The sequence below is a fragment of the Phyllostomus discolor genome, chromosome X (assembly GCF_004126475.2).
Source record: "Phyllostomus discolor isolate MPI-MPIP mPhyDis1 chromosome X, mPhyDis1.pri.v3, whole genome shotgun sequence".
In the NCBI taxonomy this organism is placed as follows: domain Eukaryota; kingdom Metazoa; phylum Chordata; class Mammalia; order Chiroptera; family Phyllostomidae; genus Phyllostomus; species Phyllostomus discolor.
Window position 1 is genome coordinate 43,018,781 of NC_050198.1, and position 72,089 is coordinate 43,090,869.

A 72,089-nucleotide genomic window follows, 5' to 3' on the forward strand; every position below is an offset into this window, starting at 1 on the left:
GATGGAACAATTAGATGAATATGTGCAACAAAATGAAACTAAACCACCTTCTTACATCTTATACGAGAGTAATCTCAAAATGGATTAAAGACTTAAATGTAAGACTCAAAACCATAAAAATCTTAGAACAAAACATATTCAGTAAACTTTCTGACATTTGTCTTAGCAATGCTTGGACAAGGGAAAGAAAAAAATAATAAACAAATGGGATTATATCAAATTAAAAAGGTTTGCACAGCAAAGAAATCTATTTAAAAATGAAAAGAAAAACCTACTAAATGGAAGTATTGCCTTGGCAGTGATACATCTGATAAGGAGTTAATGTCCAAAATTTATATAGAAATCATACATACTATTTAACACCAAAACCCCCAAACAATACTGAAAAAATTGGCAGAGGATCTGAAAGACATTTCTCTAAAGAGGACATCTAGATGGCCAATAGAAACCTGAAAAATGTTCAATGTCACTAACTGTCAGGTACATGCAAATTAAAGCCACAATTAGCTATCACCTCACTCCTGTCAGAATGGCTATCATCAATAAATCCACAAATGACAAGTGCTGGTGAGGATGTGGAGAAAAGGAAATGCTCATGCACAGTTGATGGGAATGCAGATTGATGCAGCCAGTGTGGAAAATAGTACAAAGTTTCCTCAAAAGATTACAAATAGACTTGCATTATGACCCATTCCCAGTGATTCCACTTCTCAAGGTTTAATCCAAGAAACCCAAAATACTAATGTGAAAGAATATATGCATCCCTAAGTTTATTGTAGCATTATTAACAATAATCAAGATATGGAAAGAGCTCAAGTGTCCATCAGTAGATGAGTGGATTAAAAAGCAGTGATACATATGTACAATGAATATTATTTGGACACAAAATGAGTAAAATATTGCCATTTGTGACAGCATGGATGGACCTAGAGGGGTCTGTGGTCATATTTTTCAGGGTTGTAATCATAACTTTTAACTATACTTATAAAGACTGAGGTATTATTTTAAACCAATGGATTAATGCAACATTTAGTTTAAAAACATTCAGGTTTTGGCTCCATTTTGCCATGTTTCAGCCAAGTATACATATAACTATGGAATGCAATTTAGATTTTCCTTTCCTTTTTGCTGATATTCTGCTCATTTCCCTTTGCTTTTTTTAAGGTTCCCTACTGTCTGTTCATTTTTAACTCTTGAGCAGCAAATAATCCCACAGATGAGAGAGGTAACTTTGTTCAAGGACAAAAGTCCATTAGGAGTTAGTGCAGTATGTGTGACAGGAGTGGGGGAGGGGACTAAATCCTGTAAATAAAGATATCATGGTTGATATTTGATAAAATATCAAACTAACTTCATGCTTTAGTGATCTAGAAACAGCTGTTCCTGTTCACCCCTTGTGTTTATAGATTGAAAACTGGGGACTGAAATGTGTCTTGCCTAGAAAGGTTAGGATACATTTTTAACCAAAAAGACATGTTTAAGGAAGATTTTCTTTTCTTTTGAGACTTAAACTAAAGACATTTCATTTACTTGCATGGATTGTGTCCAGGTTTTCCTTTTTTAAAAAGAAAATTGACTTCAGACTTCTGGCCAAGATGGAGGCATAGGTGGATGCACCATACCTCCACGCATAACCAAGATAGGGAAAACAACAATTTAGAAACAGAATAACATCCAGAAATGACAGAAAATTGATCTGATTGGAAGTTGGACAACTAAGAAGTTCAATTAGACCCATGCATCCAGACCGGTAGGAGGGGCGGAGATGAGCAGCCAGGTGCAGAGAGCAGAGAGCAGTGGGACTGGCACATAAGACATCCAGGGGCCTATAAAGCATCCTCGGCATGCAGGACCGCAGCAGGTGGACCCTGAGTGTGCAGGTGGCAGCTGGAAGACCCCAACCCAGGGGTGGCAACCAGCAACCGGCAGACCCAGTGAGGTGGCGATAGTAAAGCAAGGCAGGGCACACACCCCAGGATCACAGCAATGGGAAATAGAGCCTTGGGTCACTGACTGAGGACACCTGTAGGAATTGAGGCTCACGGAGAGACACCCATCCTCACGGGGGAGGTCCTTGGAGGGTCCCACGGCGTGCACAAGCCCACCCACATTGGAGCTAGCACCAGAGGGGCCCAGTTTGCTTGGGGGAAGCAGCAGAGGGGACTGAGGTCCCAGGGAGAATGGAACAACTGCCATTGTTCCCTCTCAACCCCGCCCCCACATACAATGTCACAACCCAGCGACTGGGGTGCCCTGCCCTGGTGAACATCTAAGGCTCCACCACTTACTGTAACAGGTGCGACCAGACCAAAAAAAAAAAAAAAAAAAAAAAAAAGATGGCTCAAACAGAAGAACAAATCAAATTCCCAGAACTCATCCTTTTAAGTGACCGAGAGATAGCTAACCTATCAGATGCACAGTTCAAAACACTGGTGATCAGGATGCTCACAGAATTGGTTGATTTTGGTCACAAATTAAACGAGCATATGCAGGCCACAATAAGAAAAATGAAGAAAAATGCACAGGAAACCAATAGGGATGGAAAGGAAACTGGGACTTAAAACAATAGAGTGGACCAGAAGGAAGAAAGAAACAACCAAACAGGAAAGAATGGAGAAATAAGAATTCAAAAAAAAAAAAAATGAGGAGAAGCTCAGGAACCTCCAGGATGTCTTTAAACATTCCAACATCCGAATTATAGGGGTGCCAGAAGGAGAAGAGGAAGAGTCAGAAATTGAAAACTTATTTGAACAAATAATAAAGGAGAACTTCCCCATTATGGCAAAGGAAATAGACTTCCAGGAAGTCCAGGAAGCTCAGAGAGTCCCAAAGAAGCTGGACCCAAGAACGAACACACCAAGGTGCATCATAACTACATTAACCAAAGTAAAAATGAAGGAGAGAATCCTAGAAGCAGCAAGAGATAAGGAGACAGTAACCTACAAAGGAGTTCCCATCAGACTGTCAGCTGATTTCTCAAAAGAGACCTTACAGGCAAGAAGGGGTTAGAAAGAAGTATTCCAAGTCATGAAAAGCAAGGACCTACATAAAAGATTGCTCTATCCAGCAAAGCTTTCATTTAGAATGCAAGGGAAGATAAAGTGCTTTTCAGATAAGTTCAAGGAGTTCATCATCACCAAGCCCTTATTATATGAAATGTTAAAGGGACTTATCTAAGAAAAGAAGATAATAAAAAACATGTATAGTACAATGACAGCAAACTCACAATTATTAAAAACCACACCTAAAACAAAACCAAAAGAAACTAAGCAAACAGCTAGAACAGGGACAGGACCACAGAAAGGGAGACCACATGGAGGGTTAGCAACAGGGGAGTTGGAGGAAGAGAGAGGGGGGGAAAAAGGTACAGAAAATAAGTAGCATAGATGGTAGGTAGAAAATAGACAGGGGGAGGGTAAGAATAGTATGGGAAATGTAGAAGCTAAAGAACTTGTGACACATGGACATGAACTAAAGAGGGGGAATGTGGGTGGGAGAGGGTGTGAGGGTGGAGGGGAGTGAAGGGGAGAAATGGGACAACTGTAATAGCATAATCAATCAAATATATTAAAAAAAAAAGAAAACTGACTTCAAATAGCAGAGGGCTCTTATATTGAGCCATGTGTATATGGGATCAGGTTTCTCTTCTTGCAAATATGATCAAATTGGAAACCAGCTGAGACCCATCTCCTATCTCCACCCTGCCCCACCCACAACCTGGAACTGAACTTAAGGAAACATTTCAAAATGTCAAATTCCAAGTGTAGCCATTCCACTACCAAAAAAAGTGTAATATTTCTAATACTTTAAAAAACTGAGCTAGATCAAACTGACTCAGATCTACAGTTGCTAGACCTAAATATATGGAGAATAATGTTACAACTTAAAGGCACATTTTACATGGAAACTCTTTTGGTTATGTTTTTCATCTGTGTCAAGCTGACTAAAAACAATCTACATTGTAAATTAAGTAGCAAATTTTATTCTATTCAGCCGGATGGGGGAAGGGCAGATGTACTGTAAATGGAATCTATACATCATTCATGTGTATTTGGGGAATGATGCATGCAGGAGGGTCATAGTGCTATTTGTATCATTTTGCTAAATCATTTTGCAATCATGTTCAAGTTGACAACAAGACAAGATATCACATAAGAGTCTTTAATTTCAGCAGAATATAATTATACAATGGAATGTCTAAGACCACTCTTTCTTACCATATTTTTCTCTGTAAACTCTGCATTTTAAACTTTTTCCAAAAAACACAAAGACTGCATGTATACAGCACTCACTGCCATGCAAAAAACATTCCAATGAGAAATTTCTTGAAGGGTGTCATCTGCTACAAAGCCCCCCTCACATATACCAGACATCATGGTTGTTTCATGTTGTCAATATGGAAGCCACGTGAATATTTCCCAAGATGAAACAAATCGTGGGTTTTCAATGGGACATTGAATTGCTAAGTGAGTCACCTATTCAATAGAAGTAACTAAGATGTAGATTCAGTAAATATCATGAAGTCTGTCTATAAAAAGTTCAGCCATTATTAATATAACAAGAACAGTTTGCATAACATTGATGTAACCTGGCAGCCAAGGAGACTGGAGAGGAATATGCATGTGTAAACAATGATGATTTCATTGTACTAGTCAGTGGGAGCAGTAGACACTATTGAGTGAGCATGTGTACTATGTTGCCATTGCGTTCAAAATGGGCATGTAGAACAACAAATCTGCATCAAATTTTGTATTAAGCTTGAACATTCCTCCACAGAAACTATTTAGATGATTCAGAAGGCTGCAGCTATTGGCAACTGGTGATTGGCAGCTTCATCACAACAGTACACCCACTCATGCATCACTTCTCATGCAGAGTTTTTTGGTTTAACATCAAATCACTGAGGTGACTCAGCCCCCTACTACCCAGATTTGGTGCCCAGAGCCTTCTGGCTTTTCCAAAAACTAAAATCACCTTTGAAAAGAAAGAGAATTCAGGTTGTTGATGAGAGTCAGGAAAACATGATGGGTCAGGTGATGGTGATTGGGAGAACTGTGTGAGTTCCCAAAGTGCCTACTTTGAAGGGGACTGAGATGTCATTGTCCTATGTACAATGTTTCTTGTATCTTGTATCTTCTACAAAAAAGTTCTCTATTTTTCATATTACATGGCCAGATACCTTCTGGACAGACCTCATATATAGGAGTGGGCAAAAATGGGCTTACAGTTGTTCATATGGAAAGGCATGCAGGTTATAATTATTACAATAGCTTTACTAACTCAAAGGAATGTCACTCATAACTGTAAAACTGCTTTTGTCCACACCTGCATTTGTCTGCAGAGTCAGACTCTATTCTCTGATACCCAATTCTCTCACTGACTTCAGCATGGCTATATCTGTTTTTGTTCTATCTGTTCTTGTTTCTGATTTTTATTAATCTGTCTTCAAAAGCTTGAATTTCATATTCAGGGCTGAGAAGTCTTAACAAGACAAGTTCAAAAGGCAGTGAAGCTAGGAATGCATGATTCTGCTGTACAGAACAAAAGTATTTGGGTTGAAAATGAGCAAAACTTGAATCCCATTCGAATGTAGAATTTGCAACACGAGGTAGCAGCTGCCTGCGAATGTCTTTGGAGAATTATTTTTTTCCAAGTTGCAATTTAAAAGGGGTTCTTTGGATAAGAGGTCCTTATCCAAATTGATAGTTGAAGGAAAACGAACTTGAACTGCCATAAATCTGAGACAAAACAAAAATCCAGTATTATAATGAGAGACAGTTGGAAGTAATAGCATTGTATGCCTCCCGAATGGAAGCTTGATTTTATGGAAGCAATCTTTTCTTTTTTTTCTTCAACAAAAACCTTTTGAACTTTCAAAACTCCATTCATTAGTGTTGATCCAATTTTTCAAGGCTAAAAAGGCCATCTGGGTGAAACTGACATGCATTTCTAGGCATACATTACATGTCAAAACCAGATCACTGCTTTCCTGATCCTTCTTTACTTTTTCTTCCTCACTGATGAGTCATTACATTGTGGGTTGCCACCTCAGGACACAGAGAAAGTTTCCACACATCATCACAGCTGGAATCCATCACTTTTTTTTTTACTGTCAGCTTATTTATTTATTTATTTAAATACTTTTGATTTTTATTGTTGTTCAAGTACAGTTTTCTGCATTTTCCCCCACCCTCCCCACCATCCCAGCCTTTCCTACCTCCCTCTCCTGTTTCCACTCCCCTTGTTATTGTCCATGTGTCCTTTATAGTTTTTCCTGTAAACCCTTCACCCTTTTCCCCCATTATCTGCTCCCACCTCCTGTCTTGTTACTGTTAGATTGAGTCCATCACTTTTTACTGGCCCTTGTACTGAAGCTTGTAATCTGGGGTTAAGGAAATTGGCACCCGTTGATCTTTCTTGTGTAACTCCTGGCATAGACTTCTTGTTTAGCTTTTACTGCTTTTAGGTTTAGATAGACTGATTAAAATCCTGGATATATTCACTTACATTTAATGTTCTTGGACATAAATTTTAATGCTCTCTAAATGACTAGCTAGATAAGGTATTAAGTAATGTAACTGGATAGAAAACAGCTCAGAGACTTCAAACAGCACCCCGACTTGGGTGGGGAGTTCCTGAACCAGAGACCTTGTGCAGGAAAAGTTATTCATTCTTTACCTTGCCTTACTGCTAGGAAGTTCCTGCTTACTTGGTTTTTGATAAGGTTATAAGTGAGTGATGGCATAATGTGAAAGGGCAGATATTAATAGATTTCCAAATGTGCAAACTTCAATCACAGTGAATCCCCTAGAAATTATCCAGAGAAACATTTCATTTCCGAAGATAAATCAGTTTAACTACTAAAAAACAAAAGCAATTTCTCCAAAGCAAAACAATTCCATCCATTGCTATTTTTTTTCATGGCCAACTCCAAGGAAGAAAAATACAATTTTATTTGTATTTTTAATTTTTATTTTAATTGTTATTCAAGTACAGTTTTCTGCCTTTTACCCCCATCCCAACCCACACCTGGCCCTCCTCTTCTCCCTCCCATTTCCACCCCACCCTTGTTATTGTCCACGTGTCCTTCATACTTGTTCCTGCAAACCATTCACTCTCTTCCCCTGAAATTCCCACCCTCCCCTCTGGTCACTGTCAGCCTGTTCTCAATTTCAGTGTCTTTGGTTATATTTTGCTAGCTTGTTTGTTTTGTTGATTAGGTTCTTGTTAAAGGTGAGATTATGTGGTATTTGTCTTTCACTGCCCGTCTTATTTTGCTTAGCATAATGCTTTCTAGTTCAATCAGTAAATGAATGGATCAAAAAACTATGGTACATTTACACAATGGAATTCTATGCAAGAAAGAAGTAGAAAGAAGTAGCTCCTACCCTTTGTGACAGTATGGATGGAACTGCAACAAACAATTTTTAATCTACAAAAATGGAGCACTTTTTGTGACTTTTCTTTCAGAATCAAGTATTTTGTATTCAGCTCAAATATCTGAGCTGGTTGTACCTGAAAATCATATCTCAAGATGAAAATGTCAATTGACCTTTCATAATTGACACTAAGGAAACATGATTTCTAATATCTGTAGTAAATCTACTACCTATAGTACTCATTAGAGTGTTATCAGTGCATATTAAAATGCATGATAAGATCAAGATGATCACAAATATTTTCATTCTTATTTAATGGCAGTTGAATCATTGTTACATATGATCAAGTAATGAGGTTTCCATGGCTCAGCTAATGACATATTTACTAATTTGAAAAATATTACAAAAGAATCCTTAGCTAACTATGATGGAATTGCTTTCTCTTGATTAGAAAAACTATTTTTGGAAGAGTTAATACAGCTAAATTTTGTTTCAAAATTACAATCTCTTTGATTTTATCTAAGTACATTTTAATATCCCTTAGATCTCAGATAAAGTGACATATGGAGGACAATTTATTGGTCTTTTTGGTTTAATAAGCATTCATTGGGTACCCACTTGGAGCAGGTACTAGTGATACTGACATAGAGAAGACAGGGAAGTATGGAGACTAGTGTGGGATGATACACAAATAGTAATGTGAGATGCACAGAATACATGCAATCAAGGAAGTGTATACAAAGTCTTATGGGAGCAAAGTGAATGAGCCAGGCCATTCCATGGTGGATGTGACATCAGAGGTTGAGTTAAACCTGAATAATATGGTGGGGTGCCAAAAAGGTAGGGAAGGAAGTTATAGGAGTGACCAGTTTGAACAAAAGTATGAAGGAATGAAAGCAAATCAAATAGATAATAAAAAGGGGAATAGTCCAGTATAATTCAAACTTCAAAGAGGTGCTGTAATATGACACTGGATAGGTAGTTTGAGGGCTAGTTGTAGGACAAGTTTGAATGCCCAGATAAAGTGAGAGTTCAATGCAACTCTTACAGCTCCCCAAACATATTGTCAAATAGTCAAACCTAAAGTCAAGGAGTGTGGTGGGCCTAGAGGGGTAGGCCCTCGAATGTCCACAGGAAGAGCTAGAAGGAAAGAAGAAAGTAATGTTGGCAAGAGAGAAGGGAGGCTGGCAGGAGGGCTACTGGAAGAGTAAGTTGGTTTGGGTTTTCTGGTTATTTTTAATACAAGTAGATATTCCAGTAAAATAAGCTTAGACTTGAGGTTTAATGTAGAAAAGATTGAAATTATTACCTTATTATCACTTTTGAGGAAAACTTTAAATAAAATAAGCTGACAACTGAAATTTTTCATAGTGTATAGTCAGCACAAATGCCCATTCATCAGTCTGGAATATGACTGCATGCCTCTTATATGCCAGACATTGGGCTGAAAGCTAAAGATGTAGAGGAAAAAATGCTTCTATCTTTTTTAGGTAGGCCTGTATCACTATGAGCTTCCCTCTCAGCCCTGCCTTCACTGTGTCCCATGAGTTTTGGGTTATTGTGAGTTTATTTTCATTTGTTTCCAGAAAATTTTGATTTCTTCCCTGATCTCATTCTTGACCCATGTATTGTTTAATAGCATGTTATTCAATCTCCATGGGTTTGATTTTTTTGAGTTTTTTTCCTTGAGGTTAGTTTCTAGTTTCAGGTTCTTGTGGCCTGAGAAAATGCTTGATATGGTTTCAATTTTCTTGAATTTGTTGAGGCTTGTTTTGTATTCTCTCATGTGGTCTATGTTTGAAAATGTTCCATGTGCATTTGCAAAGAATGTGGATTTTGCTTCTTTGGAATGAATGTTTCTATATATACCAGTTAAGTCCATTTGATACCTGGCATTGTTCTATTACAAAATAACCTTGTTGATATTTTCTTTGGAAGATCTATACATTTTTTTAAAGTGGGGTGTTAAATTCCCCTAGTAAATTCATTGCTCTCTGTATGTTTCTTGCAGTCTTCCAAGATTTTTCTTATGTATTTGGGTGCTCCTATGTTTGGTGCATATATGCTTATAATGTTTTTGTCTTCTTTATTGTTTTTCCCCTTGAGTTACAAAGTGTCCTGCTTTGTCTCTATTTATGGTCTTAGCTTTGAAATGTCTTTTGTTTGATATGGGCATTAGTATGCCAGCTTTTTCTGTGTCTATTTGCTTGGAATATTTTCTATCCTTTCACTTTCAGTCTTGTAGTTCTTTTGTTCTAAGGTAGGTCTCTTTTAAGCAGCAGATGTGTGGGCATGTTTTCTTATCCATTCAGCTACCCTATGTCTTTTGATTGGAGCATTTAATCCATTTACATTTAATGTTTACAGGTACTTATTCATTTTTCCCCTTTCGCATCTGTGTTCCCTTCTCTCTCTCTCTCACTATTTTGTTTCATCTTCTGAAGGAAGTCCCTATAGCATCTCTTTCAGTGCTGATTTGGTGGAGGTGTATTCTTTTAGGCTTCTTTTGTTTGGAAAACTCCTAATTTCACCTTGCATTTTAATTGTGAGCCTCAGTGGGTGGAGTAGTCTTGGTTGCAGGCCTTTGATTTTCATTACTTGTAATATTGCTTTGCCATTCTCTTTTGGCTTGGGGTGTTTTTGATAAATCAGCTGCTAGTCTTATCAGAGCTCCTTTTCATGTTACTTTTTGTTTCTCCCTTGCTGCTTCTAAGGTTCTCTCTTGGTATTTAAAACTTGGCATTTTAATTATGATGTGTCTTCAAGTAGGCCTTTTTGGGTTCATCTTGACTGGGACCTTCTGTGCTTCCTGAGCTTGAATGGCTTTTTCCCTCTTCAGGTTATGGAAGTTTTTTGTCATTATTTTTTTCAAACATTTTTTCTCTCGCTTGTTCCTTTTCTTCTCTTTTGGGTATTCTTGAGATTTCAATATTGTTGCATTTCATATTTTCCTACAGTTCCTTTAAGCTATCTTTATATTTTTGTATCTTTTTTTCATGCAGCTGCTTTACTTGGGTATTTCTTTCTACCTTGTTTTGCAGCTCAGTGATTGAGTCTTCTGCTTTATCCAACCTGCTTGCAATTCCTTTCAGTGAATAAAATTCCTTTTTATTTAAGTTATTGTATTCTATATTTCTTCCTGATTCTTGCTTATATTTTCTATTTTGTTTTTCATACTGTTGTAGTCCCCACTCAGTTCTTTGTAGTTGTCAGTGAGTTCTGTGAGCATCCTTATAACCATTCTTTTGAATTTTGTATCTGATAGTTTGCTTGCCTATATTTCACTTATCTCTTTTACTGGGGAGGCTTCTTGTCCTTTCCATTGTGGGTTCTCTCTTTGTCTCCCCATTTTAGGTGATGCTTTCTTTACAATTTATTTTAAAGATTTTATTTATTTATTTCCACAGAAGGGAAAGGAGGAAGGCAGAGAGGCAAAAAACATCAATATGTGGTTGCCTCTCATGAGCTCCCCACTGGGTTCTGGCCCACAATCCAGGCATAGTCCCTGATTGGGAATCAAACCAGTGACCTTTTTGTTCATAGGCCTCACTCAATTCACTGAGCCACATTAACCAGGGCTAGGTGGCTCTTTTGGTTTGTTTCTGTGATTCCAGATGCTCTGCTTTGCCAGATGTCTTCTTATGGTGAACTTCTGCGGTAGACATTCTGTGTGACTCAGTGGTACAGTCTTTTTTATCTCTTTGTCTGAATGCTGCAGTGTGTCAACTTGTGTGGGCTCTTTTGTTGTACTTGGGCATTTCCTTTTTGTGGTTCATTTGTTGATGGGTTCTCCCCTCCTGAGGGTTTACTGGTAATCACAATTTACACTTTGTCTTGTTTGCTGTTGTACAGATGTTGCTTATCAGACAATATTACTAGACAACCAAACTTATGCCAGAAAATAGAACCTTAATTAGTGGTCTCAACTGCAATTGAACTAAGATTAATAAAGCTGCAGAGAGATTGTGGATATTATAAAATATGACAAAGGTTATAATAGATGGCTAAAAGAGGGGGCAATTTTGTTGTGTGGTAATTGTGAAGAGAATTGATGAGATTTGGGATAGAACAAAGGTGAAAAAAGGGAGAGAGCAAAATTTGAAACATAAGTAAAACATGAAAAGATGATGGGAACAATGGGGTAAAAAGAGGGAAGAGTATACTATGAGGTTTGATGTTAAATTGAAAAGATACCATAACAACAGGAGCAAACTTGCAGAAAAACCACTGAAAGGTAGACAGTAATAACTGCTGAATGAAGTTTAATAAAGGTGGAACAGTAATAAGAATATTGTACAAAAGCAAAAGTGTGTATGAGATATCTACAGTAAAGAAAAATGGTTTTGAGAGGATGGGGTAAGCAATGTAATAAGAGTAAGGAGTAAAGTCCAGGTTGAGAGAGGGGAAAAAAGTAAGAAAAGAAAAGAAAGGGTGGAGAGAGAAGATAATGAGGTAAAATTCCTCACTCAGCTGATCATGGGAAGGGTGAAAGCAAAATAGAGTAAGACAGCAGGAGAATATTCTGAGATTTAAAGTACAAATATGTAGTGAACAAATAGGAGTTCTTTGAATAAATACAACAATAACCATGAAGTTTTCCCCAACTAGCCACTATTTATAAATGTTGAAAAAGAAATAAAACCTCTTATTAGAAGGGGAAAATAATGTGAAATAACTTAATGAAGAGCACTTATGCAAGGTTAGATGGAGGAGAAATAGTGAGAGTAAGGGATAGAAACTTGGCATAGTATGAGAGAAAATAAAGTTAATTACAACAGTAATAAAACTCAGGAAGATAGCCAAATGGATTAAGAACAGAGAAATGTGTTATGTGGGATTTGGAACAACAATAGCATGATGAGAAATATATAATCTGAATAAAAGTAAAAAAATCAAGAGTATTATGTTATTTGGAATATGAGTGAAGTGAAAGAAGAAAAATTGAAATGCTATATGAGAGGGAGAATGAAAAAACAAATAAATGGAAAGAAGAGAAATAAAAATAACCCTTCAAGTTCCGAAAGATAGCAAAGTGAAATTTGTCTCAGCTGTTAGCATTCACCTTCTGACTACTTTCTGGATCCATCTTAGGTCTTCTCACAGCCTCACTCTTGAAAAACAAAACAAAACAAAACAAAACAAAAAGAAAACTTTGTGCTGATTTTTAACCTGCCAAGTGGGCTTTGCAGTTCTTCCTGGATCCTGCAGACCAAGAGGAGCTGGACACCATTTTTTTCCTTTCCTGTGTTTCCACAAAGATCGGGGCTCATGCTGGGATATAATAATAACAGGTGACCAGTTTCCAGTCCTTGCCCTCACATTGTGCAACCTGCACTGCCCACTCTTCTCATTTGCACCAGCCCACTGCCGATAAGCCACCTTTCTTTGCAACCCTTTGATCAGTCTTTGAGATGCACTGAGTGGGATATTTGCACTGAGAAAATACCCCCCCCCTTTGTTGTCCTGGCCACTGCACACACAAGAGGTCTCTGCTTAGTGGTTCAATTCCTCTACTGAAAGAAGTCTCTCTGGGTGCTCTGCCTCTCTGATCCCCTGTTTCCCTCTTTTCATCAGTCTGTGAGGCACCCTGAGTGGGAGCAAATCGTTCCCCCACTCCTCCTTCTTTGCTGGTCTGCACACTGCATGTGTGAGGTCCATGCACACATGAGATCCCTGCATAGTTGCTAGTTCCACTTTTGAGAAAATTCCCTTTGGGTTCCCCCTGCTACTCCTTACAAGACCCAGCTTTCCACACAGTCCAACTCTCTGATAGGCCCAGAGTCTATCTGGATCACAGGGAGTCATGACCCAACTCCCTTCCCAGCTCCAGGTGCCACCCTGGTCCCCAAATTATCTGTTGGTGTATCAGCTGATGACTACCACTCCAACCTCCATAGGCCATAGGTGGTACATCATGTACTGCCTTTTTATCCCTCCAGAAACTCTATGCGTCCAGGTCTTTCTTGGCACAGGTCTGAGACTTCTCCTCTCTGTGAAGGGAGGGAGCCACTAGGCTGCTATCACTGATATAGCTCTCTTCCAATGCTCCCATGGCAGCCATGGTCTCTGGTGCACAGCCCAGGGACCTTTCTGTCAGCCTACAAGATCTCCCTATTATGCTTTTAAGTGTCCTCTGCACAGTTTGGCTTCCAAACTTCATATAAGCCAGGATTCTGTTGGCTGTTCACCCTGTTCTTCCAAAGATCAGCTAGGTGTCCCAGTTGGGTGCACAAGCAAGTGGGCTCAGCTTCCACCTACATTGCCACCATCTTTCAGAGACCTTGTTAAAGGTTTTTAATTCCTTCCTTGGTCTCTCAAGAATATTTTGGGCTAAGTCTAGCAACTGCCAAACTAAAAACACCCTATCATATTAAGGTATTGATGAAGTAAAGTCTAATTTAAGGCAGATACATCAATGCTGAGGCATGATTACAATCAGACATAATTTAGGATATATTAATAGTTTGGTATTGGTAGACACAATAAGGTAAGGTTTCTGAAGGAAGACTTGAAGAGTAACAATCATGTAAAAAGCCTGGTGAATGACCTGTCATTTTGAGAAGGGAGTCATTATTCTGATGAGGGTTAGTTGCACGTTCTTTTGTCCAAATACTGTTTCATGAAGTCCTTGAAACAATAAAAAATAATATACAATATTCATCTTCCTGGGTAAGAATTTCAAAGGATAGTACAATTATAATTATGTTCTAAATCCATTTAAGCTGTGTACCTGTAGATGGTTTCAGTTTTCAATGGCAGAACTGAGGCTGAGGGCATTTTGGTTTCAGGTTAGATGGAGTAACCACATTCCACTGTCTCTTGCATGACTGGAGCTATGAAATTTAGACAAAATACACAAAGAAGTTCTTTGAGGACTTTAAAAACTAAATAGTAGATGAGTTTGTGTACATTCTAGGACCCTGTGGATCTCTCCAACACACTCTCCTGCGAGGCTGGGAGCTTCTCCTGCCAATGCAATGCCCACATATTTTTACAGTAAGAGGTTTTGAGACTTTATTTCCCTATGCTGGAACCCTAGGTAGTGAGATCTGTCTCTCTCCCCAGTTATTTTTCTGGTTTATCCACATGCAAATGTGGGACTGCCAGGTTGGCCAGCTGCTGCCTTACTCCTCCTCCTCTCCATCCCAGCTGCCTGTCTCTGCCCCTCCTATCGGTCTGAATGCATATTTCTTCTTTAACTCCTTGTTTGTTGGACTTCCATATAGTTTGATTTCCTGTCAGTTCTGGTGATGTTTTGTTTTTAAATTTGTTCTTGTCCTTCTTTTGATCATGTGAGGAGGCAAAATGTTTCTACTTATGCTTCCATCTTGGCCAGAAGTTACACCAGGGAATCAGCAGCAGAAGGGCCCAATTTGCTTGAAGGTAGTGGGGGAAGTGACTGAAAGCCAAAAGAGGGCTGAGGAAGCAACATTGTTCCTTCTCAGATTTTCCCTAACATACACATCTACATGGGTTGCCCTGCCCTGGAAAACACCTAAGGCTCTGCCCCTTACAATATAACAGCTGCCCTGAGACAAACAAAACAAAACAAAACAAAACAAAACAAAACACACACACACACACACACAAAAAAACAAACCCACAAAACATGATCCAAATGAAAGAACAGATCAACCACCCCAAAACAGAACTAAGCAATAAAGAGATAGCCAACCTATCAGATGCACAGTTCAAAACACTGTAATCAGAATGCTCACAGAAAAGGTTGAGTATGGTTGCAAAATAGAGGAAAATCCAAGGCTATGCAAAGTGAAATAAAGGAAAATATACAGGGAACCAATAGTGATGGGAAGGGAACCGGGATTCAGATCAACAGTTTGGAAAAGAAGGAAGACATAAAAATTCAATGAGAACAGAATAAAGAAACAAGAATTCAAAAAAATGAGGAGAGGCTTAGGAACCTTTGGGGCAACTTTGAACATTTCAACATCTAAATCATAGGGGTGCCAAAAGGAGAAAAGGAAGAGTAAGAAATTGAAAACTTATGTGAAAAAAATAATAAAGGAGAAATTTCCTAATCTGGCCAAGGAAATAGACTTCTATGAAGTCCAGGAATCTCACACAGTCCCAAAGAAGTTGGACCCAAGGAAGCACACACCAGGGCACATCATAATCACATTACCCAAGAATAAAGATAAAGACAGAATCTTAAAAGCAGCAAGAGAAAAGAAGACAGTTACCTACAAAGCAGTTCCCAGAAGACTATCAGATGATTTCTCAAAAGAAAACTTGCTAGCAAGAAGGGGCTGCAAAGCAGTATTCAAAGTCATAAAAGGCAAGGATCTACATCCAAGATTACTCTATCCAGCAAAGTTCTCATTTATATTGTAAGGGCACATAAAGCACTTCCCAGATAATGTCAAGATAAAGGAGTTCATCATCACCCAGCCCTTGTTATATGAAATGTTAAAGGGACTTATCTAAGAAAAAGAAGAATTTTAAATTATTTTTTAAGATTTTATTTATTTATTTTAGAGAGATGGGGAAGGGTGAGAGAAAGAGAGGGAGTGAAACATCAATGTGTGGTTGCCTCTAGCACACCCCATACTGGGAATATGGCCTGCAACCCAGGCATGTACCCTGACTGGGAATCAAACTTGTGATGCTTTGGTTCACAGGCCTGTGCTCAATCCACTGAGGTACACCAGCCAGGGCCAGAAAAAGAAGAAGATAAAAAATATGAACAGTAAAATAACAACAAACTCATAACTATCAACAACTGAACCTAAACAAAAACAAAAACCAGCTAAGCAAATAACTAGGCCAGGAAAAGAATCACAGAAATGAAGATCATGTGGATGGTTATCAGTGGGGAGGGAGAAGGTGGAGAATGGGGGAAAAGATAGAGATTAAGAAACATAAATGGTAGGTACAAAATAGACAGGGGGAAGTTAAGAATAGTATAGGAAATGGAGAAGCCAAAAAACTTTTATGTATGTCCCAGGGACATGAACTAAGGTGGGTGAATCTGGTAGGAGAGTGTTTCAGGGAAGAGGGGTATAAATGCGAGGAAAAAATGGGACAACTCTGATAGCATAATCAATAAAATGTATTTAAAAATTAATAAATATCAGGTAAAAAGAAAAAAGTAAATGATAGATTGAAGAGAAAGACAAGGATTTTAAGTATTACAAAACTGATGGTGAGTCCCATTTTTCTCTCTTCTATCTACAGTTCTGGGCCCAAGGTGCCCTGGAACCCAGATATGTTGGGAACCACACTGCGTGGTTTCAGAAGCTGTAACCCCCCCATGGCTAAGGCTGAGTGAGTGACCTTCAGACCGTAAGCCACTAAGGAGACAAAACTTATCTCCCTCACAGGGGCACCACCTCTGTTTCTTTTACTTCACCCTGCCTGGCCCCCAATGCTTGATCCATTAGCCAATGACAGGTAAGATTCCTTAAGGGAGGGATGACCTAAGAAAGGCACAATCACAGGGGCCCCCGGGGGAAGGACTTGGGGACTACAGAAAAGGGGTGATGGACCCTCACTCCTCAGCTTTGACATAGCCCAAGTTCTCATTCTGTCTGCAAGAAGTCTCATAATTCTTTGGCTGCCTTACTTTCCCTACCTGAATTAAGCCTGAAACAATAACTTAAACCTGAAACAATGCCAGTGATAGGTGCTGCCCTGTGCTGGAAAGGGCAGGTTCCCTAGGGCGATCAGATCTAAGAAAGAATATGTAAAATCCTGTGAAACCTGCTTTGTTTGGAATGTTCTCAATTAAATGATAAGGGTCTGAGCAGGAAGTGAGTTTTGTTCCCTAAAGTTTTAAGGCCTTTTAGCTATCTGACTCTGACTCAGAGTGGGCTCTCAGAGTTCTTTGTATGTTATCTATTGTTTGATCCTTACTACCTGATAATGATTAATGAGCTTTACCTGCATTTATGTGCAAAATGAACCTAACAAAAGCCCATTCAGGAAAAAGGCTCTTGGTCCTTTTCCTTTGAGAGATAGTCCACCTTTCCTCCCCAAGAAGATCATGTCTTGGTAGACTTATTCTCATCCATGGCAGATGGGGAGCTCTGCAGGCAAAGCTCTCCCACACAGAGAGAACTTCAGGAGAAAACTTCTAGTTCTTGCTTCAGAAGCAGGAAAGTGGACAAGTAACACTCAGAGAGAATAAGGGAAATCCCCCATTTACTTTTTCTCTTTCCTTCAATTTTTTTCATCTCAGCACCCTGACAGTCTCACAGCGATAGTGGTGGCAATAACGGTGATGGAAGCAGGGGTCTTGAGTGGCTAAGACTCTCAGAAAAGGGAATCTTCTTTTCTTATCAGAAGGGCTCACATCATATGAGTCCCACACATAGATGAGAAAGAATGCAATGCAGTAAAATTTGAAGAAACAATGGCTGAAACAGCCCCCAAATTTAGCAAAGGACATGCACTTATAGGTATGAGAAGTTCAGTGAAATCCAAACCGGTTAAACCCAAAGAAATACATGCTCAAGCACATCATAATAAAACTACTAAGTATAAAGATGAATAAAGATCCCTGAATGCAGACAGAGAAATAGTAACACATATAAACAATAACTTGAATGAGTATGGATTTTTCATTAGAGTAGAACAGCTCCATCATGGTACTTTGGCCACATTGTATGTACCCACATAGACTACATAAGCAAGGCTAACCAATAATTTGACCTAATGCTTGAGGGGCCATTCTATTATACCCTAAAAATATGCTGGAAAAGGCAATCTCACAAGTACCTATGACTTGCCTGCTTATCTTGCAAGAGGCTGCTATAAGCCAGGTCTTCATCTACCTACCAGGACTATCCACCTTGCCTCCTCCCCTTGAGACACAACTGCAGACAATATAATTATTTTACTTGAGTATAGAAATGACCCTTTCGTATATAATATCTGCTCATGTTGTTAATCATTTGGCCCATCAGATTTGGTGTCATTCTGTAGGACTAAGAATGCAGAGAGCTGATATTAAGCTAATCTTATCCATACTAAGTTATCACTGCCCTGGCCAGTGTGGCTTAGTTGGTGGGAGCATTGTCCTAAGTAATCCACTATCTAATTCCATTGGAAATCTATCTCCTTACTAGCCAAATCTTAGAAGGTGTGATAAGCCAATTTGGCAGCTGCCGCCATGCTGCAAATCCAGGGACGTTTGAATTCATCAGAAATCATTTAGGCCAGAAGGAAAATGCAAAAACATTTTCAAAGCGTTAAAAGAAAAGAACTGTCAACCAAGAATAATGGAGGAAAAATATTATCCAGGAAGGAAGGTAAAATAAAGACATTCTCATATGAAAGAAAACTAAGAGAATTTATTGCCAAAATAATTTCTCCAAAAATTTCCTAAAGGAAGTTCTTCACTTATAGGAGGATATAATACCAGAAGGAAACTTGGAACACCAGGAATGAAAGAAGAAACATAAATGGTTGATATATGGGTAATTATAGTAGACTATTCTTACCTTGAGTTTTTAAAATATATTTGAATATTGAAATCAAAAGTGATAACATTGATTGGATTTTAATGTACAAAGACTGGGTTTTTATGTATAAGAAGTTGTGTATATAACACAATTACAACAAAAAATGAGAGAGGGTAAGAAACAAATATAGTGGTAAGATTACTATATTCCTTTGAAGTGGTGATATAATGATTCCAAATAGATTGTAAAAAGTGAAATATGTACATTGTAAGCACTACAGTAACAAATAATAGACAGAACTAGTCAAATATATATAATAAAAATAGATAAATTAACATGCATTACTAATGTTTAAATAACCCTAGAGGAGGCAGAAAAGTGGACTTTATGGATGAAAAATAGAGAAAAAATTTTAAAAATAATATATTTAGGTCCAAATCCAAACATATCAGTAATTACATTAAATGTAAATGATTCAATATGCCAATTAAAATATAGAGTTTATCAGAATAAATTAAAAATTCACAGGACACAACTATAGCTTATATACAAGAAAGCTTATTAAATATAATGGTATAGGTAGATGACAAGTAAAAGGTTGTAAAAAGGTATACCATTAATCAGAGTAAAAATAGCCTCTTCAACAAATGGTGTTGGGAGAGCTGGACTGCTACATACAAAACAATGATACTCAATCACCAGCTTACACCATATATAAAAATAAATTCAAGGTGGATAAAGATTTAAATATCAGTCATAACACCATAAAAGTCCTAGAGGAAAACATCAGCAGGAAAATCTCAGACATTATATGGGGCAACATCTTCAGTGATATGTCCCCTAAAGGGAGAGATGTAAACAAAATAATAAACAAATGAAACCTCATCAAAATAAAAAGCTTCTGCGTGGGTAAAGAAAACAGCATTAAAATGAAATGAGAACCAACTATATGGGAAAACCTATTTGCCAATGATGCCTCGGACAAGGGTTTGATCTTCAAAATATATAAAGAACTCTCAGGACTTCACTACAGGAAGACAAAAAACCCAATTAAGAAAGGGGCAAAAGACTTGAACAGACACTTCTCTAAGGAGAACATACAGAGGGCCCAGAGACATGTGAAAAGATGCTCAACATCACTAGCTATCAGAGAGATGCAAATTAAAACCACAATGAGATACCACTCCACGCCAGTCAGAATGGTCATCATAAACAAATCAAAAAACAAGTGTTGGAGAAGATGTGTAGAACAGGGAACCCTAGTACACTGCTGGTGGGAATGCAGACTGGTGCACCCACTGTGGAAAACAGTATGAAATTACCTCAGAAAACGAAAAATGGAATTGCGTTTTGACTCAGCAATTCCACTGCTGGGATATACCCTAAGAACCTTGAAACACCAATTCAAAAGAACCTGTGCACCCCAATGTTCATAGCAGCACACTTTACAATAGACAAGTGCTGGAAGCAACCTAAATGTCCATCAGCAAATGAGTGGATCAAAAAACTATGGTACACAATGGATTTATATGCAGCAGAGTGAATGGAGCTCTTACTCTTTGCAACAACATGGATGGAACTGGAGAGCATTATGCTAAGTGAAATAAACCAGGCGGTGAGGGACAAATACTATATGATCTCACCTTTAACTGGAACCTAATCAACAAAAGAAAAAGCAAACAAAATATAACCAGAGACACTGAAATTAAGAACAATCTAACAATAACCAGAGGGGAAGGAGGAGGGGACAGAGGGGAGAACAGTTTTCAGGAACTACTATAAAGGACACATGGACAAAACCAAGGGGGAAGGTGGAAGCAAGGGAGCAAGGTGGGTTTGGCTGGGGTAGGGAGAAAATGCAGATAACTGTAATTAAGCAACAATAAAGTAATTTATGAAAAAATATACCATTAATCATTCAATAAAAACTTAAGAAGTTTTAATAAACTTCTTAAAAACTTAAGAAGATAAATAAATTTAACACAAATTAGAATTGAGAAGAAGGAAGATTATAACTGGTAAAGTGGCCATTATATAAAGGTAAAAGTATCAATTCACCAAGAAGAAATAACAATACAAAATGTGTGTGCACCAGCAACAGAGATTTATAGTATATGAAGAAAATGCTAACAGAACTGAAAAGAAAAATAGACAAATCCACAAGTATAACTGGGCACTTCAATACTCCTCTCTCAGTTATTGATAAAATTAGTGGATAAAAATAATCCAGGATATAGAATACCTGGATAACACCATCACCCTAGAGGAATTAATTAACATTTTGTAATAATCCAGTCAAAAACAGCCACTATAGGTAATATATAAACAATATGCAAACCAATGGACCTATCGTATCTGTGTTTCAATAAAATTGTATTTACAAAAATAAGTGGTGGTTCAGTTTTGAACTGTGGGCCATGGTCTGCTAATCCCTAGTCTAGGCAAGAGATGATGGTGTCAATTTATTTTTGACAAAGGTGCAAAAATAATTCAATGGAAGAAACATAGCCTTTACAAAATATGGTGCCAGAGCAATTGGGCATACAGAGGCAAAACAATACCCTTTGACCTAAATTCCATGCTTTATACAAAAATAACTTAAAATGTATCATAAATCTAAATGTAAAACTTAAAAGAATAAAACCCTAGAAAAAAAGCAGAAAAAATTTGACACAAATTTAGGCAAAACCTCCTAGACATTATGCCAAAATCACAATCTATAGAAGGAAAAAATCAGACGTCTTTAAAATTAAACATTTTTGTTCTGCCAAAACTACTATTAAGATAATATGAAAGCAAGCACAATGTGGGGGGGAAATATTTGTAAGCCACATATTGGATAAAGAATTTGATATATATATGTGTGTGTGTGTGTGTGTGTGTGTGTGTATATATATATATATATAACTCTCAATATTCAACACTAAGGAAATAATACAATTTTTAAAATATGGGTAAAGTATTTTAACAGATATAACAATGAAGATATACAAATGAAAAATAAGAACATGAAAAGATGTTCAACATCATTAGAGATTAGAAAAATGTAAATGAAAACAATAATGAAATACCATTAAAATATTAAATGGCTAAAATAAAAAAAAACTATTAACAATATGAAGTGCTGACAAAAATGCAGAGCAACTGTAATACTTACACACTGCTGATGGGTATGGAAAATGGTAAAGCCACTCTGGAAAACAGGTAACTTTTTTATTTATAAAGCTAAACATATATACTGCAGTAACTGTATGATTCAACAATCACCTTTCCATAGAGAAATGAAAAGTTATGTTCACACAAAAAACTGCACATAAATGTTTATAGGTATATTCATAATTATCTGACTAATCAAGTGGAAATATAATCAAACTAGAAACAACCTAGTATCTTTCAATGGGTGATTAAACAGTAATGGTATATCAGTACAATGGAATACCATAAAGCCATAAAAAGGAATGATACACTGATACACAAAACAACTTGGATGCACCTCAAAGGCATTGCTGAATAACAGAAGCATGTCTCAAAAGGTTATATATTGTATGATTTCATTTGTATGGCAGTCTTGAACAAAATCAGTAGTGACAGAGAAGAGATTAGTGATTGCCATGGGTTAGTGTCAAGGGAAAGTGTCATTTTAAAGGGATGGCAGTGGTGGGGAGGGGGATATGGGGTGACAGAATTTTTCTGTATCCTTATTGTGGTTGGTAGTTTCACAAATTTTCCATGTGTTAAAATTAATAGAACTACGCACCACCCAAATTTAATTTTATATTATGTTAATTTGAAAAATAAAATAATGTCTTGGCTGGTGTGGCTCAGCGTACTGTGCACTGGCTCGAGAACCAGAGGATCTCTGGTTCAGTTCCCTGTCAGGGCACAAGCCTGGGTTGCGGGCCAGGTCCATGGTGGGCAGTACATGAAAGGAAACCACACATTGATGTTTCTCTCTCTCTCTTGTCTCTCCCTTCCCATCTGTCTAAAAATAAGTAAATAAAATCTTTAAAAATGAAATAAAATTTCTGAGTAAGCATTGATAACTAGAGTTCTCACAATTCAACATACAAAATAATTTAGTGTTTGTATAATAAACATTGCCCAAATATATGATCTTAATTACATTTATACATTAGTGAGCAGTTTCCACACTCACAGTTTTAAAGATAACAATAACCAAGTCCTTTGGGAATATTTCAATAAAGTTAGGAAAATTCTGCAAAAAAAGTACTTATATCTGAAGGCTGTTAAGTGACTTGTCCAGGGCCATATGCAAGAAAGAGAAAAGAAAAGAAAAAAAGAAAAGAGAAAGGAAAGGAAAGGAAAGGAAAGGAAAGGAAAGGAAAGGAAAGGAAAGGAAAGGAAAGGAAAGGAAAGGAAAGGAAAGGAAAGGAAAGGAAAGGAAAGGAAAGGAAAGGAAAGGAAAAGGAAGGAAGGAAGGAAGGAAGGAAGGAAGGAAGGAAGAAAAAGGAAAAGAAACAATGCCCATCTCAGAAACTGAACAGAGGGCTGTGACTCCAGGTCCCATTTTCCTACCCAGGGAGGCCACTGGGTTTGCCAAAGAAACTTTAATATGCAAATAGACAAGAATGACAGATACAAAATAGACAAGTTGACTCTGGCTTTGATTGGCTACATAGGCCAGCATTTACATTGAATGATTTTCCTTAATAAAATACATCCCTTCTGGATGGGCGGGACACTTACTCCATTAAGTGGTGGTTGTTAAAGAGATGGCAGGTACTCTGTACCTAATTGTACATTTAGTATCCTTAAATTTTTTTTATTTCTTTTTTTCTCCTTCCATTCTTGTGGGTTTTTTTGTGTGTTTTTGTTTGTTTGTTTGTTTTTATTGTTGTTCAAGTACAGTTGTCTCCATTTTCCCCCCTTCACTCCACCCACCCAACCATCCTCACCACCCACCTTAGATCCTACCCACCTTTGGCTTTGTCTATGTGTCCTTTATACATGTTCCTGACAACCTTTCTCTTCCCCCACCATTCTTTCCTCCCAGCTCCCCTCTGGTTACTTTAGTTTGTTCTTAATGTCAATGTCTCTGGTTATATTTTGCTTGGTTGTTTTGTTGATTAGGTTCCACTTATAGGTGAGATCATATGGTATTTGTCTTTCACTGACTGGTTTACTTCACTTAGCATAATGTTTTCCAGATCTATCCATGTAGTCCCAAAGGGTAGGAGTTTCTTTCTTTCTGCTACATTATTAGTATTCCATTGTGTAAATTGTACATTTAGTATCCTTTTATAGATACTAGTGCTCCCTAGGAAAAAAAAGCTTGTTTTTTCTTCTATTGTCCGATGTTTTCAATGCTTCATTGGTTCGTTCACCTTGATGAAAACAGAGCAATTATGAAGCTTTAATCTGCTTCTTTGAAAGGTTATGGAAAATTCTGCTTTAAAGAATTAAATGTTAATTAGAAAAAGTACTTCAGGGAATTCTGGGAGGTGACCTTTCATATTGTTGAAATTACATGTAGTGCTGCAGCATTTGCATAGCAAACATGGCAGGATGGTTACTTCAAAAACAAAAGGAATATCATGTAGAGAGATACCTAATTTCTCATTATTACTTGAAATTAAGTGTAATGTCAGGAACTATAAGTTATAGACTTAAAAAAGAAATATATTATCATGTATGTTAAAACCCTTATGGAGTATAATAATAATAATTAAGAAATCATTGTACTACTGATATTTACAAAGCAGTATAGTCACTTGTTCACACCTTTATTACTTGCCAATATTGATTCCCCCCATTTTTATACAGTGGCCTTTGTGTAATCCTGTCCCCTTTGAGGGTGGGCTAGACCTAATCACTTGCTTCTAATGAACAGAATATGGCCATAGGTACTGGGTTTCAATCCCAAGATTAGGTTCCAAAAGACTGTGACTTCCATCTTGCTAGCACTCTCTCACTATCCCTGGCTCACTCTGAGGGAGGCAGCTGGCATGTGATGAGGTATTCTATTGCTAGGTCCATGTGACAAGAATTAAAGGGAGGCCTCTGGGCATCAGTCTATGAGGAATTCAATCAAAGCAATGGCTTCTTGAGGAAACTTGTCTACCCCTTAGCCAAGACTTAAAATGACTGCAGCACTGGCAATACCTTGATTGCAACCTTGTCCAAGATTTTGAGCTGGAAGACTGAGCTAAGCCTTGCTCACGTTCCTAATCCACAGAAACTTTAAAATAACAAATGTGTGCTGTTAAGGCACTAAGTTTTGGAATTACTTGTTATACTGCAATAGATATAGTATATCACCATATATCTATACTCTACAATTAACCATTTATTACACTTGCTTTATCACTATACTTGCTATATTTATCCATAAATCCATCCATATATCCTTCCATCAAGCCATCTTATTTTTTTATGGCTACATATCTATTTCACTTCTAAATAAATGGCTATATTTCAGGTACCTGAGGATGTCAGAACACTGAACTTTGGATAATAGAGCATTGTGATTTTTCCTAAATTATGGATCAAATATTAATAATCTTATAACCTAAGAACATTGTATAATAATTTAACCTTGAAAATGAGACTATTGCCTCTACACCATACTTTTCAGTCTGTCTTGGGAATCTCTGTATATTTTATCTATCTATCTATCTATCTATCTATCTACCTACCTATTATCCATCATAATTCTATATTAAGATGTAGCCAGCTTTTACTCTCTCAGTCACAATCTTCATTTTATCATTCTCTCCCAGTTTCTATTGCTGTATAACAAACTGTACCATGGAAGAAAAACTGATCATTTATTATCTACAAAGGTTCTATAGATCAAGAATTTGTGCTAGGCACCATGAGAATTGTTCCACATTTGCTGGGACCTCAGTTGGGAAACTCATATGACCAGTGTACCTTGAATAGCTGGGGATTGCAATTACCTGGAGGGCTCTTCACTCACAAATCTGACACGTAGGCTGTGATGCCTGCAAGGCTTCATTCAGTTGGAATTCTTTAACAGAGCACCTACATATGCCCTATCAATAGACTTGAACCGCTTATAACATGCCATCTGTTTCCTGAAAGGGAGCACCCTGAGATAGAGTTTTCAAAAAAAGCAAATGTTTCAAGAAAGTCAGAATCTGTGTAGCCTTTCACGATCTAGTCTTGGAACATGGAATCATTTTTGCCATACTCTAATTGTCAAAGAAGTCACAAGCCAATGCAGTTTCAAAGGGATGGGGCATGGACCCTATATCTTAATGGGAAAATGTCAAAGAATTTGCAGCCATGTTTTATAAGCACCATGCATCTTAAGTCCACATAACTGTTCTTTATACCAGCTAAAGAAGTACAGTATATTGGAAGATGCTGCCAAAATTGTTCACAGACAAGTTTCAGACATCACAGGAAACAACAGTTAACTCAGTAAAAAATGTAATTTCTAAACTACAGTTGTTATATGATACTTGAGAAAAACTGACAGAAGTAACTGGTGACTCACTTGCAAATTTGGGAATAAGTAGTTGTTGACATTACAGAGCATGTTGATCTCTCTCTCACTATCTCAACTGACAGGAAAGCAACTACTGAAACATAGAAAAACTCCCAGTGTCCCAGGTTCGATTCCCAGCCAGGGTACATTCCTGGGTTGCAGGCCATAACCCCCAGCAACTGCACATTGATGTTTCTCTCTCTCTCTCTCCCCCTCCCTCCCTTCCCTCTCTAAAAATAAATAAATAAAATCTTTAAAAAAAAAAAAAAAAAAGAAAAAGAAAAACTCCCCTAAGTCTTTTTTCTGTAGGCACTTAAAGTTTATATGTATGTAACAATCTCACTATGCCCTTCATGTTTTTCTTTTCAGTTATAAATCTTCTCATTCAGTTGCTTGACCAACATCCTCTTATTCAAATAGCCTCTTCAAAAATTTTTGTTGTTGAATGAATAATAGAACAAATGAGCAAATAAAAATAAATATTTACAGATATCACTTCACACCAATCAGAATGGCCATAATAAACAAAGCTACAAACAACAAATGTTGGAGAGGTTGAGGAAAAAAGGGAACCCTACTGCACTGTTTGTGGGATTGCAGACTGGTACAACCACTATGGAAAACAGTATGAAATTTTCTCAGAAAACTAAAAATGGATCTGCCTTTTGACCCGATAATTCCACTGCTAGGAATACATCTTAAGAAACCTGAAACACCAATTCAAAAGAACCTATGCACCCCAATGTTCATAGCAGCACAATTTACAATAGCCAAGTGCTGGAAGCAACATAGGTGCCCATCAGTAAATGAATGGATCAAAAATGAATGGTACATTTACACAATGGAATTCTATGCAGCAGAAAGGAAAAAGGAGCTCCTATCCTTTTCAATGGCATGCATGGAACTGGAGAGCACTATGCTAAGTGAAATAAGCCAGGCAGTGAAAGACAAATACCATATGATCTCACCTTTACAGGAACCTAAACAATAAAACAAGCAAACAAGCAAAATATAAGCAAAGATACTGAAATAAAGAACAGGCTGGCCCTGGCTGGTGTAGGTCAGTGGATTGAGCACGGGCTGGGAACCAAAGTGTCCCAGGTTTGATTCCCAGCCAGGTACATTCCTGGGTTGCAGGCCATGACCCCCAGCAGCTGCACATTGATGTTTCTCTCTCTCTCTCTCTCTCTCCCTCCCTCCCTTCCCTCTCTAAAATAAAAAAAAAAAGAACAGGCTGATAGTGTCCAGAGGGTAGAGGGGAGAGAATTTCATGGGAATTTCAGAAGAAAATGGGAAGGGTTTACAGGAACAAGTATAAAGGACACATGGACAAAAACTAGGGGGGGGTGGAAATGGGAGGGAGGTGGGGATGGATGGGTGGGTGGGCTGGGATGGGAGTAAAAGACAGAAAATTGTACTTGGACAAAATTAAATTAAAATTATATATATACATATATATATATATATATTTATTTATTTATTTATTTATTTATTTATTAATCAGTGACTAAAAACATCCAGCATCCAGGAAATACTTGGTTAATGATTGTATTTCACAGAGATTGGAAAAATAGTACTTCTCAAGACTGATGAAAATATGTTAAAATAGAAACATTTGTTCCATACTGGTAGGAATGAAAATAAGTTCAAGTATTCTGGTGAAATCAAATACTTAAAAATACTGTAACTCTCTCACCTAGCAAATTTCCTAGGAATTTATCCCCCAAAATAATGTTAGATGAGGACAAAGATTTATGCATAAGAATACTAATTTCAGCATTTTTATAATAGATAAATATTAATACAATTTGAATGTTGAACAACATTTTGAATCATGTAAAATAAAGGACTTTAGTTTTTTTAAATAAATAAATAAATAAAATTTACATTCCTGAAAAAATATTTTGTGAAAGAAAATTATTGGATTTGGGTCTGGAAATGGAGACTTTAGCCAGACATGTAGAACAAATTCTACATTAAGGAAATGGCTATGTTATTAGTTTAGTCATCCATCCATTCATCCATCTGTTCATCCATCTATCCATCTTTAACATATATTGGAACTTAATTCTAATAGGACAGAAAGTGAGTGGAGAAGTAAAATATCTGATTTGTATGTGGAAATATATATATGACTTATTATGTAGGAAAATCCAGGATTTCTAAGTGGTAATGTGAAGAGCTACTTAAATTAGATGGTCAAAGGAGGCTTCTCAGATAAGGAGATATTTAAGCTGATATCTGAAGGATTGGATTGAAAGAGCCAAGTGAAGAATGGAAGAGACACACATAGATAAACCAATATGTGTCAAGTCCCAGAGGGAGGAAAAGAGTTTAGAGTATAGCTGGATTATAATGAACAAAAGAGAGTGGTTCTATATGAAACATAGGCTAAGGTAAGAAGTTTGGAAGGTTTTAATCAAGGGAAGATATGATCCAATTTACAGTTTTAAATGAACACTCCTCAGGGAGTCCCAATCAAGATGAACGCAAAGAGCCCAACTCCAAGACATATCCTAATTAAAATGCCAAGTGTTAAAGACAAAGAGAGAATCTTAAAAGCAGCAAGAGGGAAACAAGAAGTAACATACAAAGGGACTCTGATAAGGCTAGCAGCTGATTTCTCAATAGAAACACTCCAATCCAGAGGGAATGGCAAGAGATATAGCGAGTAATGAAAAACAAAGGCCTGCAACCAAGATTACTCTACCCAGCGAGGCTCTCAATTAAAATGGAAGGCAAAATAAGGATTTTCCCAGACCAAAGAAGGCTGAAAGAATGCATCTCCACCAAACCAGCCCTACAGGATTTACTAAAGGGACTACTATAAGAAGAGAAAGGAAAGGAGTGAAAGAGAGAGGAACACAGGTACAAAAGGGGAAAATGAACAAATACCTGTCAGTAATAGCCTAAAATGTTAATGGATTAAATGTTCTAATTACAAGATATAGAGTAGCTCAATGGATAAGAAAAAATGGTCCACACATATTCTGCTTATAAGAGACCCACCTCAGAACAAAAGACCTACACAGACTGAAAGTGAAGGGTTGAAAAAAAATATTCCAAGCAAATGGACAGGAAAGAAAAACTGGGGTAGTAATGCTCACATCAGATAAAGTAGACTTTAAAACAAGGGCCATAAAAAGTAACCCAGAAGGACACTTCATAACATTCAAGAGAAGAATCCATCAAGAAGACATAAACATTATAAACATATACGCACCCAACTTAGGAGGACCAAAATATATCGAGAAAATCTTGAAAGACTCCCAGAAAGATATTGACAACAACACAATTATAATAGGGGATTTTAAGACCCCACTGTCAAAAATGGATAGATCTTCCAAAAAAAATCAACAAATATATTGTGGCATTGAACAATACACTAGATCAAATGGACTTAACTGACTACACACACACACACACACACACACACACACACACACACCCTTCCATCCCAAAGAAGCAAAATACACATTATTTTCAAATGCGCATGGAACATATTCAAAGATAAACCACATGATAGGACACAAAACATATTGGGTACCACTCTCTGTGGTTTCAGAGACTGTAGCCCTGTGAGATCAATCCCTGCAAGGGGATAGTGACTCTCCCTGGAAAACCAGGTAATACACATGGTAGACATGACCTGATTCTAACACCAGGGGCTCCTGTGGGAATAAATCCTGATAAATACACTGTATCCTTTGAAACTTGCTCTGCTTTGTTTTGTATAGCCCTAGTGATATAAATCAGATGTTTAAGTTCAAAAAGAAGTAAACTCATCTCATGAAAGACATCGTAAAGACCCTCTGGCATCAGTATGACTAACGGACACTGACCTATGACAAATCTCTGTGTTCCTTCCATTGTTATCTATAGGTAATACCTGTTTTTGTATGACTATAACTGTTGGGAACCGCCCTGCCTGGTATCAGAAGCTGTAACCCCCATCAAGGCTAAGGCTGAAGGAATGACCTTGGACCATAAGCCACCAAGGAGACAAAAGCTTATCTCCCTAGCAGGAGCACCACTTCTGCTTCTTTTACTTCACCCTGCCTGGACCCCAATGCTTGGTCAGTTAGCCAACGATGGGTAAGATTCCCCAAGGGGTCAATGATCTAAGACAGGCAAGATCACATGGGAGGCCCCCAAGGGAGGACTTTGGGGGCTACAGCAAAAGAGGGTGATCGACCCTCACCCCTCAGCTTTGACATAGCCTGAGTCCTCATTGTCTGTGGGAAAATCTCCTAATCTCTTGGCTGCCTTACTTCCCTTGCTCTTGGTAAGCCTGAAACAATGAAAGAGGGTGGTGCAGCCTTGTACTGGAAAGGGCGGGTTCCCCGGGTGATCAGGCCTGAGAAAGAATATGCAAAATCCTGTGAAACCTGCTTTGTTTAGAATGCTCTCAATTAAATGATAAGGGTCAAAGGAAGAAGTAAGTTTGTTCCTTAAAGTTTTTTACAGCTTTTTAGCTATCTGACCCTGACTCAAAATAGGCCCTCAGAGTTCTTTTATTTGATCCTTACTTCCCAGCAATGAGTAATGAGGTTTACCTGAATTCCTGTGTAAACGAACCCAATAAAAGCTGTTGAGGAAAAGGCTCTTGGCCCTTCTCCTGTGAGAGACTTTTCTCCCCAAGCAGATCATGTCTTGGTAGACTTATTCTTGTCCGTGGTGGCTGGGGGGAGCCTGCGGGTGGAGGCCCCCACCTCACATATAACCTTTTCAGAAAGTGATTGATGAATTATGCATGTATACTCCTACACATACCATTCCCAATAAAAAGCCATTTGGGAGAAGGGTTTGGGGTGTACTCCCCTAGAGAAAATCACCACCCACTTTCCTGTCAGAACAGCAAGATTTTGTCCAGGATAACTTATTCCTCATCCAAGGCAGACAGGAGAATTCTGCTGGATGGAGTTTCTCCTACAAAAACAAGACTCAATAAATTCAATAAAATTCAAATCATATCAAGCATTTTTTTCCATCCACAGGGACTAAAGCTAGAAACCAACCTCAAGGAAAAAACTTAAAAACACTCAAACTCATGGAGATTGAATGACATGCTATTAAACAATGAATGGGTAAAGAATGAGATCAAGGAAGAAATGAAAAAAGTTTCTGGAAACAAATGAAAATTAACTCACAACAATCCAAAACTTATGGGACACAGCCAAGGTAGTCCTGAGAGGGAAGTTCATAGTGATGCAGGCCCACCTAAAAAAGGATAGAAACATTTCAAATAAACAACCTAAACCTATGCCTACAAAACTGAAGAAACTACAAGAAAGACAGCCCAGAGCAAGTATAAGAAAGGAAATAATGAATATTAGAACAGAATTAAATGACATAGAGACTAAAAACACAATTCTTAGGATCAATAAATCCAGAAGGTGGTTATTTGAAGATAAACATAATTGGCAAGCCTTTAAACAGACTCATCAAGAAAAAAGAGAAAGCCCTGGTTGGCAAAGCTCAGTGGATTGAGTGTGGGCTGCGAACCAAAGTGTTGCAGGTTCAATTCCCAGTCAGGGTACATGCATGGGTTGCAGACCATGACCCCCAGCAACCACAGATTGATGTCTCTCTCTCTGTCTCTTTCTCCCTCCTTTCCCACTCTAAAAATAAATAAATAAAATCCTAAAAAAAGAGAGAGAATACCCAAATAAACACAATCAGAAATGAAAGAGCAGACATTACAACTGATACCACAGAAATACAGAGGATTGTAAGGAATTACTCCAAAAAGCTGAATGCCAAGAAATGTGAAAACCTAGGTGAAGTGAACAGATTTCTAGAAAAAAAATATAATTTATGAATACTGAATGAAGTAATTTAAAAAAAACTAAATGAAGAAGAAGCAGAAAGCCTGAACACATTGATAACTACTGATGAAATCAAAGCAGTAACCAAAAACTCCAAACATACCTAAGCCCTGGACCAGAGACAGTTTCACAGGACAATTGTACAAAGCATTTAAGGAAGAGCTAACCCCTATCCTTTTAGACAATTCCAAAAAATCCAAGAAGATGGAAGACTCCCAAACTTTTTTTTTTATGAAGCCAGAATCATCCTAATTCCAAAACCAGATAAAGATACAACAAAAAAAAAGAGAGAACTCCAGGCCAATGTTGCTGATGAACATAGACACTAAAACCCTCAACAAAATATTTCCAAACCACATCCAGCAATACATTAAGAAGATCATACGCCGTGATCAAGTGGGATTTATCCCAGGGATGCAAATAAGGCTGGTACAATATTCACAATTCAATAAGTGTAATACATCACACAAAGAAAAGGGAAGACAAAAATCACATGATCATATCAATAGATGCAGAAAAGGCACTTCCTAAGGTATAACACCCATTTTTTATTAAAACACTCAGCGAAGTGGGAATAGTGCAGAATTTCTCAACTTTATAAAGGCCATATACAGGAGACTTACAGCCAACCTCATACTTACTGGGAAAAAAACCTGAAAACTTTCCCACCAAGGTCAGGAACAAGATATGGTAGTCCACATTCACAATTTCTACTCAACATAGTATTGGGAGCCCTTGCCACAGCAGTCAGACAAGAAAAAGAAACAAAAAGAATCCAAATTGGAAAAGAGGAAAGAAAACTGTCATTGTTTGCAGATGACATGATAGTATACATAAATAATCCTATAGACTCCACCAAAAAACTGCTCAATCTAATAAATAAATTTGGCAAAACAGCAGGATACAAAGTCAATATTCAGAAATCAAAGGCATCTTTGTACACAAACAATGAAATACCAGAAATAGAAACCAGGACAAAATCCCATTTGATATAGCAACAACAAAAAAAATAGAACACCTAGGAATAAACCTAACCAAGGATGTGAAAGACCTGTACTTAGGAAACTACACAACACTGAAGAAAGAAATGAAGGAATAAACAAACAAATGGAAGCATGTACCATGTTCATGTATTGGAAGAATTAACATAATCAAAATGTCCATACTACCCAAAGCAAGTTATAGATTCAATGCAATAGCTATTAAAGTACCAATGGCATATTTAACAGATATAGAACAAACATTTCAGAAATTTATATGGAACCGTAAATGACCCCAAATAGCTGCAGCAATTTTGAGAAAGAAGAGTAAAGTAGGAGAGATCACAATACCTGATATCAAACTGTATTAAAAGGCCACTGTAATCAAAACAGCCTGTTACTGGCATACACACAGACATATGGACCAATGGAACAGAACAGAGAGCCCCAAAATGAATGCAAGTCTGTATGGTCAATTAATATTTGACAAAGGGGGCAGAAGCATAAAATGGAGTGAAAATAGCCTCTTAAATAAATGGTGTTGAGGGAATTGGATGGCTACATGCAAAAAAAAAAAAAAAAAAAAAAAAAAAAAAAGGAAACTTGACCAAGAATTTACACTATACACAAAAAGAAATTCAAAGTGGACAAAAAACTTAAATATAAGTCATGACACCATTAAAGTCCTAGAGGGGCACAGAGGCAGGAAAATCTCAGATATTCCAGGCAGCAACATATTTATTGAAATGTCCCCCAGAGCAAGAGATATAAAGGACAGAATAAGCAAATGGGATCTCATCAAAATAAAAATATTTGCATGGCTAAATAAAACAACATTAAAATGAAAAGAGAACCAACTGTATGGTAAAACATATTTGCCAATGATACCTCGGACAGGGATTTGATCTCCATAATATATAAAAAGCTCACTGGACTTCACTCTAGGAAGATAGGAAAACCAATTAAAAATGGGCAAAGGACTTGAACAGACACTTCTCCAAGGAGGATATACAGAGGGCCCAGAGACACGTGAAAAGATGCTCAATATTGTTAGCCATCAGTGAGATGCAAATTAAAACCACAAGGAGATACCACTTCACACTGGTGAGAATGGCCATCATAAAGAAAGCAACAAACAACAAATGTTGGAGGCATTGTTGAGAAAAGGGAACTCTAGTGCACTGTTGATGGGATTGCCAACTGGTGCAGCCACTGTGGAAAAACATCATGGAATTTCTTTAGAAAACTGAAAATGGAACTGCCTTTTGACCCAGCAATTCCACTGCTAGGATTATACCCTAAGAACCCTGAAACACCAATCCAAAAGAACCTATGCACCCCAATGTTCACAGCAGCCCAAGTTATAATAGGCAAGTGCTGTAAGCAACCTAGGTGCCCATCAGTAAGTGAGTGGATCAAAGAACTATGGTACGTTTGCACAATGGAACTCTATGCAGCAGAAAGATAGAAGGAGCTACCCTTTATGACAGCATGGATGGAACTGGAGAGCATTATGCTAAGTGAAATAAGCCAGGCAGTAAAAGACAAATACCATATGATCTCACCTTTAAGTGGAACCTAATCAACAAAACAAACAAGCAAGCAAAATATAACTAGAGACATTGACATTAAGAAGAAACAGACAGTAACCAGAGGGGATAGGGCAGGGGAGAAAAGGGAGGAGTGTTAAGGGTTTGCAGGAACAGGACACATAGATGAAACCAAAGAGGGGTGGAATCAGAGGTTAGAGGTGGGGATGGTTAGGGCAGGTGGGAGAGGTGGAGGGGAAAGGCAGACAACTGTACTTGAACAGCAATAAAAAATTATAAATATGGGACTCTTTGCACTCCATCCTTGACTATACATGGCAGCCAGCAGAATGCTTCTGCTGATCTTCATTGATGAAAATGTCACTGCTGGCAAAAGTACAGTAAACTCAGACTTCTTGTTTTCACCACTAGAACTTAATGGAAGATCACCTGATCTCCATCTGTCACAGAAAGAAAATGTGCAGCCCAAGGACACAGCCAAAGCCATGAAGGTGACCTTCCAGATGCCTCTTTGGGATCACAGACACACAGGATTTTAAGTCCTAGCATGAGCAGCAGACTTGACACTTGTTTTTCTCTGGGTGACACTATTGGATTAGAAAACTCTCATCAAGTCTGGACCCAAAAAGAGAACCAACAGTTCACCAAGGAAGTGGAACTCACAAGGACAGATGGAATTCTGCAGAGCCCAGCAGTGGTGGGTGCCTACCCACCTCCAGAGGATGTGAGACCAGCCTCTGAGGACAGGATCTCCAGTGGGCCCACTGCCATGCCCCAGACCCACCTCTGCCACTCAGGCTGTCCCCAGGCTCCCGTGAGCCTTGGAAACCAGATGGTATTTCTACAAGGAATGTCTGACAGCTCTGGGAAAGACTTGGAGGAAAACATCAGTTCTTATTCCTTAGAGAAAACCATTATGTCCACCTGTGAAGTTCTAGAAGATCCTGCCAAGGTCATATCCCCGGACAGAACACAGGATGCTCACAGAACCACAGGAGAACCCTCAAACAGACCCCCAGCTTCCTTGGCTGGGGCCACTTTGCTCCTTGGTACTTGCCCCAAAGTGGCCCTTGGAGAAGACCCCCTTGCAGACCTTCCTGGGGCCCCAGCCAGCCCTGAGGACACCTCTGACCCTGAGGACACTGGCCTGGTGGGCCCTCTGCAGACTGGAAGGTCCATGGCCCCAGGTCCTCAGAAGGAAGTGGCCAGTGGTCAAACAACCAGTTCATCAAGGAATGGGCCCATAAAACTACAATTTGAATTATCTGATGATGTCCCCAGCAAAAGACCACCTCCACCAAGGAAACTGGGGAAGAGACCGGTGGATATGCAGGAAAAGGTTCCCAATGAGGTGGACCAGGGTCTTGTTCCTCCTCCTCAGGGGTCATACAATCTGGACTGGGACAAGCGGTGGGGAGGTGTGATCTCCAGAATGCCCCCAAGAGCAGGCTGGTAGGGCCCACAGTCACAGGAGACTCACCACCAAGCCAGCAGGTTCCTCCAGCCTCCACAGAGGGCGCACCTGTGATGCAGACTACAGTGGGGTCCTCAGGAGTGGCAGGCAAGGAGGGCACTGTGACTTCTCCAGGGGAACCAGCCATCCCCAGCAGTCCAGGTTGCAATCCCCCAGCCTCATCTGTGGGCACAATGCCCCTGGTTCTGCAAGGCCCAGAGCCTGCCTCAGACCTGAATGAGGAGCACTTTGAAGACCTGGCTGAAGTTCTAGGCATGGGGACCCGATATGGACTACCTGGAGCAGTTTGGGACATCCCTGTTTAAGAAGTCAGCCCTGAGAAAGCACTCCATGTACCTCAAATTTGACCATCTACTGTGGGACAGTCCTAGGAGATCTGGCCCCATACCCCCTGTGGCTCCCAAGATGGGCAGTTCCAGCATGCAGGGCACTGACGCGCCGTCTTCTCGGAGTCCGCCTGAGGCCAACTTGCTGGGCCACCTTGACTTCCTGGGAGTGCCGGGCCTGCCTGTGCTAGGTTCACCTCCATGTGCCCTCGGGCCTGGGGTGCCCAATGTGGAATAATGCAGTATAGCCAGAGGTATCTGGGTGCGGTGGTGGAGGTGGCACAGGAGGAGAATGTGCATCTTAGGAGCCAGTATAAGGAGCTGCAGGAGAAGAACCTGAAGATAGGGAAGGTCATGGACGGGGTCGAGAGCATCATGTACCAGGCAATGGAGGAGGCTCAGAAACAGAAGGAAAAAGCCAAAGCTGAGATTGAAAATGTTCTGAAAGAAAAAGACCAGCTTGCCATGGACCTGAGCTCCATGGAAATGTCATTCTCAGACCTTTTCAAGTGGTTTGAGAAGCAAAAGGAGGTGATCGAAGGCTACTGGATGAATGAAGAGTCCCTGAAGAAGTGTGTTGAGGACTACATTGTCAGAATCTAAAAGGAAGGCCAGAGGTACCAAGCGCTGAAGGCCCACGTGGAGGAAAAACTGTGGCTAGCCAGCAAAGAGATTGCCCAGGTCTGGAGAAAGGACTCAGCCGAGGCACTGGCTTTCCAGGAGAGCCCAAGGAAGGAGCAGATGCACGTGCACTCGCTGGAGAAGACTGTGGAGCAGAAGACTACAGAGAACAAAGAGCTGATCTGGATCTGTGACGACCTCATTTCCAAAATGGAGAAGATCTGATGATGGGGTTCCTGCTCAATGCCCCTAGCTGCCTGTCTATCCATCTGTCTGTCTGTCAGACATTTTCGTGTTCTTCCTTCTCTCCTCACCACAGCTCTCTTTTAAACTAGATTGCTTTAGAAAGACTAAAGTTTCCCTTCAATCAATCAATCAATCATCAATAAAATGTTAAAAAATAAAAAATAAATAAATGAACACTCTTATATGCATAATGGAGTGAGTATAAGGGGTAAGGGTGAAAGGATTGCTTGCATTTTTACTCTTCTAATGAGGTCCCTTAACAAAAAAAAATAAGTTATTTCCTGTACTCCAACTGATTAATATATTATTTTATTGTTTAGAGCTTTTATGTCCCATTTAAAATTATTTTTAATCCTCAGGTTATAGAGACATCTTCCTATATTACTTTCTAAAAGGTTTATTATTTCACCATTCACATTTATCTCTATAAGACACGAACAATTCATTTATGTGTATAAATTAGGAAAGTCCCAACTTTGCTTTTCTCCAATATCTATCCTGTGAATCAACACCATTTATTAGAAAGGCTACACTTTCTCTAGTGCTCTATTGTGACACCTTTTACATAAAACAAGAGTGCATATATACATATGTCCATTTATGGGCTTTGTATTTTGACCACGTTGTTTATGTATATATGTGTTCACACCACACTGTCTTAATTACTGTAGTTGCATAACAAGTATTATTATCCAACATACCAAGTCTTCCCATATTGCTATTTTCAATGTATATCCTTGGCTCTATGAATTTTCACTTAAATTTTAAAATCAGCCTGTCAGGTTCTACATACACACAACATACAAATACACAAACACCCATTGAATAGAATTGGCATTGAATCTAGAGACTGCTCTGAGGGAATCAATACATTTGCAATATATAATCTTCCATTCCATGCACATGAACTATCACCCTATTTATTTCCATGTTCTTGAATCTTTTTCAATAGTATTTTACAGTTATCTGAAAAAATGACTTGCACATTTTTGTTAGACTTCTTTCTAGTTTTTTTAAAAAATAATTTTAATGCTGCTTAAAAAATATCTAGTTAACTCTTTCTGTGCCTAGTACAGCCATAGATTATGGTCCCAAGAAGCATCTGAAGCATGTAGCAGCTCCAAAGCATTGGATGCTGGATAAATTTACTGCTGGGTTCGCTTCTCAGGCATCTACCAGTCCTCACCAGCTGAGAGAATATCTCCCCCTCATCATTTTCTTAAGGAACAGACTTAAGTATGCCCTAACAGTAGATAAAGTAAAGAAGAAATACAGGCTGTAGTTCATTAAAATTGATGGCAAGGCCTGAGCCAATATAACCTACCCTGCTTGTTTTATGGATGTGATCAGTGTTGACAAGACTGGAGAGAATTTCTATCTCATCTATGATACTAAAGGTCGTATTGCACCTGAGGAGGCCAAGTACAAGTTGTATAAAGTGAGGATCTTTGTGGAAACAAAAGGAATCCCTCACTTGGTGACCCTTGATCCCCTCATCAATGTCAATGATACCATTCATATTGGAGACCAGCAAATTCACTGATTTCATCAAGTTTGACACTGATAACATGTGTACGGTGACTGGAGGTGCTAATCTGGAAAGATTGATGTGATAAACAGCAGAGAGATATATCTTGGTTCTTTGATATAGTTCCCATGAGAGATGCCAAAGGCAACAGCTTTGTCACCTGGCTCACTGACATTTTTTTGTTATTGGCAAAGGCAAAAAAAACCAAAACAAAACATGGATTTCCCTTCCCAGTGGAAGGGGTATCTGCCTCACCATTGCTAAAGAGAGAGACAAGACTGGAGGCCAAACAAAGCAGTGGATAAAAGGAATGCTAAAAGTGACTTGAAAAGTCTTTGTACATAAAGATAATATAACGGGTAAAAGATAAAAGATAAAAAATATCTATTTAGAAGTTGTATTTATATGTAAAATGGAATTGATTTGTAAACATTGCTTTTGACCCTAGCAAACCTGATAACTATTGTTAATTCAAGTAATTTATCTGTAAATAATTTTGAATTTGTGCACTATATGTTTATTTTTTAAGATTTTATTTATATATTTTTAGACAGAGAGGAAAAGAGGGAGAAAGAGAGGGAGAGAAACATCAGTGCGTGGTTGCCTCTTGTGAACACCCTACTGGGGACCTGGCTCCACAACCCAGGCATGTGCCCTTACTGGTAATTGAACCAGCTACCCTTTTGTTCCCAGGTCAGTATTCAATCCACAGAGCCACACCAGCCAGGCCTTATATTTTTTCTTTATTTAAAATCCTTATACTTCTCATTTCTCTTGCTTTACTGTGCTGACTATGAACATCAAACATTATTGTGCAGAAGCAGTAATGATGTGCAGCCTTGTCCTATTCTTTGTCACAGAGTGAAATATTTGAGTATTTAACCATTTGTTTCTGGCAGGTTTATTGAAACACACTATCAGATTTAGAAAGTTTTCTTCCACTTAAAAGATTTTTTGTTTCATCATGAATGTGTATTGAATCTCAGCAAACATGTTTTCCTCATCATTGTAAAATCATGACTGTTCTCTATATTAATTGTAATGAATATATAATTTGATATTAATTTTCTCTAAATTAATAATGGCTTACATAAATTAACATTCTATTGTTGAACTAAGTTTGTTTTTTTTATTTATTATTTTAAAAACTTTTTTTTGTTGTTGTTCATGTACAATTATCTCCATTTTCCAACAACCACTTCCCCCCAACTCACCTGAACCATCCATTCTCAATCCTTCCCCCCTTTGGCTTTGTCCATGGGTCCTTTATACATGTTCCTTGATGACCCCTTCCCTTCATTTTCCCAATAACTCACTCTCCCTTCCCTCTGGTTACTGTCAGTTGTTTCTTAATTTCAATGTTTCTAGCTATATTTTGCTGGTTTGTTTTGCTGATTACGTTCTACTTATAGATGAGATTATATGGTATTTGTCTTTCACCATCTGGCTTACTTCTTAACATAATGCTCCACAGTTCCATCCATACTAACCTAAAGGGTGGGAGCTCCTTCTTTCTTTTGCCTGGGTAGTAGTACATTGTGTAAATTAACCACACATTTAGATCCCCTCATTTACAGATTGCCACTTAGTTTGTGTCCAGCACTCATATATTGTACATTGTGCTGCTATGAATATTGGGGTGCATAGGTTCTTTTGAATTGGTGTTTCAAGGTTCTTAGGGTATAATCCCAACAGTGAATTGCCGAGTCAAAAGGCAGTTCCATTTTCAATTTTCTGAGGAAATTCCATACTGTTTTCCACAGTGCTGCACAAGTCTGCATTCCCAAGAACAACTTACTAGGGTTCCCCTTTCTCCATAACCTTGCTAGCACTTACTGTTTGTTGATTTGTTTATGATGGCCATTCTGACCAGTGTGAAGTGGTATCTCTTTGCAATTCTCTCATGGTTATTGATGCTGAGAATCCTTTCATATGTCTCTGGACCCTCTGTATGTCCTCCTTGGAAAGTGTCTGTTCAGGTCCTTTGCCCATTTTTTAATTGGGTTGTTTGTCTCCCTGGGTGGAGTCGTGTGAGTTCTTTATATATTTTGGAGATCAAACACTTGTTTGAGATATCATTTGCAAATATATTTTCCCATATGGTTGGTTCCCTTTTCATTTTGCTAATGTTTATAGAGGCATACAGAAGCTTTTTATTTTGATGATGTCACATTTGTTTATTTTTTCCTTTATATCCCTTGCTCTAGTGGACAGACTGGTGAAAATATTGTTGAGTGGAATATCTGAGATTTCTCCACCTATATTTTCCACTAGGACTTTTAAGGCGTCACAACTTATACTTAAGTCTTTTATGCATCTTGAGTGTGTGTGTGTGTGTGTGTGTGTGTGTGTGTGATGTAAGTGTTGGTTGAGTTTCCTTGTTTTTTTTGCATGTAGCTGCCCAGAACTACCAATGCCATTTGTAGAAGAGGCTATATTTACTCCATTTTATGCTTCTTCCTCCTTTGTCAAATATTAATTGACCATAGGGACATGGGTTTATTTCTGGGTTCTCTATTCTTTTCCATTGATCTATGTGTCTGTTTTTATGCCAGTACAAGACTTTTGATTACTGTGCATTTTAATATAGTTTGATGTCAGGTATGATGATACCTCCTACTTTGTTATTTTTTCTCAAAATTGCTGTGGCTATTCAGAGTCATTTATGATTCTGTATAAATTTTTGAAATGTTTGTTTTATATCTGTGAAATATGTCATTGGTACTTTGATAGGTATTGCATTGAATCTATAAATTGCTTTGGGTAGTATGGACATTTTGATGATGTCCATTCTTTCAATCAATGAACATGGTACATGCTTTCATTTGTTTCTGTATTCCTTAACATCCTCCTTCAGAGCTGTGTAGTTTTTTGAGTACAGGTCTTTTACCACCTTCATCAGGTTTATTCCAATGTACTGTACTTGGTTTGTTGCTATATCAAATGGGATATTTTTCCTGATTTATGTTTCTGGTATTTCATTGTAGGTATACAAAAATGCCCTCAATTTCTGAATATTGACTTCGTATCCTGCTGCTTTGCCAAATTCACTTATTAGGTTGAGTACTTCTTTGTAGGAATCTATAGAATTTTCTATGAACACTATCATGTCATCTGCAAACAGTGACAGTTCTATTCCTGCTTTCCAATTTGGATGCCTTTTATTACTTTTTCTTATTGGATCACCCTTGCCAGAACTTAAAATACCATGTTGAATAGAAGCGGTGAAACTGGACATCTTTGTCTTGTTCCTGATCATACTGGGAAGGCTTTTAGTTTTTGCCTGTTGAGTGTGATGTTGGCTGCTGGTTTTTCATATATGGCCTTTGCTATATAGAAGTATGTTTCCTCTATTCTCACTTTGCTGAGTGTTTTTATGGTAACTGAGTGCTATATCTTATCAAATGCTTTTCCAGCTTCTGATATGATCATGTAATTTTTGTCTTGTTTTTGTTTATGCGGTGCATTACATTTATTGATTTCTGAATATATTACCATCCTTGCATCCCTGGAATGAATAGCAGTTGATCATGGTGTATGATCTTTTTAATGTATTGCTGGATGTAGTTTGCCAATATTTGTTGAGGATTTTAGCACCTATGTTCATCAGTCATATTGGTTAACTTTTTTTTTTCTGGTGTTGTTTTGTGGTTTTGGGTTTAGGATGATGTTGTCCTCATAAAAAGAGTTTGGAACTTAGGTTCTTTCCAGCACTTGGCTATTGTTAATTGTGCTGCTATGAACATTGGGGCACATATGTATTTTTGAATTGATGTTTCAGGGTTTTCAGTGTGTAATCCCAACAGTGGAATTGCTGAATAAAAAGGCAGTTCTATTTTTAGTTTTCTGAGGAAATTCCATACTGTTTTCCACAGTGGCTGCACCAGTCTGCATTCCCACCAACAGTGCACTAGGGTTCCCTTTTCTCCACATCCTCCCCAACATTTGTTGTATGTTGATTTGTTTATGATTGCCATTTTGACTGGTATGAAGTATTATCTCATTGTGGTTTTAATTTGCATGTCTCTGATACCTAGTGATGCTGAGCATCTTTTCATATGTCTCTCAGCCCTTTGTATATCCTCCATAGAGAAGTATCTTTTCAAGTTCTTGGCTTATTTTTAATTGCCCATCACTAAAGGAATGGATAAAAAAAAAACTATGGTTTATTTACATAATGGAATACCCCACAGCAGATAGAAAGAAAGGGCTCCTACCCTTTGTGACAGTATCAATGGATCTGGAGAGCATCATGCTAAGTGAAATATGCCTGGTGGTGAAAAACAAATAGCATATAATATCACCTGTAAGTGGAACCTAATAAAAAACAAGCAAGCAATATATAATCAGAGATATTGAAATAAAGAACAAATTGACAATAACCAGAGGGGAGTTTGTAAGGGTTAATGGAGGGGGAAAGGGGGAAGGTTTTGAGGAACGTGCATAAACTACATATGGACAAAACCAAAGGGGATAGGATGAAGGGTGGGAAGTGGTTTGGCTGTGCTCGGGGGGAGTGGTAGGGGGAAATGGAGATAACTGTACTTGATAAACAATAAAAATATGGAAAAATAAAAATAAAAAGTGAAACAACCAACCAACCAAACAAACAAATAAAAGTTTGGTTGTGTTCCCACTTCTTGGAATATTTTGAATAGTCTCAGAAGTATAGGGGTTTTCTCTTCCTTAAATTTTTGTAAATTTTCTTGTGAAACCATCCAGTCCATAGCTTTTGTCTGGGAATTTTTTGTCCCATGTTTCAATTTCACCAGTTCTTTAGGCTATCCGTCTGTACAAGCTTTCGGTTTCCTCTTGATTCAGTTTTGGAAGATTATATTTTTCTTGAAATTTTTCCATTTTATCCAGGTTTTCAAATTTCTTGGCATACAGTTGTTTGCAGTAATTTCTTGAAATCCTTTGTATTTCTCTGGTATCAGTTGTAATTTCTCCCCTTTCATTTTCGATTTTATTTATTTGGGTCTTCTCTCTTTTTTTCTTGATGAGTCTGCTTAATGGCTTGTCAACTTTATCTGTTCAAAGAACCATCTCCTGAAATTATCGATCCTTGAAATTGTTCTCTTAATCTCTATGTCATTTAATTTTACCCTGATCTTGATTATTTCCTTCCTTTTGCTCACTCTGTGCTTTCTTTTTGGTTTTTCCTCCAGTTCTTGTAGATGTTGGGTCAGGTTGTTTATTTTAAATGTTTCTATCTTTTTTAGGTAGGCATGTATTGCTATGAACTTCCCTCTCAAGACTGCTTTCTCTGTGTCTGATAGGTTTTGGATTATTGTGTGTTCATTTTCACTTGTTTCCAGAAACTTTTTGTTCTCTTCCTTGATCTCATTGTTAACCCATTCATTCTTTAATAACACACTACTCAGTTTCCATGTGTTTGAATGATTTTGAAATTTTTCCTTGGGGTTGGTTTGCAGTTTCAATTCCTTGTGTTTTCTTAGAAAATGCTTGATATAATTTCAATTTTCTTGAATTTGCTGAGGTTTGTTTTGTGTCCTATAAAGTGTTTAATTTGGAAATACTACATGTGCATTTTAAAAATATGGATTTTACTTCTTTGGGATGAAAGGTTCTATATATATGTATATCAGTTAAGTCCATTTGATCTAATGTGTTATTCAATTCCATATAATCCTTGTTGATACACACACACACACACACACACACACACACACACACATATGTGTATATATATTTATTTATTTATTTATTGTTTTCCAAGTGCAGTTTTCTCCATTTTCACTCCACCATGTGCCACCCATCCCCACCTCCCACCCTCGAACCTACCCCCTTTGGCTTAGTCCATGTGTCCTTTATGCATGTTCCTTGATGACCCTTCCCTTTCTTTCCCCTATTATCCTTCTCCCCCCCTTCTCTGTTTACTGTGAGTTTGTTCTTTATTTCAGTGCCTCTGGTTGTACTTGGCTTGCTTGTTTGTTGTTTAGGTTCCACTTATAGGTGAGATCATATGGTATTTCTCTTTCACTGTCTGCCTTATTTCACTTAACATATTTCTTTCCAGTTCTATCCATGCTGTGGTGAAGGGTATGAGCTCCTTCTTTCCTTCAGATGTTCATTATTCCATTGTGTAAATGTACCATAGTTTTTTCATCCACTCATTTAGTGATGGGTACATAGGGTGCTTCTAGCACTTCACTATTGTAAATTGTGCTGCTATGAACATTGGGGTGCAGCCTCTGTGGTAAACAGTATGGAATAACCTCAGAAAACTAAAAATGGAGTTGTCTTCAGACCCCAAAATACCACTGTTTGGAATGCACCATAAGGATCCTTATTGATATTTTGTTTGGAAGATCTACCTGCTGTTGACAGTGGAGTGCTGGAAATTCCCTAGTATAAGTGTGTGTCTGTGTATATCTTTCTTGAAGTCCTCCAGGGTGTTCATTATGTATTTGAGTGCTCATATGTTGGGTGTATATATGTTTATGATATTTATGTCTTCTTCATGGATTCTTCTCTTGAGTATTATGAAGTGTCCTTCTGGGTTTCTTTTTATGGTCATTGTTTTGAAATCTTTTTTGTCTGTTATAAGTATTGCTACCTTAGCTTTTGTTTCCTGTCCATTTTCTTGGAATACTTTTTTCCAACCCTTATCTTTCAGTCTGTGTAGGTCTTTGTTCTGAGGTGGATCTCTTAAAGGTAGCATATGTGCGGGTCATGTTTTCTTATGCATTCAGCTATTCTATGTCTTTTGATTGAGGCATTTAATCCATTAACATTTAAGGTTATTATTGATAGGTACTTATTGATTGTCATTCTACTCTCTTTGTACCTTTGTTACTCTCTCTCTCTCTCACTCTTTTTCTTCCTCTTCTTAAAGCAGTCCCTTTAGCATCTCTTGCAGTGCTGGCTTGGTGGAGGAGTATTGTTTTAACCTTCTTTTGTCTGGGAAGGTCCTTATTTCACATTCCATTTTATTTGAGAGCCTTGCTGAATATAGTAGTCTTACTTTAAGGCCTTTGTTCTTAATTACTTGGAATATTTATTTCCATTCCCTTCTGGCTTACAGTGTATCTATTTAGAAGTCAGCTACTAGACTTATCAGGGCTCCCTTATTTGTTACTTCTTGTTTCTTCCTTGTTGCCTTTGAGATTCTCTCTTTGTCTTTGATTTTTGCCATTTTAACTATGATGTATCTTGGAGTGGGCTAATTTGGGTTTCTGTTCATTGGGACCCTCTGTGCCTCCTGGACTTGTGTGACTTCTTCTCTCATCAAATTAGGTAAATTTCCCATCATTACTTTTTTCAAACAGGTTTTCTGTTCCTTGCTCTTTTTCTCCTTCTGCTATCCCTGTTACACTGATATTATTACATTTCATGTTATCTTACAGTTCCCTTAACCTATCTTCATTCATTTTCAGTCTTTTTTTCTATTCTTGCTCTTTTTCTGTGTTTTTTCCTACCTTGTCCTCCAGCTCGCTGATCTGATTCTCTGCTTCATTTAGCCTGCTTTTGATTCCTTCTACTGTGTTTTTCAATTCAGACAGTATATGCTTCATTTCTTCTTGACCTTTGTTGATTGTTTCTATTTCCTTTTTCATGTTGATATAGTTTTCAGTAAGTTGTTCAGTAAGTTTTCAGTAAGTATAGTTTTCAGTAAGTTCAGTAAGTATAGTTTTCAGTAATAATTTCCCTTTACTTTTGGTAATTTGTACTGAGCTAATTGAGCTTCCTTATAACCATTGTTTTGAACTCAGTACCTGATAGTTGAGTTGCCTCTATTTCATATAGCACTCTTTCTGAAGATTTCTCTTTTTCTTTCAATTGGGGGTTGTTTCTTTGTCTTCCCATTATTTGTGAGGCTCTTCTTGATTGCCTTTGTTTCTTAAATTGGTCTGTTTTAACTTTCTGACTTTGTGGTGTGAACTTCTATGGTAAGAGGCCTGTGAGATTCAGTAGTGCAGTCTCTTTAATTTTCTCAACTTGATGCTGTTGGGATGTCCTTTCTGTTGTTTATGTTGGCTTTCTGGATATAACTAGGTTTTGATTATTGTTGGGTCTATTTTTGGTGGGTCCTTCCCCCAGCTGGTTGACTGAGGGTCACTCTGCCTACTATGTCTTGTGTGCTGTTGTGCAGGTGCTGCCAGAACAAAACCACTAAGCCCAGGAATCAAATCCAAACCCACAAAAATAACCCCCCTCAGAATCCCACTATCAACAGCAAATAGAGAAGTATTAATAAGGGTATAAATAGATTAAGACCATTGTAAGACAAGATAGTGAATATGAGATGACTTAATAAAAAGCAAATAACTTTGAGAAGTTAGAGGACAGAGCACTAATAAGAGTTGGATGTTGGAGCAATGTGAAGGGAGAAAGTAAAATTTACATCATGAGTAAAAAGAGAATGAAGAATGTGGAATGTAATATAGAAGGAAATCATATAGTATTAGGTTTAAGCAGAAATTAAAATAAAAAAGACATACAGTAAAGTGAAAGAAAGAAAAGTGAAGGAAATAAATTAATTAATAAAAAAAAATAGGAACCAAACTACAGAGAAAGACCAACCACAGCACTATCAGCAACAAATGAGCAAAAATTAATAGAGGTGTTATGGAGTCCTGGCTGGTGTGGCTCAGTGGATTGAGTGCTGGCCTGTGATCCGAAGGTCACTGGTTCCATTTCCAGTCAGAGCACATTCCTGTGTTGTAGGCTAGGCCCCCTGTAGGAGACACATGAGAGGCAACCGCACATTTTATTTCCCTCTCTCCTCCCTTTCCCTTTTCTCTATAAATAACTACATAAAACCTTTAATATGCGTGGTATGGGAATAAGAGAACAAAAAAAAAACAAAGTAAAGCTTAGGAGATGTCTAGAGGAATGGGAATTGCTTTTGAAATGATGAAGGGAGAAGGAATACTAACAGTGAGAAACTAATACCAGGCTAAGACAGGGAAAATTACAATTTGAGATTGAAGAAAATGGGGGAAAAGGAGAATAAAGAAAAATAAAAGGTCATGATGAAAGAGAAGCAGAAGAAAGAAAAAAGGAAAAAGCAGGCTAAGACATGGAAGAATTAAAAATCTATGACAAAAAAAAAGAGAAGGAGAAGAGACCAGTAAAATTTCATATTTGAAATACAAAATTAGTGCACTCTAGAAATAAAACTGAAAAAATGCAACAACAACTACTCTACCCACACCACTAGGAAAGACTGCTAATGGTGGAGAGAGAACATGGATATTTAAAGCATGTGGAAAAAGTATGTGAGATGACCATTGACTAGAATATTAGTTTTGTGTGTGTGAATGGAGGAGACATAGTAAGACTGCAGAATGAAAGCAAGTTGTAGCAAGAGAAAAAAAATTAAATGAAAATAATGAGAGGAAAGAAGAAGGTAAACTGGGGTAAGAGAAGGGAGGGGCAAAATGTGTGAAAATAAACAATAGTATAAAATCTAGTAAGTTAATATGCACAAACTTGCTGGACAAGAAATTAATGGTAAAAACCAATGCGGGAATGAAAATATTGCAAATCATGGAGAAGATCACAGTAGATTTCATCTTGGCAGCCTCTAGTATTTATCACTGTTTTTTTCTTTTTCTTTCTGGATGCACCTCTGGTGATGTCAGATGTTGACTCTGTCTGACCTTAGGCACCCAGTTTGAGACTGCCAGAGATCTACTGTCTGCAGCTGTTTCCTTCAGTTTTTAATCTAGTCACTCTGTACTCAGTAGTCAGGTTTAAGTACCACAGGGTGGGGAAGAATCCCTCCTGGGGTTGGGCTATTGCTTCCTCTCAGGCTGCTGCTGTTCCCAGGGGAGTGGTCTGCCTGAGCATGGTGGCTACTTCTTTATGGGAGATGATTAAGCACCAGGCTCCCAGTGGCTACTCTCTCAGTTCTATACTCAAAGACTTTGTCCCCAGTCTTTCTTCAGGTGTTGCCATCCCACTCTGCCAGAGCCCAGGATAAGTGGCTGCAAATGAAAGTTTGTGTGTTGGCCCTTCAAACGGCTGTTTGTGTCTCCAGGCATCCATCTCTGGCAGACAGCAACCCTGCCAATTTTCGCTGCTGTTTTCTATCTGTGTACTTTTTGGGCTCTGATGTTCTAGGCTGAGGATCCCAGTTTAGGGTTGAGACCCCTTTCTTCTCAGGGGTATCCAACTGACCACTTAATTATTCCTCAGGCATTGCCACCTGTGGGCACCCAGTCAACTCTCTTGAGTCTCCACCGCCCTCCTTACCAGACAGGTTGTGTTGAAGCTGATTCTTCTGTCTGTCTGTGGTTATCTATTTTTTCTTATTCTTTATTAGTAAAGGATAAATGCTTAATTAAAGCAATAATAGTGACATTGTATTGAGTGTTTATAGCAAATTAATAAATTAAATGATTAACTGCAATGTCACAAGACACAGAATTGTGTAAATGAGAACATCCTAAGTTACCTGCATTCCATGTGAACTGGTATAGGGTTATTTGAGAGTAGACATATATTACTTAAAAGTGTATACTGTAAACCACAGTGCAGTCTAAATGTTTACAAATTAAGTATAAATTTCATATCAAGAAAGGGTATAAATTGAATAATATAAAATGCTCAATTAAAATTGGAGATCACAGAGAGGGGGAAATTTGAAAGAAATGAAGAGAAAACAGTTACAAAGATGGTAGATCAATAATCATTCTAATGTAAGTTGTCTAAATATACCAGTCAAAGGCAGACATTGTCAGAATGGCAACAAGACCAGAGTATATGTTTTATACAAAAAAAAAAAACCAAAACAAAACAAAACACTTTAATTCTGGCTGGTGTGACTCAGTGGATTGAGTGGCAGCCTGTGAACCAAAGGATCACTGGTTCAATTCTTAGTCAAGGCACATGCCTGGGTTGCAGGTCAGGTTCTTTTTAGGGGTTACACAAGAGTCAACCACACAATGATGTTTCTCTCCCTCTCTTTCACTCTCCCTTCTCCCCCTCTATAAATTAATAAATAAAATCTTTAAAAATACCCACTTTAATTATGAAGATTCCTATTAGTTACAAGTAAAGTTGGGTAAAATTGCATTATGCCAACACTAATAAAAAAAATCTGGAGTACCTGGCTGGTGTAGCTCAGTGAATTGAGCGCAGGCTGCGAACCAAAGTGTTGCAGGTTCTATTCCCACTCAGGGTACATGCCTGGGTTGCAGGCCATGGCCCCAAGCAACCGCACATTGATGTTTCTTTGTCTCTTTCTCCCTCCCTTCCCTCTCTAAAACTAACTAACTAAATAAATCTTTAAAAAAGAGAAAAAAATCTGGAGTAATTACATTAATTTCAGACAAAGCATTCTCAGGATAAAGAAAATTAACAGAGATAGAGGAATGTTACATAATGATAAATAATTCACACTTACAAAGTCATCACAATACTGAACATTTATGCACCTAACTACAGAGCACCAAAGTACATGAGGCAAAATCTGATAGAACTGAAAAGAAAAATAGTTCACCATTGCAGTTGGAGATTTCAACTCCCTTGTGTCATTAATTGATAGATCCAGCAAGCAGAAAGTCAATAAATATATAGATGCCTTGAATACGCTTGCACTATCAATCAAGTTGGTCTAAGTGACATAATTAATCCAAGAACAATGGAATATACATTCTTCTGAGGTTCAAATGAAGCATTCACCAAGAGAGACCACATTCTATGAGATAAAACACATCTTAACAAATCTAAAGGGATAGAAATCATACAAACTAAATTACAAAACTAGATATCAATAACAAAAAGTGATTCAGACTCCATCCAGCAGGGTCCATATGTTGTGGATATGATGAACAAATTCACACAGATTGCAGAAGTCCTGTGGAGAAAAGGGATGGCATGGCCACTCTCTGAGTGAGAGAGCACCCTGACCCTTGCCTGGACAAGCTTTTATTGCTTTTCTGGGAGCATCACCTCAAGGAAGGTCTTCATTCATCATTTTCAGTCAGTAATAATCAAACAATAGATAACATTCAAAGAACTGTGAGGGCTTATTCTGTGTCAGGGCCACTTAGCTAAAGGGCCATAAAACTTTGGGAAACAAACTCATTTCATGCTTGGACCCTTAGAAAATTGAGGACATTCTTAACAAAGCAGGTTTCACAGGATTTTATGCATTCTTTCTTAGGCCTGATGACCACAGGCGACCCGCCCTTTTTAGCACAGTGCTGCACCCACCTCTGGCATTGTTTTAGGCTTAAGTCAGGCAGGGTAAGTAAGGGAGCCAAGAGACTAGGAAACTTCTAGCAGACAGAATGAGGACTCAGGCTATGTCAAAGCCAAGGGGCCAGGGTCCATCATCCCCTTTTTCTATAGCCCCCCCAAGTCCTTCCCTGAGGGCCCCTTCATGACCATGTCTGTCTTAAGTCATCCCTCTTCTGAGGAATCTCACCTGTCATTGGCTAGCCAGTCATGTGCCTAGGGCCAAGCAGGGTGAAGTAAAGGGGGTAAAGGCAGCACCCCTGCCAGGGAGATAAGTTTTGTCTCCTTAGTGACTTATGGTCCCAAGGTCTCTTACTCAGCCTTAACCATGGGGGATTACAGCTTCTGAAACCATGCAGGGTGGTTCCCAACAAAAAAGACCTAGAAAATTGTCATATTTGGAAATTAAACTATGCATTTCTAAGTACTATTATGGGTCAGAGAAGAGGTATCAAGAGAAACATGAAAATATATTGATCTAGCCTAGCTGGTGTTGCTCAGTGGATTGAGCACCAGCCTATGAAGCAAGAGGTCGCTGTTTTTATTCCTGGTCAGGGCACATGCCTGGGTCATGGCCCAGGTCCCCAGTAGGGGCATACAAGAAGCACTGACACATTGATGTTTCTCTCTTTCTCTCTCTCATTTTCCCTCTCTCTCTTTCTGCCTAAAAATAAAATAAATAAAAGATTTAATTAGTAGTTAAAAATCTCCCCAAATATAAAATAACTAGGCCAGATTGTTTTCTTCATGAATTCTACCAAAAACTTAAGAAAGAGGTAATAACAACTTGACACCATCTCTTTCTGAAAATAGAAAAAGAAGAACACTTCACAACTCATCTTATAAGGCTGGCATTGCCTTAATCCTAAAATTAGACAAAGACATTTCAGGAAAAGAAAACTACATACCACTGTTTCTCATGAACACAGATGTAAAAATTGTCTCCAAAATATTAGCAAATTGAATCCAGCAATATATAAAAAAATGTATTATAACCAACTGGAGTTCATTCTTGGAATGTATGGCTTTTTCAGCACAAAAAGGAAAAAGGACTCATGGATGTGTACAGCAGTGTGGTGATTGATAGGGAGAGCAGGGATTAAGGGGACTAAAGGGTAATGAAAAATACAATAAAGATTAAATATAATAAATAAAAGTAAAAAATAAATCATGTAATTCATCATATTAACTGATTGAATAGGAAAAATATGACTATATCAGTAGATGCAGACAATGCATATAACAGTTCTACACCCTTCCATAAAAAATTTCTCAAAAAACTAAGAAAATAATGGAACTTCCTTATTCTGATAAAGGGTATATATGGAAAACCTACAGCTAACACTGTACTTAATGGAGAGAGACTGAATGCTTTCCACCTAAGATATGGGAAAGCAATGATGTCCTGTCTCACCACTCCTTCTCAACATTGTACTGCAAGTCCTAGCTAGTGCAATAAATTAAGAAAAAGGAATAAAATATGTAGAGATTGGAAAGGAATAATGAATAGTATCCTTATTCAAATATACATGACTATGTGTGTAGAAAATTACAAATAAATTATTGTAGGAGACTGTTCTGCATGGTGTGGGCCCAGCTCCCACTTGGAGATGCACAGGACTCATGCCCATGGATAGGTTCTCCCATGGGGAATCAGGCCTGCTATGTACCTGGTCTGCATTGAAACTTGCTTTTCCTAAAACTTCCTCATCCTGAATTGAGACAGCAAGTGCTTACTGTAATTGCCTAAAATCCATGCTAAAACTCCCCAGTACAGAGTGTAACCAGTTCAACTACTTTTCCCTTTTCATTGGCAAATATCCCTCTTCTGTGATGTGACCAACGGCATCGGATCCTTTGTTTTCTGTAAAAGGTAACCACCTACAGCCAACCTGTGCACAGTAAATGAGGACTATCATGTAATGTGACCAGAAAAAGAAATAAAGGCCTGTCATGGCAGAGGTGGTGGCTTTGGCTCCCCTTGAGAGTGAAGCCACCTGCCCTTTTTCTCCACAGGACTCAGTAGTCCGTGTGAATATCTCTCCCCCATCCACAATGTCGCAGACCTCATGAGCCGGGGTCTGCATCAAATTACAAAATACTACAGGAACTTATCAATAAATATAGTAAGATTGCAAGACACAAATCAATGTACACAAGATATTTTCCTATATACCAGTAATGAACAATGACAGTTTGAATTCTAAAAATCACCACTTACAAAAGCACAAAAATGAAATACTATGGCATTAACTTAGCAAAATACATATAAGATCTCTATGCAGTAGCTTCAAAACACTGAAAAAGAAATCAAAGTAAATCTAAAGAAATTGATAACCAGAGGGAAGGAAATTTCAGGGGAAAAGGGTTTGCAGGAACAAGTATAAAGGACACATGGACAATAACGTGGGGGGGGGGGGGGGGTGGAAATGGCAGCAAGCTGATTAGCTCTGTCCTTGGGAGAATTCATACAGGCTTTGGAAATTACCTTGAAGACAGACAATACACATCTGCTGTTTTAGGCCAGGATGATGGAGTTTTATCAAGAGCAAGCCATAACAGTCTGTATGCATTTTCTAGGCCTGATTCCCATGGGAAAACTCGGTTTGAAGGTCTGGCTTCTGCCCACCACTTCGTTTCTGTAGGTTTTCCATACAGAGTTGAGTCACATTTTCCAGACAAAAACAAACCAGTCCCCTACAGCAGATTCCAGAGCTGGGGGAAGAAATATTCAAGATCACCTGGAGAATCTTGTAGTGACAAAAAGTAAGGGTATGCTCAAAATACAAAGTAATGTACCAATACTAATATTTTAGTTTTGACAAATGTCTTATACTAATATAAGATGTGAAGAGTAGAAAAAAATTGGTGTGGAATACACAAAAGCTCTTTGTACTCTCTTTACAAAATTTTATAAATCTTAAACTGCTCTAAAATTAAAATTTTGCTAAAATGCACAAAAGCAATTATAACTGTGTTTCATATGTTCAAATATGTCTAGGACACTTACAATTCTCACCCCCATTTAGAGGTGAGACAACCAAGGCTTTGAGAAGTAAACTGAGTAGTACATAAGGAACTAGGATTTTGAACTACATCCTTCTGATTTCACAACCCATGATTTTCCTGTCTCTAGTAGAATTAAAGGAATCTAGGGGGTAGCGAAATGCTACTGTTTTGTAAGACATGTTTTACTTGCATGTTTGAATTATTGTATTGATGGCTATGTGTCTGGTTGATTTTCCTTTTCCTTTCTGGGTTTCATAATCTGGCAAACTTCTGACAGACTGCACTTGAAGAGACTACATTAAAGAAAAGATAGATTCTTGCACAGAATGAAACTGGCATGCTTCTTCATCTTCCCAGAGGAAGAGAAATGAATGGTGATGTTAGCACAACTATAAATTGACCATGTGGTATGACCCAGATATTGCTCTGCAGCCCAGTAAGACAACTCTCCATCCAGAAGTCACCTCCAGCTCCAGAATTTTCTTCTTTTTACATTGCACCACTCAATATAATCTACCCCAAAGGAAAATGACTTCATGGACCCAAAGTCTCTCTTTCTTCTACTGAAAGGTTCCACTTATACCACACTGTGATCCATTCTCCCAGAAGAGAGGAAGGAGTATGAAATGCAATTTGGCATCTCTTAGAACTATTCTCAGTTGTGTGTCCTTGAGAATTACTATACCCTCACTTCCTGCTTCCCTTCCAAACTCTCAACTCAGTGCAGTGAGATAAAATAGAGGGATAAGAGTTGGGCAAAGCTGTAAGCAGAGATTCACAAAAGCAGCTTACTCCCTAATCTTACCTGTATATTCTTTCTCCTTCCCTCAGGAAATTCAGCAGAGTCATTGTTATCACATTTCCATCATCATCCTTGCTTTCATTTCCTATAGTGCTAGCTTACTGCCATGCATATTCAAATTGCTCCTACTTACAGATGAGAAAACTGAGTTTCAAAGAGGTAAAATGACTTTCCAAAGGTTACACACTAATGAGGACAGAATTAAGAATGGACTTATAGCCCTGGCTGGTGTAGCTCAGTGGATTGAGTGTGGGCTGTGAACCAAGGGGTCATGGGTTTGATTCCCAGTCAGAACACATGCTTGGATTGCAGGCTAGGTCCCTAGTGAGTAGTGCATGAGAGGCAACCACACACTTATGTTTTTCTCCCTCTCTTTCTCCCTCCTTTCTCCTCTCAAATAAACAAATACATACATACATACATACATACATACATACATAAAACTCTACTAAAGAATCGGCCTAGAGTGTATTCTAGTAGATGGGTAGAGAGTTTAGAGGGCAGATAGTTGAGGTAAAATACATGCCTTTTGGCTTTAATTTACTTAATGATGTACACAGGAGATAATAAGTGTTGTAATAAGGTTTGGGTGAATAGGAGAGCCAGCTTGTGTAAAATACCAGACCTTAAACCCAATTAAAAAATGGGCAAAGGATTTGAACAGACACTTCTCCAAGGAGGACACGCAGAGTGCCCAGAGACATATGAAACGATGCTCAGCATCACTAGCCATCAGAGAGATGACAATTAAAACCACAATGAGATGGCACTTCACACTGTTCAGAATGACCATTATAAACAAGCCAACAAACAATAAGTGCTGTTGAGGTTGTGGAGAAAAGGGAGCCCTAGTGCACTGTTGGTGGGAATACAGACTGGTGCAGCCACTATGGAAAACAGTATGGAGGTTCTTCAGAAAAATAAAAATGGAACTACCTTTTGACCTGGCAATTACACTGCTGGGATTAAACAAGCAACGGTAATACAACCAGAGATACTGAAAAAGAAAAACTGACAGTAACCAGAGAGGATGGGAAAAAGAGATTATGGGGCATAATAGGGGAAGAGCCAATAAGGAACATGTTTAAAGGGCACATGGACATAGCCAAAGAGGATAGATTTGAGGGTGGGAGGTGGGGATCAGTGGTATGTGGGGTGTGGTGACATGAAAATGGATACAACTGCACTTGAACAACAGTAAAGAATATTGAAAAAGAATTCTGAAACACCAATTTAAAAGAACCTATGCACCCCAATGTTCATAGCAGCATAATTTACAATAGCCAAGTGTTGGAAGCAAACTAAGTGTCCACCAGTAAATGAATGGATTAAAAAACTGTGGTGCATTTACACAATGTGATACTACTCAGCATAAAGAAAGAAGGAGCTCCTGCCCTTTGCGACATCATGGATGGATCTGGAGAGTATTATGCTAGGTGAAAGAAGCCAAGCAGTGAAAGACAAATACCATATGTCCTCACCTATAAGTGGAACCTAATCCACAAAACAAACAAGCAAGCAAAATATAACCAGAGACATTGAAATAAAGAACAAACTGGCAGTAATCAGAGGGGAGAAGCAGGGGGAAAATAAAAGGGGAGAAGGGGAAGGGTCATCAAGAACATGTATAAAGGAAACATGAACAAAGCCAAAGGGGTGCAAGATTGAGGGAGGGGGAGGTAGGAATGGGTGGAGTGAGGGGAAGTAGTAGGAAGGAAATGGAGACATTTCTTTCAAGTTATACTTGAACATTAAAAAAATATAAATAAAAATAAAATAAAATAGAATACCTAAACAAAAAAGCAAACAAAGAAGCAAAATATAACCAAAGACACTGAAATAGAGAACAGACTGACAGTGTCCACAGGGGAGAGGGGGAGGAATTTCAGGGGAAAAGGAGAAGAGTTTACAGGAACAAGTATAAAGAACACATAGACAAAAACTAAGGGGGCGGAAATAGGAGGGGGGTGGGCAGCACTGGGTGGGTAGCCTGGGATGGGTTCAAAAGACAGAAAACTGTACTTGAACAACAATTAAAATAAAATATTTTAAAAAGTAAAAAAAAAAAAAAAAAGAATACCAGACCTCTAGGAGTATCCTTGTCAACATCTTCCATAGCTCAGGTGTATATTCAGATGAGAAAGAGTAAGTGATGCAGGAGCACACACTTCTGGCCAATTTACCTTTTCTCCTCAGTTCAAAAGATACAGGGGAGAGGAAACCATTAAAACAATTTGACAATGTCAATTGTCAGTCACTTGATTTTCTGATATTTTTTCATTTTTTAGGTGATTTTATTAGCATTTGTGCAGATAACCTGAGGTAAGACCTCTAAGCCTTTAATCACACAGGTATTTAAGTCAGTGTTTTCCTTAATAACACAGCAAGTGGAGAGTAGGAGATTATTTTTTTATCAAGCTGAATCACACTTTCTGAATTGCCCATATATATAAGACATTGCCGATCCTCTGGACATGGCAGCCTGAATTTGTCTATGTGAGTTGTAGTGCCTGTATGAAGTCCCACACTGAACCTAACTGGGATTTAATGTCCCCCTCCCCTGCTTGCCAATTGGTATTGTGAAATATTTTATTGCTTAAACACCTTTGTGGGGGTGGGAAGTAAATACACTGATTCCCTGAGCTAGAAAATGCAATTGATCTCCTGTTCAATATCAGCCACCTGTTTTGGTTTAACTGCCATGGAATCATGATCCAAAGCAAGTTTCCATAATTTGAGTTAAAAGGTGATTATGGCATCTCAGCTGAGTTTTGAGGTCTGTTCTCTGGATACAATTGCATTGTTATTTGGCAGGCATTTAAATGAAAAGTGTGTTCATCAATTGAAGCAAAAGCATGTTATGTATGTACTAAGAAAGAAAGTTGTTATGTACTTATGGCAAAAGGAAATGTGGTTTTCATGTTAAATGTACATATACTTTATATATCTATGAACAACAAACAACTTTCAAAATACAAATTTATGGAAGTTGAACCAAGGGGGAGATGCTGGAGGGAGCAGGTGTAGGGTGGAGGGGTATAAAGAGGAGGGAAAAAATGGGAAACTGTAGTAGCATAGTCAATAAAATACCTTTAAAAAAAGAAAAGAGAAACAGTATGATGGCAGCGAGATAGGTAGGAACAGAGTCCACTTCCTCTGCGCATGAGTGGAACAACTAGCCGATCTTCTGAGGAACAGAGCAAACAGCCAACAGTATCCCAGCATATATGAAGGTTGGAGGCCTAAACTCTAGAGGATATTGAAAAACCAGATGGTAAGGAGAGTGCTTCGGGACAATAAGGTCTCTGGGACCAGCTCGGGGACCAGGGTGGCTACAGCCCCAGACCCGACACCCACCAGGTCTGCCAAAGGATTCTTGGGAGAGAGCCAGGTAAAAGGCTTCCTCCCATGTCAAACAAGGTTTGAGCAGCACCAGGATGGACCTGGGTGCTTGAAGTCACTACAGGGGGATAAGGATGAAATGGCAAACACACAGGGACAGTGTGTACTCACTGAGACTGTGGATGCCAGCTGGGGAGAGTTGGGCTGTGACAACCTAGACCCATATAGTCCCTGGTCTGGTTGGAGTGTTGGGCTTCGTGAGAGACCAGGTGCTTGTTTGGAGAGGCAAGCTTGAACAGGAGAAATTTTTCAAGGAGAAAACAAATAAAGGCACTCTGAGGCTGTTTAGGGAATTCTCTGGCAGCAGTTTCCCCCACCTCCTAGGCTGCACCCATGCAGCCTCTGCAACCTCAGCTGTGGAACCACCTCAGTGGCCAGGACTGTGGCTGCACCCCTACCCCTGGCCACATTGGTAGAAGGTGCCCGACAACGCCTGCAACAAAAGTGGTGTGCCACCATCCCAGCTGCTCCCCACCATGCTGCGGCTGCCACTGCAGCAATGGATGCAGATGAACACCCTACATCACCACCCATGACTGCAATACCTCTGCAACAGTGGAGGCTGAACTGTAAAGCTAGCCAGCAGCCCCTTGGGCAGAATGCACCTGACCCCACTGCCCCACCCACCACAGCAGCAGTAGCGAGGCCATGCTCTCACATCAGCAGCCCCAAGGCAGAACATGCCTGACCCCACCACCCATAGGCATCCCGTGCTTGACCTCACCACCCCAGGTGCACCAGGAAAGGAGGCTTGTGCCCTTGTCTGCTGCTGCAGCCACAGTGGCAACCCTGCCTTGTGGGGTGACTGCCTCACTAAGAGGAAGGCAGAAATACCCGCACAAAGGAGAGCAGCAGGGCTCAGGGAGTCAGGAATCCCTGAAAAGCTTAACTCAATGGGGGAGTCAACTACCCTGCAGAGACTCTGATAGTCTCTAGCATCTAGGACACCAAAGAGTGAGAAGGTGGTGTGTGAGTTTCCCCTAACTGGTTTACCTCAAAGACAGAACAACAGGTGAACTGAAGGTATAGGCTGGGCACAGAAGGGCACTGGGGCCCTGGCAGCAAACTGAGGAACTGGGATGGAGGCTGGGCAACTGCAAAGACTGCATTCAGACCTGAACCCCATCCCTGAAAAACCACAGGAAGGGAGAAAAGGAAAACTAATCCCACATCAGCCTGCTCCAGCCAGGAAAACCAGCAGAACTGACTTTGCAGGATTAAAGCCAGCAGGAAGCTTTTTAAAAAAATCCTTCTTCCTTCCTCTCTTTCCTTCTTTTTTTAATTCCCCTTCCTTCCTTCCTTCCTTCCTTCCTTCCTTCCTTCCTTCCTTCCTTCCTTCCTTCTTTCCTTCCTTGTTTTAAAATTTTACTTTTTAGTTTTTATTTTTATTTATTTAGTTTTTATTCCCATAAGTGAGACAATAAAACCTGGAGCTGTGAAAAGACCAGAGTTAGACTCAAAAAGGGGTCATCCTAACAACAGAGAGTGAGACAAATTTTGCTTTGCTACTCCAGAGAACTTGCAAGTTAGTATATATTTGTATTATTGTTTTTTCATTATTTTTATGCCTTTTACTTTACTAGTTTTTTATTTCTCTTCTTTCTGATTAGTCTTCTTTGCGTGGTTTGTTAAATTGCATTGTTTGACTGGTTTTCTTTGTTCCCTATTTCATAGTGTATTTTTAATTTTCCTTCATTCACTTCACTTCTGTTCCAACAGCACACTACTTATTCAGATCACACAGATTCTGTCACATGATTGTTGCTCCACTACTATTGTAAATAATTGCAGTTCCATACAATTCTAAATACTACACAGCACCCCTCCTAGATTTAGCTCACTTCACTATTTCCTGAAATTTATTACTGTTGTGCTTAACTCTTTCTCTTGCACACTATACCTATTTTCTATCCTTTACTCTCACTTTATCTCATAGTCTGACCTCCCAGAAGTTCATTGCTTCCTCAATCCAACTCACAATCCTTCCCCACAAAATAAGAGTCTTATCTTTACTCCACCCTTTCTAAAAACTGGCTAGTTGGGTGAAATATCATGGATAACACTATACATATCCAAAGGAGCTCCTCTGTCTTCTATATGGGGTGGTACTTTAAATAGTATGGAGTACAATCTTGCTGTCTTAATCCATTTTACCTTCGCCTTCCAACTGATCAAATAAAAGAGTAGATGGGAGCTATGAACACGACTATACTTGCTGGAAGAGGAAACCCACCAACAAAGGAATCACCAACAGATAATAATGGAGGAGGCAAAGGTGGGAGTGGAAGCCACACTAACCTCCACCCAGGACCAAACTAGAAATACAACTAAATGGTGGAGAAATTACCCAGAACAAACAACTGAACAGTAGTGAGAAAGAAGCCTTGAAACCTAGTACAGACAGAAGAACCAGCTTCAACACACCCTGTCCACACCTGCACAACAGAATACAAGATGTAGTGGATGTAGTGACCCTCAGTTAACCAGCTGAAGTGGAGAAACCACCAAAGAAAAACCCAAGAACAAACCAAACCCAAAGGTATACAGAGAACCAACATAAATGACACCCCATGAACACCAAGCTCAGAAGATCAAGGAAACTGAACTACTGAATATCACAGGTCTCCTACCATAGAAGTTCACACCATAAACCCGCAGAGTAAGGACAGACCAATTTAAGATGGAGAGGCTAACAAGAAGACTCTCACAAACAGTGGGAATGCAAAGAAACAATTCCCAAATGAAGGGAAAGGAGGAAGCTTCAGAAAGAATGCTACATGAAATAGAGGCAAGTCAACCATCCAATATAAGCTCAAAGCAATGGTTATCATGAAGCTCAATGACCTCACAGAAAATTACCAAAACCTATAGGGAAACAACAATGAACTCACTGCAAACTATATCAACATGAAAAAGGAAATAGAAACTATCAACAAAGGCCAAGAGGAAATGAAGAATGCAATTTCTGAACTGAAAAACACACTAGAAGGAATCAAAAGCAGGCTGGATGAAGCAAAAGATCATATCAGTGACCTGCAGGACAAGGTAGAAAAAAAAAACACAGAGAAAGAGCAAGAAAAGGAAAAGAGAATCAGAAAGAATGAAGACAGATTAAGGGAAATTCAGGAAAACATGAAACATAATAATATCTGTATAGTAGGGATACCAGAAGGAGAAGAAGAAAAGCAATGGATAGAAAACCTATTTGAAAAAGTAATGATGGAAAACTTACTTATTTAGATGAAAGAAAAAGTCACAGAAATCCAGGAAACACAGAGAGTCCCAATCTAGAGGAACCCAAAGAGACCTACTTAAAGACACATCATAATTTGAATAGTAAAATTCTAAGACAAAGTGAAAAATGTGAAGGCAGAAAGGGAGAAACAGGAAGTAACATATAATGAGCCCCAATAAAACTAGCAGGTGACTTCTCAATGGAAATGCTCCAAGCCAGAAGAGATTGTCAAGAAATATTCAAAGCATTGCAAACCAAAGGCCTGTAACCAAGGCTACTCTGTGCACCAAGGCTCTCAACTAAAATGTAAGGCCAAATAAGAAGTTTCCCATAGAAAAAGAATCCTCAAAGCATACACCTCCTCCAAACCAGCTTTGCAAGAGATGCTAAAGGGCCTGCTTTAAGAACAGGAAAAACAAAACAAAACAGTGAGAGCAAGAGGAACACAGTTAAGAAAAAAATGGCAATGAATATGTACCATCAATAATAACCTTAAACATAAACAGGTTAAATGCTCCAATAAAATGACATAGAATAGCTGAATGGATAAGAAAACATAACCCACACATATGCTTCCTGCAAGAGACCCATCTCAGGACAAAAGACATACATAGACTGAAAGTGAAAGACTGTAAACAAATGTCCCAAGCAAATGGACAAGAAAAAAAAAGCCGGGGTAGCAATACTCACAACAGAACAAATAGACCTCAAAAAAAAGGCCATAAAAAGAGACCCAGAAGGTCACTTCATAATACTCAAGGGATGAATCCACCAAGAAGGCATAAACCTTGTAAATCTATATTCACACAACGTAGGAGCACCCAAATACATAAAGAAAATCTTGGAGGACTTCAAGAAAGATATTGAAAGCACCACAAATGTATAATAGGTTTTCAATGCCCCACTGTCAAAATGAATAGATCTTCCAAAAAAATATCAACAAAGATATTATGCCATTGGACAATGCCCTAGATCAAACAGACTTAACCAATATATATAGAAACATTCATCCCAAAGAAGCAAAACACACATTCTTTTCAAATGCACATGGAACATTTCTAATATAGACGACATGATAGGACACAAAACAAGCCTCAACAAATTCAAGAAAATTGAAATCATATCAAGCATATTCTCTGACCACAAGGGACTGAAACTCAAAACAAAGGTCAAGGAAAAAAAAAAACCAAAACACACAAACTCACGGAGATTGAATAGCATGCTATTAATCAATTAATGGGTCAAGAATAAGATCAAGGAAGAAATCAAAAAGTTTCTGGAAACAAATGAAAATGAACTCAAACAATCCAAAACCTATGGGACACAGTGAAGGCAGTGCTGAGAGGGAAGTTCATAGAGATACAGGCCTACCTAAAAAAGATAGAAATATTTAAAATAAGCAACCTACACTGCAGCTTCAAAAACTGGAGGAAAAACAAGAAAGAAAGCCCAGGGGAAGTAGAAGAAAGGAAATAACCATAATCAGAGCAGAATTAAGTGACATAGAGACTAAAAGCACAATTCTAAGAATCAATAAATCCAGGAGGTGGTTCTTTGAAAGATAAACAAAATCAACAAGTTTTTAAGCAGGCTCATCAAGAAAAAAAAAGAGAGGACCCAAATAAACAGAACCAGAAATGAAAGAGGAGAGATTACAATTAATACCACAGAAATACAATGGATTGTAAGAAATTACTAAGAAGAAGTATATGCAAGAAATTAGAAAACCTAGGTGAAATGGATTTGAAAATGATATGAAATGGATTTCAAAATGATATGAAATGGATTTGAATTATATGCAAGAAATTTGAAAACCCAGGTGAAATTTCTAGAAAAATATAATCTTCCAAAACTCAATGAAGAAGAAAAAAACATGAACAGACCAATAACAGCTGATGAAATTGAGGCAGTAATAAAAAAAAAAAAACAAAACTCCTGACACACAAAAGTCCTGGATGCCAGTTTCACAGGATAATTCTACAAAGCATTTAAGGAGGAGCTAACCTCTATTCTTCACAGACAACTCTTAAAATCCAAGAAGACAGAAGACTCCCATACTCTTTTTATGAAGCCAGCATCATCCTAATCCCCAAACCAGATAAAGACATCACAAGGAAAGAAAACTTCAGGTCAATATCACTGATGAACATAGATGTTAAAATCTTCAACAAAATATTGGCAAACTCCATCCAGCAATATGTTAAAAAGATCATACACCATGATGAAGTGGGATTCATCACAGGGATGCAAAGATGGTACAGTATTCACAAATCGATAAATGTAATATATCACATAAACAAAACAAAAGACAAAGTCACATGATCATATTAATAGATGTGAAAAAAGCATTTGATAAGGTACAACACCCATTTATGATAAAAGTACTCAGCAAAGTGGGAATGGAGGGAGCATTCTTCAACCTAATAAAGGCCAATTATGAGAGACCTATAGCCAACATCATACTCAATGGGCAAAACTTAGATCTTTCCCACTAAGATCATGAACAAAACCAGAATGCCCACTTTCAGTACTCCTATTGAACAGGAGATTCTAAGTTCTGGGAAGGGTGATCCAACAATAAAAAATAATGAAAGGAATGCAAATTGGAAAGGAGGAGGCAAAAGTGTCATTGTTTGCAGATGACATAATAGTGTACATAGAAAATTTTATAGACCCCACCAAAAATCTTCTCAACCAAATAAGTGATTTTGGCAAAACATCTGGATGCAAAGTCAATATTCAATAATCCAAGGCAATTTTATACCAACAATGAAATATCAGAAACAGAAATAAGAAAAAAAAATCCCATTTGATATAGCAACAAGGAAAATACAGTACACTGGAATAAAACTAACCAAGGATGTAAAAGATCTGCATTCAAAAAACTACACAACACTGAAGAAAGAAATTAAGGAAGAAATTGGAACAAATAGAAGCATGTATCATGCTCAAGGATTGGAAGAATTAACATCATCAAAATGTCCATACTATCCAAAGCAATTTATAGATTGAATGTAATTCCTATTAAAGTACCAATGAAATATTTCACAGACATAGAGCAAACATTTCAGAAATTTATATGGAACTGTAAATGAACCTGAATATCTGCAGTAATTTTGAGAAAGAAGAATAAAGTAGGAGGGATCACATTACCTGATGTCAGACTGTATTACAAGGATACTATAATTAAAATAGCCTGTTAGTGGCATAAGGACACATAGACCAATGGAACAGAACAGAGAGCTCGAAGTGAACTCAAGTCTCTATGGTCAATTAATATTTGGCAAAGGAAGAAGAAGCATAAAGTGGAGTAAAAATAGCCTCTTCAACATATGGTGTTGGGAGATCTGGACAGCTACATGCAAAAAAAAAAATGAAATTCAATCACTAACATACACCATACATGAAAATGAATTCAAGGTGGATAAAAGAGTTAAATATATCTTGTGACACCATAAAAGTCCTAGAGGAAAACTTAGGCAAGAAAACCTCAGACATTCCACTCAGTAACATTTTCACTGTTATGACCCCTAAAGCAAGAGATATAAAGGAAAGAATAAATAAGTGGGACCTCATCAAATTAATAAGCTTCTTCATGGCTGAAGAAAACAGCATTAAAAGGAAAAAAGAACCATCTATATGGGAAAACATATTTGGCAATGATAACTCAAACAAGGGTTTGATCTCCACCAAAACATATAAAGAACTCACAGGAGACCACTCCAGGAAGACAGAAAAAAAAAAACAATTAAAAATGGGCAAAAGGGGGAGGAACATGGTGGTGTGGTAGAAGGGATAGTATTTCCCTTCCCCCTATGCATGGGAGAGAATCTGGCCGATCTGCGGAGGAACAGAGCAAGAGGCCAACAATATTCCAACATTTATGAAAATAGGAGATAAAAAATTACAGTGGACATTGGAAAACCAGACAGTAAAGAGACTGCTTCAGGATAATAAGGGCCCAGGGATCAGTGTGGGGGACCAGGGAGGCTGCAGCCCCCAGGACCGGTGCTCCTGTGTCAGCCTCAGGGCACTCTGGAGAGAGCTGGGTCAACTGCTCTCTCCCTGGCCAAATAAGGATTGAGCAGCACTGGAGGAAGACTTGTTGCCTGAAGGCACAGAGAGAGGGGAGTGAGGTCTGAGACACAATCACAGAAGGGCTGCAAGCGCCCATGCATAGCCCTGGGAACAGTGTGTGCCCCAGCCTTCTCGACCAAGGGCAGCGGCCTGGCCATGTGCCTGCACCCCCAACCCAGAGACAGGGTGGTTTGGTGAAAGACCCAGACCCCATAGCACTGAATTAGGAAAGGGCATGGGCACTTGTGGGAACCATGGAGCCCGCTGGGGAAGTGCGATCCCCCTGGGGACTCCAGGGGCTTAGACCTTGAAATTGCGCCCCCTCAGGATCCTCGGAGCTTACAATAAGCCAAGAAAAGACACGGGTGGTCTACGGGACATTGGAACCCAGGAGCCCGCGGTGGCGTGGCGAGCTCCAGAGAGAGTGCTTGAAAGTGCCCACACCCACACACAGGGCCTCACAGAGGGGCACCAGACTGGCTCTGGGGAGAGTGTTAGGCTAGCCCTGGGGACAGTGCTTGAGAGACTGACTGAGTTCTGACTAGAAAGGGTGTAAAGCATTCCAATTGCCCCACAGCCTGGTGAAGTCAGCAGGACCAGAAAAACTGGTTTGGCCAGTTAGAAACCAACAAAAGGGTTTTTTTTTTGGTGTTTTCTTTTCCTTTGTTTGTTTGTTTTTTGTTTTGTTTTTGTTGTTTGTTTAATTTTATCTTTCTTAAGTAACTTTTTATTTTTAATTATTATTTTTATATCTCTCAATTCCTTATGTTTCTTTTCCTGTCATCCTATGTTATTCTTTCCTTTCCAAATTTATCTCTCCTTCATCCCATCTTCTGCATTGCATTTTTTCCCTTTCCTTTTTTTTTTTGAACCTGCAATTACTGGAAATTTGTATTATCCTTTTTCACTGTTTTTACATTTTTTATTTTAATAGTATTTTGGTATCCCTCTTCTTTCTGTATAGTCTTCTTTGTTTCGCTGGTTATACTGTATCATTTGATAGGTTTCCCCTGTTAACTCATTCAGAATGTATTACTAATTTACTGTCCTTCATTTGTGTTCCATTAGTACAGTACTCAAGGTTCTATACTCCCTATTCTTGTGATCTAGATCTCATAGATTGTAATATGATTGTTTCTATATTACTGTAAATAAGACCTATTCCATACAATGGTAAATACCACACAACACCCCTCGCAGATCTCAGCCCACTTCACAGTTTCCTGAACGCTGTTATTGTAGTTGTTAACTCTATTTTCTTACACACTACACCTATTTACTATTCTTTACTCCCACCCTACCTCAGAATCTGACCTCCCACAGCCTCAGTGGTTTCTAGATACAACTCACAATTCTTTCCTCCCTAATAGAAGTCTTCTACCCATCCTTTCTAAAACGTGGCTAGTGGGGTGGAAGATCACGGTTAACACTATATGTAGCCAAAGGATCTCCTATATCTTCTCTACTGGCTGCTACTGTAAATATCATAGAATACTCTCTTGCTGTCTTAAACCATTTTGCCTTACTCCTCTAACTGATCACAAAAAAAGAGTAGAGGGAAGCTGTGAACACAAGGATACCCGAAGGAGTCTGCACCACTGAATCTCACAGCTATTCTATGACAGAAGTTCACACCATAAACTCAGGGAAACAGAACAGATCAATTTAAGAAACAGAGGCTAATAAGAAGAGTCTCATGAACAACAAGAAGAAAAAGAAACAATCCTAAATGAAGAAAAAGGAGGAAGCCTCAGAAAGAATGCTAAATGAAATAGAGGCAACTCAACTCTCACACATTGAGTTCAAAGACAAGATTATCAGGAAGCTCAACGAGCTCACAATGAGCTAACAGAAACTACAGGGAAGCTACAACAACCTCACTGCAAACCATATCAACATGAAAAAGGAAATAGAAACTATCAACAAGGGCCAAGAGGAAATGAAGGATACAATTTCTGAACTGAAGAACACACTAGAAGGAATGAAAAGCAGGACTGATGAAGCAGAAGATGGGATCAGCAAATTGGAGGACAAAGTAGAAAAAAACACCCAGAACAATCAAGGAAAAAAAAAGAGGTTCAGAAAGAATGAAGAAGGATTAAGAGAAAAGCAAGACAATATGAAACATAATAATACCCATAAAATAGGGATAACTGAAGGATAAGAAGAAAAGCAAGGGATAGAAAAACTATTTGAAAAAGTAATGATGGAAAACTTTCCTAATTTGATGAGAGAAGAAGTGACACAAATCCAGGAAACACAGAGAGTCCCAATCAAAAGAAACCCAAAGAGGCCCACCTCAAGGCACATCACAATTAAAATGGCAAAGTTTCAAGACAAAGAATCTTAAAGGCAGCAAGGGAGAAACCTGAAGCAACATACAAGGGAGCCCCAATAAGGCTAGCATCTGACTTTTCAAGGGAAACACTCCAAGCCAGAAGAGAATGTCAAGAAATATTTAAAAAAAATGAGAACCAGAGATTGAGAGGCCCAGCAAGGCTCTCAATCAAGATAGAAGGCCAAATAAGGTGCCTCCCAGAAAAGAAGTCTAAAAGACTACACCTCCACCAAACCAGCTCTGCAAGACTTGCTAAAGAGACAGTTTTAAGGAAAGGAAGGAAAAGAGGGAGAGAGAGAGAGACAGGAACACAGGTAGGTACATACATGGCAATGAATAGGTACTTATCAATAAAAACCTTAAATGTAAATGGATTAAATGCTCAAATCAAAAGGCATAGAATAGCTGAATGGATAAGAAAATATGACCCACAGATATGCTGTCTACAAGAGACCCACCTCAGGTTAAAAGACCTACACAGGCTGAAAGAGAAGGGCTGGAAACCAATTTTCCAAGCAAACAGACAAGGAAAAAAAAGCCAGGGTAGCAATACTCATATCAGACAAAATAGACTGCCAAAAAAGGGCCATAAAGGGAGACCCCGAAGGTCATTTCATATTACTCAAGGGAAGAATCTACTAAGAAGACATAAACATTGTAAATATATATGCACCCAATGTAGAAGCACCAAAATACATAAAGAAAATCTTAGAGGACCTCAAGAAAGATATGGACAGCAATACAATTATACTGGGGGAATTTAACACCCCACTTTCAAAAACAGACAGATCTTCCAAAGAAAATATCAACAAAGATATTGAGGCATTGAACAATGCCCTAGATGAAATGGACTTAACTGATATATACAGAGCCCTCCATCCCAAATAAGCTAAGTACACATTCTTTTCAAATGTACATTGAACATTTTCATAGACAGACCACATGATAGGACACAAAACAAGCCTCAACAACATCAAGAAAATGGAAATCATACCAAGCATTTTCTCAGATCACAAGGGATTGAAACTAGAAACCAACCCTAGGGGAAAAAAAAAAACTCAAAACACCCAAAATTATGCAGATTAAATAGAATACTATAAAACAATTAATGGGTCAAGAATGAAATTAACGAAGAGATAAAAAAGTTTCTGGAAATAAATGAAAAGGAACTCACACAACCCAAAACTTATGGGACACAGCAGTGGCAGTTATGAGTGGGAAGTTTATTATGACACAGACAAACCTAAAAAAGATAGAAACATTTCAAACAAACAACCTAATCCTATCTCTACAAGAATTTGAGGAACAACAACAAAGACAGCCCAGAGCAAGTAGAAGGAAGGAAATAACCAAGACTGGAGCAGAATTAAATGACATAGAGACTAAAAGCACTATTCTTAGGATCAATGAAATCAGGAACTGGTTCTTTGAAAACATAAACAAAACCAACAAGCCTTTAAGCAGACTCATCAAGAAAAAAAGAGAGAAGACCCAAATAAACACAATCAGAAATGAAAGAGGAGAGATTACAACTGATACCACAGAAATATAGAGGATTGTAAGGAATTACTACAAAGAACAGTATGCCAAGAAATTGGAAAACCTAGATGAAATGGACAAATTTCTAGAAAAATATAATCTTCCAAAACTCAATGAAGAAGAAGCAGAAAGCCTGAAGAGACCAATAATAGCAAAAGAAATTGAAGCAGGATTCAAAAAACTCTTGACACAGAAAAGCCCTGCACCAGATGGTTTCACAGGAGAATTCTACAAACCATTTATGGAAGAGCTACCCCTATCCTTCACAGACTATTCCAAAAAATCCAAAAATATAGAAGACTCTTAAACTCTTTTTATGAGGCCAACATCATCCTAATTCCAAAAGCAGATAAAGACACAACAAAGAAAGAAAACTTCAGGCCAATATCACTGATGAACATAGATGCTAAAATTCTCAACAAAATCCTGGCAAACCACATCCAATGATGCATTAAAAAGATCATACACCATGACCAAGTGGGATTCATTCCAGGGATGCAAGGATGGTACAATATTCGCAAATCAGTAAAAGTAATACCTCACATAAACAAAAGCAAAGACAAAAACCACATGATCATAACAATAGAAACAGAGAAAGCATTTGATAAGGTATGGTACCCATTTATGATAAAAACACTCAGCAAAGTGGGAAGAGAGGGAGCATTCGTGAACATAATAAAGGCCATATATGAGAGACCTACAGCCAACATCATACTCAGTGGGCAAAAACTAAAATCTTTTCCGCTAAGATCAGGAACAAGTCAAGGCTTTCCACTTACACCACTTCTATTCAATAGAGTACTGGAAATTTTAGTCACAGCGATCAGACAAGAAAGAGAAATAAAAGGCATCCAAATGAGAAAGGAAAAAACAAAACTGTCACTGTTTGCAGATGACATGATAGTGTACATAGAAAATTCTATAGATTCTGGCAAAAAACTGCTTGACCTGATAAATGAATTTGGATAAACAGTGGGTTAAAAAGTCAATATACAAAAATCAAAGGCATTTCTGTACACCATCAATGAAACAGCAGAAGCAGAAATCAAGAAAAACATCCCATTTGATATAGCAGAAAGAAAAATAAAATACCTAGGAATAAACCTAACCAAAGAAGTAAAAGACCTGTATTCAGAAAACTACATAACACTGAGGAGAGAAATCAAGGAGGACACAAACAAATGGAAACATATACCGTGTCCATGCATTGGAAGAATTAACATCATCAAAATGTCCATACTACCCAAAGCAATTTACACATTCAAAGCAATACCTATTAAAGTACCAATGGTATATTTCACAGACATAGAACAAACACTTCAAAAATTTATATGGAACTATAAACAACCCCAAATATCTGCTGCAATTTTGAGAAAGAAGAGTGAAATAGGAGGGATCACAATACCTGATACTAAACTATATTACAAGGTCACTGTAATCAAAACAGCCTGGTAGTGGCATAAAAACATGGAGATGGACCAATGGAACAGAACAGAGAGCCCAGAAATAAACCCAAATCTCTATGGTAAATTAATATTTGACAAAGGGGGCAGGAACATAAAATGGAGTAAAACTAGCCTCTTCAACAAATGGTGTTGGGAGAACTGGGCAGCTATGTGCAAAAAAAATGAAACACAAGCACCAACTTACACCATATTCAAAAATAAATTCAAGGTGAATAAAAGAGTTAAATATGAACCATGACACTAGTAAAGTACTAGAGGAGAACGTAGGCAGAAAAATCTCAGATATTTCATGCAGAAACTTTTCTACTGATATGTCTCCTAGAGCAAGGGATGTAAAGGAAAGAATAAACAAATGGGATCTCATCAAAATAAAAAGCTTCTGCACAGCTAAAGAAAACAGTATTAAAATAAAAAGAGAACCAGCTGTATGGGAAAACATATTTGCCAATGACACCTCAGTCAAGGGTTTAATCTCCAAAATATATAAAGAACCTACATGACTCCACTCTAAGAAGACAAGCAACACAATAAAAAAAGGGGTAAAGGACTTGAACAGACACTTCTCCAAGGAGAACATACAGAAGATCTAGAGACACATGAAAAGATGTTCAATATCGCTAGCTATCAGAGAGATGCAAATTGAAACCACAATGAGATACCACTTCACACAAGTCTCAATGACCATCATAAACAAAGCAACAAGCAAGAAGTGTTGGAGAGGTTGTGGAGAAAAGGGGACCCTGGTACATTGTTGGTGGGACTGCAGACTGGTACAACCACTATGGAAGAAAGTATGGAATTTTCTCAGAAAACTAAAAATGTATCTGCCTTTTGACCCATCAAGTCCACTGCTGGGACTATATCCTAAGAACCCTGAAACGCCAATCCAGAAGAACGTTCACACCCCAATGTTCATAGAAGCACAATTTACAATAGCTAAGTCCTGGAAGCAACCTAGATGTCCATGAGTAAGTGAATGGATCAAAAAACTGTGATACATTTATACAATGGAATTCTGTGCAGCAGAAAGAAAGAAGGAGCTCCTACCCTTTGCAACAGCATGGATAGAGCTGGAAGGCATTATGCTAAGCAAAATAAGCCAGGCAGTGAAAGACATATACCATATGATCTCACCTTTAACAGGAAACTAATCAACAAAACAAAGAAACAAGCAACATA

The 72,089-nt window shown here is 38.3% G+C and overlaps 1 protein-coding gene and 1 pseudogene across 1 annotated transcript; both read left to right on the top strand.

Annotated features, from left to right (window-relative positions):
* Positions 1 to 34,963: 34,963 nt before the first annotated feature.
* On the top strand, positions 34,964 to 37,399 carry LOC114505744 (transforming acidic coiled-coil-containing protein 3-like). Its single transcript, XM_036016566.1, is given in 5 exon segments — positions 34,964 to 35,150; positions 35,153 to 36,073; positions 36,076 to 36,371; positions 36,373 to 36,664; positions 36,667 to 37,399. Coding segments are annotated over 5 exon segments (2,310 nt in total). The 3' UTR covers positions 37,281 to 37,399.
* Positions 37,400 to 37,484: 85 nt separating this feature from the next.
* Positions 37,485 to 39,134, top strand: LOC114505099 (annotated as a pseudogene).
* Positions 39,135 to 72,089: the final 32,955 nt, after the last annotated feature.